This window comes from Sebastes fasciatus, chromosome 21 (genome assembly GCF_043250625.1).
Source record: "Sebastes fasciatus isolate fSebFas1 chromosome 21, fSebFas1.pri, whole genome shotgun sequence".
In the NCBI taxonomy this organism is placed as follows: Eukaryota; Metazoa; Chordata; class Actinopteri; order Perciformes; family Sebastidae; genus Sebastes; species Sebastes fasciatus.
In genome coordinates, this window is record NC_133815.1 from 1,192,115 (window position 1) to 1,255,843 (window position 63,729).

The 63,729-nt window shown below is 42.0% G+C and overlaps 2 protein-coding genes across 26 annotated transcripts; one reads left to right on the top strand and one right to left on the bottom strand.

Annotated features, from left to right (window-relative positions):
* Positions 1-220: 220 nt before the first annotated feature.
* LOC141759854 (clavesin-1-like) lies at positions 221-11,175 on the top strand. Of its 2 annotated transcripts, XM_074622318.1 has the most exons (9): positions 221-337; positions 464-551; positions 2,284-2,945; positions 4,086-4,256; positions 5,205-5,323; positions 5,867-6,041; positions 7,095-7,205; positions 7,531-7,757; positions 8,709-9,649. In XM_074622318.1, exons 3-9 carry the CDS (start codon positions 2,847-2,849, stop codon positions 8,785-8,787), a joined length of 981 nt encoding a protein of 326 aa, XP_074478419.1. In that variant the 5' UTR covers positions 221-337; positions 464-551; positions 2,284-2,846; the 3' UTR covers positions 8,788-9,649. The 2 variants fall into 2 exon arrangements, with proteins under 2 accessions (XP_074478419.1, XP_074478418.1); XM_074622317.1 differs by having other exon boundaries at positions 243-551; positions 8,709-11,175.
* Positions 11,176-14,857: 3,682 nt separating this feature from the next.
* Positions 14,858-59,033, bottom strand: unm_hu7910 (un-named hu7910). 24 transcript variants are annotated; one of them, XM_074622286.1, is made up of 29 exons: positions 53,457-54,241; positions 53,312-53,383; positions 49,991-50,203; positions 46,630-46,674; positions 43,228-43,296; positions 40,001-40,048; positions 39,810-39,851; positions 32,768-32,821; positions 31,179-31,286; positions 30,021-30,065; positions 28,252-28,287; positions 28,037-28,081; positions 27,927-27,956; positions 26,961-26,993; positions 26,781-26,816; positions 26,370-26,414; positions 25,452-25,538; positions 24,523-24,564; positions 24,346-24,431; positions 24,112-24,198; positions 23,146-23,296; positions 22,208-22,344; positions 21,996-22,094; positions 21,605-21,694; positions 20,290-20,427; positions 19,974-20,109; positions 19,656-19,747; positions 17,672-17,805; positions 14,858-16,474 (listed from the first exon to the last, which is right to left on the bottom strand). In XM_074622286.1, the coding sequence occupies exons 1-29, from the start codon at positions 53,650-53,652 to the stop codon at positions 16,324-16,326; spliced, it is 2,547 nt and encodes an 848-aa protein (XP_074478387.1). In that variant the 5' UTR covers positions 53,653-54,241; the 3' UTR covers positions 14,858-16,323. The 24 variants fall into 24 exon arrangements, 23 of the variants coding, with proteins under 23 accessions (XP_074478387.1, XP_074478386.1, XP_074478391.1 ...); XM_074622285.1 differs by having other exon boundaries at positions 26,370-26,417; positions 53,457-54,239; XM_074622290.1 differs by lacking the exon at positions 26,961-26,993.
* Positions 59,034-63,729: the final 4,696 nt, after the last annotated feature.

Consider the following 63,729-nt stretch of genomic DNA (forward strand, 5'->3'; position numbering starts at 1 on the left):
ATATATACATATATATATATATATATATATATATAAACATTTTTATAAATAAATAAATATATATATTAAAACTTGGCTCTTATAAATAAAATACAAAATGAAAAGTTGAGTTTTTTTTGACAGCGATGACGTGAACTCTGTATTTATTATATTTATGAGCACAGTCAAACCTCATCAATTTAATTTTCTTTTGAAAGTGTCGAGCGGAAGTGTCGCTCTTTATTTTGAAGGCTTGACGGTGTCGGAGCATCCTTGACGTCTTCTCGGAGCACAAAGTGAAAAAAACGCATCTCAGTGAGATGCTGCTGCTGCTTCGTCCTCCCCACACCTCACAAAGGTTGGTTGCTTCTCATCCCATCTGAAGCCTTCTGGCACAGTTTTGATTTTACGTTTTTTATTATATTCTTGTCGGGATTTTTTAATTTGGACTGAAAATCTTGTTTTTGTTACTGATGGCCACCAGCATCCCCATCCCCAGCCTCAGCATCAGCACCACCATCAGCATCAGCAGCACCACCGGAGGGCCAGGATTCAACCAGCACACCTAGCAGGTCTCTATTCTAATGCATTTCTATTTGATTTCTATTTGAGCTTCTGCACACAGAAACCAGCTCACTCCAGCAGGATGCTCTTGTATTGTATTTTCTGCCTCCTTGTGGTGAGGACACACGCACGCACACACGCACTGCCTGCATATCACCAGGGTGACTTTTATCATTAAAATCACAGTGAATGTGAATATTTAGATGCAACATTATGTGCCATACTAAGAGAGCAGCATCCAGGCAGTGTTTTTATTCTAGCCTCTGTGTCTGATGTAGAGTGGAGCCCTGTGGGACCTTCAAGTGTCTCTCTGGGTTGTGTTTTTCATTATGCTGTCTCAGTGGACAGATTGGACGACATCTGACACAATTAATGTGAACAGCAGATGGGGATGAGTTGGGGGTGGGGTGGGGTGGGGTGGGGGGGTGGGGGGGGGGGGTCATCAGAGATAAAGATAACCTTTATTGATCCCACTCACTGACAGCAGCACAATCACAAGAACAGATACATTACACAGCTATAAATTAGTAACAAAAATATAATACTATATAGGCTTTATTATAAATGTACAATATGCAAAATTAAGCATTAAAAAATATATATATATAATACACCAAACATAACATGTAATTACAAATTGTATGGAGGACTAAAGCTGCCATTATAATAAATAAATAAATAAATAAATAAATAAATAAATAAATAAAATTATAAAGAAAGAAGCCTCAATTAAAATTAAAACATGGACAAATAAAATGTATTTATTTATGTGATACATTTCTTACTTTTGTATTAATTTATTTTCATATTTAATAATTTCCCAATTTATTCATTTCCTTATTTATTCACCCATGTTTTATTTCTCTTTTTATTTCTCTGCATATTTATTTATTTTCAAATTAACCTGCGCATTTATTTAATAATCAAGGCTTTTATTTCTACATTTTATTTATATTAAATTAATTAAAATTAAAACATGGACAAATACAATTTTATTATTTATGTGATACATTTCTTACTTTTGTATTAATTTATTGTAATATTTAATAATTTCCCAATTTATTCTTTTTTTTTTTTATTCTTTTCTTTTTATTTATTCTGTATTTCTTCACCCATGTTATATTTATCTTTCTATTCTCTGCATATTTATTTATTGTCAAATTAACCTCCACATTTATTTGATAATTTTACTTTTTTCCTTCATGATTTTTTCCTTTATTTATCTTCATTTATTTATTATAATGACAACTTAAAAAATAAATAAATATATAAAAAATAAATTAAATTATAAAGAAAAAATCTTTAAATAAAAGCCTCAATTAAAATTAAAACATGAACAAATACAATTATTTTTATGTGACAAATTTCTTACTTGTGTATTAATTTTCATATTTAATAATTTCCCAATTTATTATTTTCTCTTTACATTATTTTCCCTTTTTATTTATTTCTGTATTTCTTCACCCATGTTTTATTTATTTATTTATCTTTCTATTTCTCTGCATATTTATTTATTTTTAAATGAACCTGCACATTTATTTGATAATAACATATCATGTAATTACAAAGTGTATGGAGGACAAAGGCTGCCGTAATAATAAATAAATAAATAAATAAATAAATAAATAAATAAATAAATAAACTACTACAACCTGCCAATAAAACACAAACCATGTGAACTCCTAAATGAAGGATAACTTCATGTACCGTAACTGTACTTATGTTTCCTCTCTCCTGTAGGCTGAGGAGGCCCACGTCAGACCCAGCTGCCTTAACCGACCTTTGACCTTTGACCTTTGACCAGCGCAGAACAACCGGACTCGTCGTCATCATGACGCAGCAGAGAGTCGACTGATCCAAAACGGGAATCTGAAAGATGACAGAGAGCAGGAGGAGGAGGGAGCCGAGAGACGCCGAACGGGAACAAAACTAGGACAAATTAAAAAAAGGATGTGAATGTGACTTTTCTTCTTCACGTGTTGCTCATTAAACCGCACGTCCCCGTAACGAACTCCAGCATCGAAAACCAAAACACCGTCAGCTCCCTAAGAACCAACGATGTAGACAGCAGCGCCGATTGTTACTGAATTACCATCAAAGACGACCACGATTGTCTCCGACTGACGAAACCTGGAGCTCAAAGACAGCAAATAAGATTGTGCTCCAGATACGAGGGCGAAGATCACCAAATCAACAACAGATTGTACATCAGAACTAAACTGTCTGGAATAAACCGTGAAGACAAACTGATCTAACGGACTACAGTTTGTACAGAACACACATTTTGGACGTGAGACTCCACGATGACGCACCTCCACGCCGGCCTGAGCTCAGAGACGACGGAGAAGGCTCGCTTAGAGCTGAATGAAAACCCCGACACTCTGCATCAGGACATCCAGCAGGTATGCTAGCTGATAGCTAATGATAATGTTCAGTTCAATGAGATGCCCAACGGAGACAGAAGACGTACGTTCTCAATAACACTTTATTTGTGATTAGATTAATCCCAACTTTAATATGAGAATGCATCAACTCGAAGGGGATTCAGAGAGCGCAGACCTCCACCAAGGTCGTTTCCATAACAGAAAAGTAATGCATGTATCCGCCCCAACATTTAATGGGTTCGTCCTCGGCCCGTGCTGCACCGCTCCACCAAGTTTCATGGAAATCGGGCCGCTAGTTTTTCTGTAATTCTGCCGACAAACAAACCGAAAACACAACGTCCTTAGTGGAGCAACAACTTTCTTAAAACTAGACACCGGGCAGAGATGGGACCAAGTCATTGTTGTGCAAGTCACAAGTCTTTGCACTCAAGTCCCTAGTTAAGACTGACGAGTCCCAAATCAAGACTGACGAGTCCCAAGTCAAGACTGATGAGTCCAGAGTCAAGACTGACGAGTCCCAAGTCAAGACTGACAAGTTCCAAGTCAAGACTGACGAGTCCAGAGTCAAGACTGACGAGTCCCAAGTCAAGACTGACAAGTTCCAGGTCAAGACTGACAAGTTCCAAGTCAAGACTGACGAGTCCTAAGTCATGTCCCAAGTGCAAAGTCCTAAACTTTGAGTTTCGAGTCCTTAACAAGTCATAATGCACTCATCACCAAACATAATGCCATTTTAACAGCATAATAATATATTCAATTTACAAAAATCTTGATTGCTGTTTAAAATCTGTATTTATTTATCAAGTATTTTCAAGTCAAAAGGCTCTAGTCCAAGTGAAGTCATGAGTCACTGGTGTTAAAGTCCAAGTTGAGTTGCAAGTCCTTTCTGATTTTGTGAAGTCGAGTCTAAAGTCATCAAATTTGTGACTCGAGTCCAAGTCACGTGACTCGAGTCCAAGTCACGTGACTCGAGTCCACAACTGACATGGCCCTTCTAATAAAATTAGCTCATAAAGTGGGACCTGTCTTAATAAATATTGTACTTTAGTGGTGCGAGTTCTCAAACAAATGAGCAAGCTGATTAGAGACTGATGAATTACTTCACTTCGAGTACGAGATCGATGTCCTGTCACTGTATACGTGTTTTTTTAATTTGAGGTGCGGGACATGATCGTGACGCGGCCGGACATCGGTTTCCTGCGGACGGACGACGACTTCATCCTCCGTTTCCTGAGAGCCAGGAAGTTCGACCAGATGGAAACCTTCAGGCTGCTGGCCCAGTACTTCCAGTTCAGACAGCAGAACCTCGACATGTTCCAGAGCTTCAAGGTCCGGTTTACGTTTGTGGGGTTTTTACAGTTCGAAAGTTTCAAAAACTACATGTAACCTGCGTCGTAAACAGTTTGACCTAAAACTGATCATTAGTTAAGAGTTCAGAGGAATGTTTTTCTGTCAGTATCCGACATTACAGTCCATCACAATCCTCGTCAACTCACGCTGGAAAATATATGTCCATGTTGTACGGAGAAATATTTGAGTCCGTCCACATCGTCAACAAATCAGATAAATTGAGAAAATATGACGAAGGTTATATCGAGCGACAGCGATGGGAGATTATTATTATTTAAAATAATGTCAGAAAAAAGTCCAAAAAGAAGTTTTAAAAAGTCTGAACAATGTCCCAAGAATTTCAGACATTTTTTTTTTAAAAGTCCAAAAAACGTCTGAAAAATGTCCAAAGAATGTCAGACAAAGGTCCGAAAAAAAGTTTCAAAAAAATGTCGGAAAAAAGTTTTAAAAGTCAGATAAATATCCAAAAAATGTTTTTTAAAAAGTCTGAAAAATTTCCAAAAAATTTCCGAAAAATGTCCGTCAAATGTCCGAAAAAAGTAAAAAAAAAAAAAAAGAGGAAAAAAGTAGTGTCTGTAAAAAGTAAAAAAATGTTTTCCAAAGATTGGCAAAAAAGTCAGAAAAACGTCCGAATTTTTTTTTTTAAGGTCCCAAAAATATCCAAAAAATGTCCGAAACATGTCTGAAAAAATTTTTCTGGAAAAAAAGTCCCAAAAATGTCCAAAACATGTAGAAGAAGATGTCCGACAAATGTCTGAAAAAAGTAAAAAAAAAGAGGAAAAAGTAAAATCTTCCCCCCAAAAATGTCCGACACATGTCAGAAAAAAAAGCAAAAAAAAAAGTCTAAGCGACCGACAGCCCGGAGCGCTACGTATAGTAAACTACATTTCATCGATGTCATCTGAACGTTACGGTTTCATGTGTCAGGTGGACGACCCCGGTATTAAACGGGCGTTGATGGACGGTTTCCCCGGCGTGCTGGAGACTCCAGACCAACATGGCCGAAAAATCCTCATCTTGTTCGCCTCCAACTGGGACCAGAGCAGGTAACGCACGCACACCCCCACACACAACCACGCACGCACGCACACACACAACCACGCACGCACGCACGCACAACCACACACACAACCACGCACGCACGCACCCACACACAACCACGCACGCACGCACCCACACCCACACAACCACGCACGCACACACAACCACGCACGCACGCACACACACACACACACACAGAGAGCCTAATGAGTCATTTAGTTAAGACTTCCAGCGTCACGCTCTCTTTAACTATTGATTAGCTGTTGATAAATACGTGTTCCTGACCTCCTCTTCCTCCTGCTCCTGCTCCTCTTCCTCCTGCTCCTCTTCCTCCTCCTCCTGCTCCTCTTCCTCCTGCTCCTCTTCCTCCTGCTCCTCCTCCTCCTCCTCCTCCTCCTCCTGCTCCTCCTCCTCTTCCTCCTGCTCCTCTTCCTCCTGCTCCTCTTCCTCCTCCTCCTCCTCCTCCTCCTCCTCCTCGTCCTCCTCCTCCTCCTCCTCTTCCTCCTCCTGCTCTTCCTCCTCCTGCTCCTCCTCCTCCTCCTCCTCAGGAACTCGTTCACGGACATCCTGCGTGCCATCCTTCTGTCTCTGGAGGTTCTGATAGAGAACCCGGAGCTCCAGATCAACGGTTTCATCCTCATCATCGACTGGAGCAACTTCTCCTTCAAACAGGCCTCCAAGCTGACGCCCAACATCCTCAAACTGGCTATCGAGGGCCTTCAGGTAAACACGCGCGCACGCACGCGCGCACGCACGCACACACACCTGGACCACGCCGGTCTCACACCTGGTCCCTCCTTGAACCAGTTCTTGTGAGGTTCTGGATCACTTCTTCCACGACTCAGTAAAACGGCCTTCTGAAGATGCTGCTCTGATAATCAATGTGCATGTTATTGATTACAGACTTCATCATTTATCTCATCTCCTGTCCTTGTTTCCTCTCCTCTTGTCTTGTCTCCTCTCCTTCTTCCTTTCCTCTTCTTTCCTTGTCTCTCCTCTTCTTTTCTGTCTCCTCTCCTTCTTCCTTTCCTCTCCTGTTTCCGTCCTTAATTCCTCTCCTCTTTGTCTCCTTGCCTTCTTCCTCTCCCTTCCTTGTTGTCTCCTCTCCTTCTTCCTTTCCTATCCTCTCTTTGTCTCCTCTCCTTCTTTCTCTCCTTTCCTTGTCTCCTCTCCTTCTTCCTTTCCTCTCCCGTTTCCGTCCTTATTTCCTCTCCTCTCTTTGCCTCCTTGCTTTCTTCCTCTCCCTTCCTTGTTGTCTCCTCTCCTTCTTCCTTTCCTCTCCTCTCTTTGTCTCCTTTCCTTGTCTCCTCTCCTTCTTCCTTTCCTCTCCCGTTTCCGTCCTTATTTCCTCTCCACTCTTTTGTCTCCTCTCCTTTCCTTGTTCCCGTCCTTGTTCCCGTCCTTATTTCCTCTCCTCTCCTTTCCTTGTTCCCTCTCCTGTTCCCGTCCTTATTTCCTCTCCTTTCCTTGTATCCTCTCCTTCTTCCTTTCTTCTCCTGTTTCCGTCCTTGTTTCCTCCCCTTCTCCTCTCCTTGTTGTCTCATCTCCTCCCTCCTCTCTTTTCTGTTTCCTCTGTTTCCTTTCCTCTCCTGTTTCCCCTCCTTGCCTCCTCATTTATGCTTGTTTCCTCTCTTTGTCTCCTCTCCTTATTGCTGTCCTTGTCTCCTCTCCTTGTCCTCTTTTATGCTTGTTTCCTCTCTTTGTCTCCTCTCCTTATTGCTGTCCTTGTCTCCTCTCCTTATTGCTGTCCTTGTCTCCTCCCTCTTGTCTCCTCAGGACAGTTTTCCAGCTCGGTTTGGAGGGATCCACTTTGTGAATCAGCCGTGGTATATTCACGCCATGTACACCATCATCAAACCTTTCCTCAAAGACAAGACCAGGAAAAGGGTGAAGACACAAACAAGTTTACAAGTTTCCTGTTTTTATTTTGTCCTCTTATCGTTTCTCACCTCCTTTTTTCTTCTTCTCTTTTTCCCTTCTGTCACTTCCTCTCCTCTCTCCTCCACCGTTTCATTTCCATCGTTTCTCTCTTCTCTTTTGATTATTAACACCCTCCTCCCTTGTTTCCTCCCCTCCTTTTTTCATCCTCTCGTCTCCTCTGCTGTTTCCTTTCCTCTCCTCTCTTCCTCTCCTTGTCTCCTTTCCTCCCCTCTCCTTACTCCTCTCCATGTCCCCTCTCCTCTCCGCTCCTCTCCTCGTGTCCTCTCCTCAGATCTTCCTCCACGGTAACAACCTGAACTCGCTCCACCAGCTCCTCCAGCCCGAGTGTTTGCCGTCAGAGTTCGGCGGGACTCTCCCTCCGTACGATATGGGCATCTGGGCTCGAACGCTGCTGGGACCCGACTACAACGACGAGACCGAGTACACGCTGACCTACGACGCCCTGCACGTCAGGGAGAACTGTGGAGGAGGAGGAGGAGACAAGGAGATGATGAAGAGGTGAGGAGGGACAGGGACTAGATGAGAGACAGACAACCACATGACGATGGACGAAATTATTATTTTCATCATTTCTTAGTTCCTTTGGGAGCATCCTCGTTTCCTCTCCTCTTTTATTTCTTTTTTTTTCAACTGATCACACTGTAAAAATAGACTTGTGTGTTCCAGTCCACGTACTTCCTGAAGTACACTCCAATGTAGTGCACTGTGTGTACTCTGTACTTACTTGAGTAGTGCGTGTATTTCAGCGGGGTAGGGTCATCTCAAATGGAATACTCTGCGCCGCACTGACCGGAAATGACGACCGCAACATTTCACCGCGGCTCGCTACCCGCCAAAACATCTTCTTCTTCTTCTTCGGGGTTTTACGGCAGCGAGCATCCTTTGTGTTGCTGCTGCCTCCTTCAGGTTTTACCCGTCCACTACCACACTAATAGTGGTCGTGGTCCCGCCCCTTCTGCTACGTAGCCAAAATGGAGCCAATTGAGTGTGGAAAGTGTCCAGCGTTCCACACTCAACCATCGGACCGTTTTGAGAACAACATCCGGGTACTTTGAGTGCACTGCATTTTGACATACTTCCCAGTGTGAACGCACTTATGCACTCAAAATAGTAAGTGTAAGTACAGAAGTACGTGGATTGGAACACACTCTTAGTCTTTATCTTATAACTTTAAGTCAGACTGGCTATAGACACTTACATGTACCTGTTGCATAAAGCCTCCCTATGAGTGACTAATGTAAGACTGACTGAACAGCATAAATCCAACGGTCGTTAGAACCGTTTTAGACGCTCAGGAACAATTCAGGAATATGGTATTAAAATCCAAAACGTTATAGATAAACAGTTGAAATAGTTAGCTAAAAGGCTCAACTAGACTAGTCCAACCTGACAGTTTAATTCTTCTTCCACCACTGGTTTCTACTATCACACTATCTGCGTGTGTTTCAGGTCTCAGTCGGCGGTGGAACCAGGAACTCTCCGGCAAACGGACAGGGAGACCAGCACGCCACTACTGGCCCTGGACTGAACACACACACACACACGCACACACATCTAGAGCCGTCACATGACCACGCAGATCCATCAACACACACATGTACAGACAACAACAAATCACAGCGTCCACTTTGACACATCCTCTCTATATCACTCACACACACACACACACACACACACACACACACACCAGCTGTGTATTAAGCTGGTGGATTTGAGCCTGCATCCTTTAGTCCTGTTGACCTGAACTCTGACAGTGACTGAACTTCCTGAACAGGACACACACACACACACACACACACACACACACACACACACACACGCACACACACACACAGTCTGTCCTGTCTCTGAGCCGTCTAATGCCTCCCAGCTGAGCCTCTCTCCAGCCAGCAGCATCTGTCCTGTGATGTCCATGACGACGACGACGACAACGACGACGACGACAACGACGACACACTCTTAAGTGTTTGTGCGTCGTCTTCTCGCTTCGAGTTTTTGTTAATTCTGTCAGAAACAAGCAGGAATGTAACGAGGAAAACACCGCGATCACATTTCATCTGTTTCTGTGAGCCGAGTCCTGAGGGAGGATGTGGTGAAACTTTATTTAAACCTCAGACAACAGAGAATCATATCAGTAATAATTAAGAAACATTTAGAGCAGGTTGCACCAACAAGGATTCATTTCAACAAATATTATTTAATTCTGGTTTAAAAAGATAAACCCAGATTAACCAGTTAGAGTTCATATTAATGGATTTTGTCATTCACGTTCTCGGTTTCGTAAAAGGGTAAACAGAACGTATAACGTTGCCATGGAGCAACAACTTCCTTTGCCTATATTTGATTATATAATTTGTCAAATTGTCTCCACTAAAAGTATGCAGAGTTATCTATTAGCAGCTCCTGTTATCAACGTACTCGTGGATGTTCAGACTACTATCACTGGATTACTGTGATACTGAGGAAAACTTGAAAACGTGAAGATTCTCAGGCAAGTTCTGTAGCGTCTTTTTTCTACGCTTTCTAAGCGGGTTTATGGACGTCTATTTGTGAAAGACACCAGATGTAGTTATATCCTCAGAAAGTGTAAGTCACGCTGAATTTAAAAATATGCGTATCATGCCTGTATGTTTAAATTTGACTGAGTTATGACTCTGAGAATAGTCAGATTTTTTACTTTTCCACGCCCCCACCACGTGCCTCACAGTTTGAAAATATGTGGAATAGTTGATAGACAGAAAATGAATCGACAAGTAGTAAAAATAAAAGTTGCAACCTTAAATATAGCTTTCTCAGGTGGAAAAGTTTCACATTAATCTTCTATAATTCAGGTTTAATCATGATTTAATCCAGGATTAAAGATAATCCTTGTTGGTGAAACTCTTAAATGTTTGAAAGAGCATTTGTCTTTAGTGTTTTCAGAGCTGTGAATCTAAAGTTAGTTTCTGTGCAGTTCTGACACGGCGGCTCCATCACTCCATCACAGTATGTTCGTCAACATATGAATCAAAATACTTTGAATTTAACTGACTTCAATGTCCCGGTAATCTGAAAGAGAAAGAGAGTCAATGGACATGCAGGAAGAAGCAAAAGAAACTTCACTTTGGTAGAATAATTTCACCTTTTTTTTTCTTTCATGTAAAAACAACAAAATCACGGCACTAGCATTTCAAAATAAAAGCACCGCAAATTCGGCAGATATTATAACCGGATGCATGAAAACTTTTCTACCAGAGTGAAATAAATTCTTTCTGAAAAAAAAAGTATTGTGCTGTGAAGAAACCACAGGATGCCAAATTATCACCTTTAACCTCGAAGGGAAAGATTGTTTTTATTGAATCTTAATTTATTATTATGAAGATTGTATATTATTGTTATAAGTATTATTACTATTACGCTGCAAAAAGAAGTGACACACTTGGCCGATCTTATCCTGAGATATTTAAAGTCTGATTATCTTCGGTTTCTGCAACGTAAATTATTTTAATTTCTGTCTGAAATCAGAAAATCTTTCAACTTTAACGACTCGTTAAACATCACATTTATGAGGAGAGTGAGAACATGTGCAGGTTGATGATTTCACTTTCAAATATCTCGATATAACGCGGATTATTTGTGAAATATAAAAGGCCAAGTTTGTCCTGATTATTTGCAGTGTGTTTGACTCCTCATCAGGGTTACTCTGAGCAGTGATCTGATCTCCACTCGACTGTAATGTAACTTCCTCTCAATGAATGTATAGAAGTAAACATTTACACCAACCTGACTGGGTTGTGTTCCAGCGCGTTTTATTTTGAAAGTCTACAGGTTTTTCTAAATACAGTGAGGCTTTCACTCACAACAGTCCTCAGACTACGGAGAGGAGACAAGGAGAGGAGAGGAAGAGAGGAAACAAGGAGAGGAGGGGAGGAGAGAGGACAAGATGGCGCTAACTACGGCTGCCTCGGCGATTTGGTGCGCTCTGTTTTTCTTGTTTTTTTGTGTTTCTTTAGTTTTTGGTGGAAGTTCACGGATTGTCTTCTCTAGAGAAGACATCCTTAACCTCAGGGAATCTACCCCAGCAGATCTTTTCCCCAACTTTCTGGCACCTTCAGCAGTTTTAATGCACGTTTTGCTGGGAGCTGTGGCCCTCGGCCGAGCGGCGAAGCGCCGGAGAGGAAAGCGCTCCGGAGCGCTGAATCGCTTCAGACAGAGAGGACTAAAAACTCCGCTGCCTGCGATATTCCTCTCCAACGTGCGCTCACTGTGCAACAAAGTGGACGAGTTGCTGCTGATGGTCAGTACCAACAGAGACTTTTCCCTCTCTTCTGTCTTGTGTTTTACTGAGTCGTGGTTGTGTGGAACTATACCGGACTCTGCGCTGCAGCTTCCCGGCTTCCAGCTGTTCCGAGCCGACCGCGACCCGGAGCTATCACACAAGTCAAAAGGAGGGGGAATATGTTTCTATATTAACGACGGCTGGTGCAAGGACGTGACAGTGCTTCTGCGGACATGTTCTCCGGATCTGGAATCCTTTATTATCAACTCTAAACCATTTTATTCCCCCCGTGAATTCTCCTCCTTCATTCTGGTCGGTGTTTACATCCCGCCTCAGGCTCACGTGGAGCTCGCGCAGCGGCTGCTTGCCGACCAGATACAGGAGGTGGAGAGGAAAAACCCGGACTCTCTTGTTATCGTTCTTGGGGACTTTAACAAGGGAACTTATCACAGGAACTCCCAAAATATAAACAGTTTGTTAAATGTCCGACCAGAGAGGAGAACACGCTGGACAAGTGCTACTGCAACATCAGAGACGCATATCACGCCGTTCCCCGCGCTGCGCTGGGAAACTCCGACCACGTCTTGGTCCACCTCATCCCCTCTTACAGGCAGAGGGTCAAACTGGCTAGACCGGTTGTGAGGACGACCAAGAAGTGGAGCAGCGAGGCGGTGGAGGATCTGCGTGAGTGCCTGGACTGCACGGACTGGGAGATGTTTAGGACCGCCACTGACAGTCTGGACGAGTATGCAGAGGCTGTGACGTCGTATATCAGCTTCTGTGAGGACAGCTGTATACCGACGCGTACCAGGGTTCACTATAACAACGAGAAGCCCTGGTTCACAGCCAAACTCAAACAGCTTCGTTTGGCTAAGGAAGAGGCATTTAGGAGTGGTGACAGGGAGGGCTTTAAAGAGGCTAAATACGCGTTTGGCAAGGCGGTGAGGGAGGCCAAACGGCAGTATTCAGAGAAACTACAAGAACAGTTCTCAGCCAGTGACTCTGCCTCAGTCTGGAAAGGGCTGAGACAGATCACAAACTATAAGCCCAAACCGTCCCACTCCACGAATGACCTCCGACTGGCAAATGAGCTGAATGAGTTTTACTGCAGATTTGACAGACGTAGTGACGGTCCTGGCTGCATCTCCTCTCCCCCCAGCCATCAGCCATCAGCAGTTAACACTGTTAACACCAGCACCCCCCAGCTTTCTCCACAAGCACCCAGCCTGTGCACACCCCTCCCCCCCTTCACACCTCTGTCCATCCAAGAGGAGGAAGTCAACAGGCTCTTCAAAGGACAAAACCCCCGCAAAGCAGCCGGCCCCGACTCTGTCTCACCTGCAACCCTGAAACACTGTGCAGACCAGTTGTCTCCAGTGTTTACAGGGATTTTCAACACCTCCCTGGAAAACTGCAGGGTGCCGTCCTGCTTCAAAGCCTCCACCATCATCCCGGTCCCCAAGAAGCCAAGGATCACAGGTCTTCAGGACTACAGACCCGTCGCTCTGACCTCTGTGATAATGAAGACCTTTGAACGACTTGTGCTCCAACACCTAAAGACAATAACCAACCCCCTGCTGGACCCACTGCAGTTCGCCTACAGAGCCAACAGGTCTGTAGACGACGCAGTAAATTTAGCCCTTCATTACATTCTCCAGCATCTGGACTCCCCTGGCTCCTATGCCAGGATCCTGTTTGTGGACTTCAGTTCCGCATTCAACACCATCAGCCCAGCTCTGTTACAGGACAAGCTTTCCCTGCTGAGCGTGCCTGACTCCACCTGCAGGTGGATCACAGACTTTCTAACTGACAGGAGTCAGCACGTAAGGCTGGGGAAGCAAGTCTCCGACACCCAGACCATCAGCACCGGTGCCCCCCAAGGCTGCGTTCTCTCCCCACTGCTCTTCTCCCTGTACACCAACGGCTGCACCTCCAGACACCAATCTGTCAAGCTCCTTAAGTTTGCAGACGACACCACCCTCATCGGCCTCATCTCCGAGGGTGACGAGTCTGCCTACAGATGGGAGGTTGACCATCTGGCATCCTGGTGCAGCCAGAACCACATGGAGCTGAACGCCCTGAAGACAGTGGAGATGGCAGTGGACTTCAGGAGGAACTCAGCCCCGCTCCCCCCCCTCATCCTGCGCGGCTCCCCAGTTAACACGGTGGAGTCGTTCCGTTTCCTGGGCAAGACCATCGCCCAGGACCTCAAGTGGGAGCTAAACATTAGCTCCCTCACCAGTAAGGCCCAGCAGAGGATGTACTTCCTGAGGCAGTTGAAGAAATTCAACCTGCCACAGACCATGATGGTGCACTTTTACTCGTCCATCATCGAGTCCATCCTCACCTCCTCCATCACCGTCTGGTTCGCCGCTGCCACCGCCAGGGACAAGGCCAGGCTGCAGCGGGTCATCCGTGCTGCAGAGAAGGCGATCGGCTGCAACCTTCCCTCCCTCCAGGAGCTGTACACCTCCAGGACCATAAGGAGGGCAGGGAAGATTGTGGCCGACACCTCCCATCCTGGACACCATCTTTTTCAGACTCTGCCATCTGGCAGGAGGTTAAGGTCCATCAGGACCAAAACCTCACGCCATAAAAACAGTTTCTTCCCCATGGCAGTGGGGCTCTCCAACAGCCCATCCGCCCCCCTGTGACTGTCTCTCCCTCACACACACACTACTGCCCCCCCTGCCGACACTGACTCTCCCCCCTCTCTCAATATTTGCACTATCTTTATATCATGTTTATAGCTTATTTGTAATTTGTAAATTGTACATTTTTATTATTTTATTCTAACGTTTTTATCTATTCTTTTATCTATTCTTTTGTTTTTATCCATTCTTTTGTTATTATACAGTTTGTCTCGCACCAAAAATGCCAAAGAAAATTCCTAGTGTATACCTCTTACACCTGGCAATAAACACCATTCTGATTCTGATTCTGATTCTGAAGGAGAGGACACGAGGAGAGAGTAAACATTTACACCAACCTGACTGGGTTGTGTTCCAGCGCATTTTATTTTGAAAGTCTACAGGTTTTTCTAAATACAGTGAGGCTTTTACTCACAACAGTCCTCAGACTACGGAGAGGAGACAAGGAGAGGAGAGGAAGAGAGGAAACAAGGAGGAGGGGAGGAGAGGGGACAAGGAGAGGACACGAGGAGAGAGTAAACATTTACACCAACCTGACTGGGTTGTGTTCCAGCGCATTTTATTTTGAAAGTCTTACATGTTTTTTCTGAATACAGCAAGGCTTTTACTCACAACAGTCCTCAGACTACGGAGAGGAGACAAGGAAAGGAGACGAGGAGAGGACACAAGGAAAGGAGACAAGGAGAAAGTAAACATTTACACCAACCTGATTGGGTTGTCTTCCAGCGCATTTTATTTTGAAAATCTTAAGTTTTTTCTGAATACAGCGAGGCTTTTACTCACAACAGTCCTCAGACTACGGAGAGGAAACAGCGAGAGAAGACGAGGAGAGGAAACAAAGAGAGGAGACAAGGAGAGGACACGAGGAGAAAGTGAACATTTACACCAACCTGACTGGGTTGTGTTCCAGCGCATTTTATTTTGAAAGTCAACATGTTTTTCTAAATAAAGCAAGACTTTTACTCACAACAGTCATCAGACTATGGAGAGGAAACGAGGAGGGGACACAAGGAAAGGAGACAAGGAGAATGTAAACATTTACAACAACCTGACTGGGTTGTGTTACAGCGCATTTTATTTTGAAAGTCAACATGTTTTTCTAACTAAAGCGAGGCTTTTACTCACAACAGTCATCAGACTACGGAGAGGAGACAAGGAAAGGAAACGAGGAGAGGAGAGGAGGAGAGGAGAGGGGGTAAGGATAGGAGACAAGGAGAGGAGACAAAGAGAGGAAACAAGGAGAAGAGACGAGGAGAGGAGAGGAGACGAGGAGAGGAAGAGACGAGACAAAGAGAGGAAAGGGGCTAAGGAGAGGAGACAAGAGGAAACGAGAGGAGAAAAGGAGGAAATGAGGAGAGGATTAGAAACAAGGAGAGGAGAGGAGGAGAGGAGACGAGGAGAGGAGAGGGGCTAAGGAGAGGAGACGAGGACAGGAGAGGAAACAAGGAGAGGAGACGAGGAGTCGAAACAAGGAGAGGAAACAAGGAGAGGAAACAAAGAATCCACAGAAAACAAAAACACACTTTTGTTTTGCGGTTGTCATTTTTTTCTGTATATTTTTATTTATTTTTAATATAAATATAAATCATCTTTTATAACATCTTGTGTTTCCTTGGTTACTGTGCAAAAGTGAAACATGATAAACTGAAAGAAATGCGTTAGTGGTCAAATTAAGGCTTCTTGTCTTCTTGTCCTCAGACCTGTGAGACGTGTCCTTCAACACTCTGTCCACAACCTCAAAGATGGATTTTATGATTTCTCTACATTTTAAAAAAAGAAATAAGTCGACTCTGCAGACGACCTCCGATTATCCAGATCACATGACCGTGTGAACCCTGATCCGGTCCGAACAGGGTCAACCGGGTTAATCGGGGCTAAAACAAGTACCGTATGTTTGTGTGTCGGTGACGGGTCGTGAAGTCAGTAGTAACTTTAGATTTCCATCCTTCAGTCTGATGGTTCCATCCTGGAGCGGTTGATCCACAAACAGAGGAGAAGAAAGCGTCACCAGTCCGTCGGTCAGATTCTTCTCAGTGTTTTTATCTGTTTGTCCACAGAAGAGGAAGAAGAAGAAGAATCAGCTGGTCCGATAAGTCTGTCAAACTCTTACCGGCTCTTTGGCGGCTCCTGGTCCTCGCTGTGGTGCCGGTTCCGTCTAAATGGGGCTCAGAGTCTGGCGCTGGTACGCCGTCAACTCCGGATGCCACACGTCCACGATGAAGATGAGGCGGTAACTGTCGGCGTCCTGCCAGACCTCGTGCTCGAAGGAGTCGTCGAAGATGAGGACTTTACCCTCCTCCCACTCCCTGCAACAGCACACGAAGAAGAACGAGAGGTTAGCGGCGTTCACGCTCGCCACCGGAGCGCCTTATTCACGGCAGACAATTTGGAAAAAACACAGGTGAGACAGGAAATGAGGAGAGGAGACGAGGAGAGGAAATGAGGAAGTTCAAGGAGAAGAGAAAAGGAAACGAGGATAGGTGACAAAGAGGGGAGAAGAAATGAGGAGAGGAAATGAGGAAAACGTTCAAGGAGAGGAGAGGAAACAAGCAGAGGAGGAAACGAGGACAGGTGACAAAGAGAGGAGAGGAGACAAGGTGAGGAGAAGAAACGAGGAGAAGAAACGAGGAGGGGAAACGGAGAGGAGAGTTCAAGGATAGAAGAGAAGGAAACGAAAAAAGGTGACAAGGAGAAGAGAGGAAACGAGTAAAGGAAATAATGAGAGGAGATGAAATGAGACAAGGAAAGGAAACGAGGAGATGAGATGAAATGAGGAGAAGAAATGAGGAGAGGAGACAAGGAGAGGAGATGAAACGAGGAGAGGAAATGAGGAGAAGAAACGAGGGGAGGAAACTTGGAGAGGGTTCAAAGAGAAGAGAAGAGGAAACAAGGATAGTTGACAAGGAGAGGGGAAGAGACAAGGAAAGGAAACGTGGAAAGGGTTCAAGGAAAGGAGAGGAGGAAACAAAGACAGGTGACAAGGAGAGGAGAGGAAAGGAAACAAGGAGAGGAGATGAAACAAGGAGAGGAGAGTAGAAGAGACGAGGAGAGGAAACAAAGAGAGAAGAGGGGAGGAAATGAGACAAGGAGAGGACATGATATAAGGAGGAGAGGACACAAGACAAGGAAAGGAAACGATGACGGGAGATGAAACAAGGAGAGGAGGAGAGGAAGAGGGGAAACAGGGAGAGGAAACAAGGCAAGGAGAGGAAACAAGGAAAGGAGAGGAAACAAGGACAGGAGAGGATAGGAAACAAGGACAGGAGAGGAAACAAGGAAAGGAGAGGAAACAAGGACAGGAGAGGATAGGAAACAAGGACAGGAGAGGAAACAAGGACAGGAGAGGAAACAAGGAAAGGAGAGGAAACAAGGAGAGTTGGAGACATAAGAAAAAGAAACAGAAAAGATAAAAAAAAAAAAAAATACAAAAAAATAAGAGGAGACGAAGAGGAAGAGGAGGATGGTAGAGGATGAAGAGGAGGATGGTAGAGTAGGAAGAGGACCTGGTGTCGTCGGTGCAGCGGATCCTGCAGCCTTGTTTGGGGACGACGAGGCCGAGGTGCATCCTCAGTCTGCAGTTAGTGGGACCAGTATGAGGCCACACATGAGTCCCAGGATGCATCACAGAGAACTTGATCTACACGCACACGCAAGCACACACACACACACACACACACACACACACACACACACACACACACACACACACAATATTAATAACAGCAGATTAACAGACTCCATCAGATTAGCGATAATCTGACTAGAAATCTTCACTAAACTGACTCCATAACATCACATCACTTCACTTCACTTCACATCACATCACTTCACTTCACTTCACATCACATCACATCACTTCACATCACATCACTTCACTTCACATCACATCACTTCACTTCACTTCACATCACATCACTTCACTTCACTTCACATCACATCACTTCACATCACATCACTTCACTTCACATCACATCACATCACTTCACATCACATTACTTCACTTCACATCACATCACTTCACATCACATTACTTCACTTCACATCACATCACTTCACATCACATCACTTCACTTCACATTACTTCACTTCACATCACTTCACTTCACATCACTTCCATTCACTTCACTTCACTTCACTTCACTTCACTTCACATCACTTCCATTCACTTCACATCACATCACATCACATCACTTCACCACATCACATCACTTCACCACATCACATCACATCACTTCACCACATCACATCACTTCACCACATCACATCACTTCACATCACATTACTTCACTTCACTTCACATCACATCACATCACATTACTTCACTTCACATCACATCACTTCACATCACATCACTTCACTTCACATTACTTCACTTCACATCACTTCACTTCACATCACTTCCATTCACTTCACTTCACTTCACTTCACATCACTTCACTTCACTTCACATCACTTCACATCACATCACATTACTTCACTTCACATCACTTCACTTCACATCACTTCCATTCACATCACATCACATCACATCACATCACATCACATCACATCACATCACATCACATCACATCACATCACATCACTTCACATCACATCACTTCACCACATCACATCACATCACATCACTTCAGATCTATTTGAAGACATTTCCTCCTTCAGATTTACAGAGAGGAGACAAGGTGAGGAACAGAGGAAACAAGCAAAGGAGAGGAGACAAGGAGAGGAAGAGAGGAAACAAGGAGAGGAGAGGAAGAGAAAAAAGGGAGAGGAAACAAGGAAATGAGGAAAGGAGACAAGGAGAGGAGAGGAGACAAGGAGAGGAAGAGAGGAAACAAGGAGAAGAGAGGAAGAAGGGAGAGGAAACAAGGAGAGGAGAGGAAGATAGGAAGAAAGGAGAGGAAACCAGGAGAGAAAGAGAGGAAACAAGGAGAGGAGAGGAAGAGAAGAGGCAGGGAGAGGAAACAAGGAAAGGAGAAGAAGAAGGCAGAGGAGACAATGAGAGAAAGAGAGGAAACAAGGAGAGGAGAGTAAGAGAAAAAACAGGGAGAGGAAAAAAAGGAAATGAGGAGAGGAGAGGAGGCAAGGAGAGGAGACAAGGAGAGGAGGAGTCGTCATCCTTGAGATTAAACTTTATTCATCCTGAGGTAAACTAGCAGAAAGAGTGCAAGAGACAAGGAGGTGAAATGAGGAGAGGAGAGAAGACAAGGAGAGGAGAGGAAACAAGGAAAAGAGAGAGGAAACAGGGAGATGAAACAAGGAGAGGAAGAGAGGAAACAAGGAGAGGAAACTAACCACTAATTACAGGTACATGTTACAACATTTTAAGCTCTGTGATTGGATGTTTCTGGGTGAAAAGCACCCTGGGAGTCGTAGTTTCCTCCCCTCTCCAGAGGTTTTTATGTCCACAGTAGCCTAGCAACATTAAGGCTACAAACATCCCATAATATGTGTGTGTGTGTGTGTGTGTGCATGTGTGTGTGTGTGTACCTGTCCTCTCTTGCAGCCGGTAGCTTCAGCGTACCTCTCCAGCAGTGAGCAGGTCTTCGGGACGCCCTGACAGGCATTTCCTACTTTCTTCCCTGAAACACACAACAGACAGTCAAACCTCCATAACGCTGCAGGTAACATCTACATTTACTACTTTCTCATCATCTATTAATCTATTTTACTCAAATTACTCTTCTATAAAATATCAGAACATGGTTAAAAATCTCCCTGTATATATATATATATATATATATATATATATATATATATATACATATATATATATATATATATATATATATATGTTTGAGTGCGTACCTTGTTGCCAGATTGTGTACTGGCCCCACTCTCCTTTCTCTCTCAGGTTCTCCTCCTCAGGTATGAACGATCCGGTGCTCTGGTCCATCACAGCCAGAGCTTCCTCCCTGATCGTCTTCCAGTTCCTCTCCAGCGCCTGTCCACACACACACACACACACACACACACACACACACACACACACACACACACACACACACACACACACACACACACACACACACACACACACACACACACGACTCCATCTTTACAACCTTCCTCTGAACACAAACACCGTGTTTAACCCGTATAAGTACACAGCGGGACACCTTACCCTGACCAGGTCGGTGTATCCGGTCTCTTTGGGCGTCCACCAGGGCTGAGCCTTCAGTCCGTCCACGTTGTACAGAGACCTCTGCCACACCGAGGCAAAGTGGCCACGTTTGTGACCCAACTCATACCAGTCATAGGCCTGGAGACACGGACAGGTGGACATTCTCATCAAGAAAGCCCAGTTAAGAGTTGTTCCTTTTTTTCATGTGAACTGAATTAGTCTGAAACAAATCTATTAAATAAATGACAGAGGTACCAAATCAGGCTAACACATACGGAGGACGTAAGCTGCCAAAATAGAAAAAAATAAATAAATGACTTGATGGATAAATTAAAATGAATTCATTTATTTTCATTATTGTTAAAAGGTATTTATTTCTCACCAGAAACTACATTTTACAAGATTACATTTTGTATTTTTATGTATGCATTTATTTAATACTAAATTAAAATCAATATCAAATAAATACATAAATAAATATGCCTATGAAATAAATAAATATTGCTATTAAATAAATCATTTTTTAAATAAAATACTATTTATTGACCTATATTGGCTCATTAATATATTTATTTAAACATTTGTATATTTATTGCCTTATTTATTTATTTCATAGGCATATGTTTTATTTATGTATGCATTTATTTAATTAATGCTAAATTAAATTAAATATCAAATAAAAAAATAAATACATAAATAAATATGCCTATGAAATAAACAAATATTGCTATTAAATATATATATATTTTTAAATAAAATCCTATTTAATTAACTTTATTGACTCATTTATATATTTATTTAAACATTTATAAATTTATTACATCATTTATGTATTTCAGGTTTTATTTCATAGGCAATTTTTTTTTTATGTATGCATTTATTAAAATAATTGTAATGAAATAAATAAATTAATAAATAAATCTGGCTATGAAATACATAAATATAGCTATTAAATAAATCCTTTTTAAAATAATAAAAATATTTATTAAACTATATTGATTCAATTATATATTTATATTTATTGAAACATTTATATATTTACTGCCTCATTTATTAATTTCAGGATTTATTTCATAGGCATATTTTTAATTTATGTATGCTTTTATTTAATACTACATTTAATATCAAATAAATAAATAAATATGCCTATGAAATAAATAAATATGGCTCTTAACAGTTCTCAACACTGAGTACTGTAAAACATTTATTAAAATGTCTTCAATATAACTTGAGTTAAGAATTAACTTCTTTGTAAGCAGCAACATTTTGATCGGTAACTGCATGTAAGTAACTGTGACTCATGTATGGTACTCACACTGTTGTCTCCGACCCTCTGCAGAGCGTCACCCAGGTGGAAATAAAAACGCCCGTCGTCTGTTCCTGGTTCCCCCGACTCCAAACCCTCCTGGAGAGACAGAGAATGGCAGCGTTGTTGAGTGGGAAGTGATTAAAACATTTACTGTTAGGTGGTAGGTTACAGGCTAGAGGATGTGTGATTTCAAGTGTTTATTTGACATTATGCACAACAGTTACAGAGGAGCAGTCGTTGGCGATGAAGTTCTTGTTGTCAGGCTTCCTCCAAAATGAGGATCCAAAACATAATATATAAAACAGTGCAGAAGTTAAACCGCCAACTTCTAATCCCCTGTTTTCTACAGTGCAGGTAAACGTGCTGACTGACGGTCCTCACAGGTACACATACAAACCTTCAGGTACGGTATACTCTCTACTATCTTGTTCTCTGACTTCAGGATGAAGCCGTAGTGAACTTTAGCAAAGCCGTTGCCGGGGGCAACCACCAGAACCTGTGGGTCAGACAACCAATCAGAGATGGAGATAAAGACACCACTTCAACTCCTACGAACTCCTAAACCATGAACACACACACACGCACACGCACACGCACACGCACACACACCTCCTCGAAGACCTTCCTGGCGCCCTTGTTGTCTCCTAGCAACAGGTGGGCGACGCCCAGTTCGTTCTTCAGGCCGATGTCTTCTGGAAAGATCTGAACCATCTTCTCCAGAGTCGCCAGAGACCCTCGCATCCGACCTGAGAGACCCAGAGAGAAATAATGAACAACTACAGTCTTCATCATCAGATTATATATTATATTATATTATATTATATTATGTTATATTATATTATAATATATTATGTTATATTATATTATAATATTTTATATTATGTTGTATATTATAATATATTATGTTATATTATATTATGTTATATTATATGATGTTATATTATATTATGTTATATTATATTATACTATATTATGTTATATTATATTATAATATTTTATATGATGTTATATTATATTATGTTATATTATATTATACTATATTATGTTATATTATATGATATTATATTACATTATGTTATATTATATTATATTATGTTATGTTATGTTATATTATAATATATTATATTATATTATGTTATATTATAATATATATTATATTATATTATATTATATTATGTTATATTATATTATAATATATTATATTATTTTATATTATATTATATTATATTATGTTATATTGTATTATATTATATTATGATTAGGAGTGTGCTGCCCTGGTGCATGATGGGAAGTCCTGCTACCTAGAGGAGAGGAGAGGAAACGATGGGAGGAAGAGAGGAAACAAGGAGAGGAAAAGAGGAAACGAGGGGAGGAAGAGAGGAAACAAGGAGAGGAGAGAAAACAAGAAGAGGGAACAAGGAGAGGAAAAGAGGAAACGAGGGGAGGAAGAGATGAGGAACAAGGAGAAGAAAAAAGGAAATGAGGGGAGGAAGAGAGGAAACGAGGAGAAGAGACAGTAGTAGTAGTAGTCGTAGTATTTGTGTTACCCAGGAACTGCTGCCTCTCAGCTCGTCTCTTCAGCGAGGCTCTCAGGAGGTCAGAGGTCACATCGGGGAGCTCAGCAGCCTCTCTGTAGCTGTTGACGGCTTTATGCAGCATGTCGTTACTACGCAGCTTCTCAGCCAGGTCGTCCTCCGTCTGTCAACACAGTACACGGACCAAGTATCAGGCAGTAGTACTCGGCAGTATGAGGAGAGGAGAGGAGAGGAGAGGAGAGGAGAGGAGAGGAGAGGAGAGGAGAGGAGAGGAGAGGAGAGGAGAGGAGAGAGAAGACATGAGGAGTGGAAACGAGGAGAGAAAAGGAGGAGGAGATGAAAGGAGAGGAGAGAAAGGAGGAGAGGAAAGGAGGACGAGAGGAGAGGAAGAGAGGAGAGGAGAGAAAAGGAAGAGAGGAGAGGACGAGGCGTGGAAACGAGGAGAGAAGAGGAGGAGGAGAGGAGATAGGGAGAGGAAACAAGGAGAGGAGAGGAGGAGAGGAGATGACGTGTGGAGAGGAAATGAAGAAAGAAGAGGAAACGAGAAGATGAAATGAGGAGGAAACGAAGGGAGGAAACAAGGAGAGAAGATGACATGAGGAGAGGAAACTAAGAGAGGAAACAAGGAGAGGAAACGGGATGAGGGGTGGAGATGGGGAGAGGAAATGAGTAGAGGAGACGAAACATTGAGAGGAGAGGAGATGAGGAGAGGAAACGAGGAGAGGAGAGGAGAGGAGATGAGGTGAAGAGAGGAAACGAGGAGAGGAGAGGAGATGAGGAGAGAAAAGGAGGAGGAGAGGAGATGAGAAGAGAAAACGAGGAGAGGAAACGGGATGAGGGGTGAAGATGGGGAGAGGAAACAAAGAGAGGAGAGGAGGAGAGGAGAGGAGAGGAGGAGAGGAGATGAGATGAGGAGAGGAGAGGAGAGGAGAGGAGAGGAGATGAGAAGAGGAGACGAGGAAAGGAGAGGAGCAGTACCTGGGCTTTCCCGTAGCGAGCGCGGGGGCTCTGTGGATGTTGCTGCACCAACGTCTCAAACGCTCTCAACGCCTCCTCCAGCTTCCCCTGACGGAGAGGAGACGGGTGGTAATAACGTAATTAGTATAATAATATAATAATATATTTAATATAATATATATAAATATATAAATACATAATTATAGACGTCAACATCAGGAGGACAGAACAGACCGATGGGTTCGGGTTCTCTACCTTCTTACGGAGCTTCTCTGCAGCGTCGATTTCTGCTTTAATGGTTTTATCGAGCTTATTCAACAGTTTAGGTTTCTTCTTCTTTGCTGGAGGACAAAGTGAGACAACGTCAGAGAAACAAGACGCCAGAAGAGCAGCTAAACATCCTTCATGTGTCCGTCTAAAATCACGTTTTACCTTTTTCTCTGAGCTTCTCCTCAGCCTGTTTCTCTGCTGTTCCTACAGAGGAGACAAACGTTTTATATCCACCTTTAATCACGTTTTAAATCTATTTATTATTACACATTTACAGTAGGGCTGTCTGTCCATATCTAATCACCATTAATCACATGATTTAATAAACCATCCGGCTAACCTCCAACCTAGGAGAGGAGAGGAAACAAGGAGAGGAGAGGAGATGACATGAGGAGAGGAAACAAGCAAACGAGAGAAGAGGACATGGGGAGAGGAAACGAGGAGAGGAGAGGAAACAAGGAGAGAAGAGGAGATGACATGAGGAGAGGAAACGAGGAGAGAAGAGGAGATGACATGAGGAGAGGAAACAAGGAGAGGAGAGGAGATGACATGGGGAGAGGAAACGAGGAGGAGAGGAAACATAGAGAGGAGAGGAAACGAGGAGAGAAGAGGAGATGACATGAGGAGAGGGAACAAGGAGAGGACAGGAGGAGAGGAGATGAGGAGAGGAGAGTAGATGGGGAGAAGAAACGAGGAGATGAGGAGATGACATGGGGAGAGGAAAGGAAGAGAAGGAGAGGAAACAAGGAGAGAAGAGAAGATGACATGAGGAGAGGAGATGGAGAGAGGAAACGAGGAGAACATACATATAGGATCCAGGATCCATATCTAATCGGCCTCCAGGTGCCGTGATAGTAATGAATCAGGAGAATCTGCAGTAGATGTTGGTGAAGCTGTCATCTCTCTACCGGCCACCAGATGGTGACGTTTGTTCTCTTTCAGCATTTAGACAAATGTTTCATGAACATTAAATACCCAGGCCAGTGTGTGTGTGAGTGAGTGTGTGTGTGTGTGTGTGTGTGTGTGTGTGAGAGAGTGTGAGTGTGTGTGTGCGTGTGTGTGTGTGTGTGTGTGTGTGTGTGTGTGCTCACCCTCAGCCTCCGTCTCTTTTGGTGTTTCACTCTGTGGTTCTGGTTCTACTGGTGGTCCAGACTGGTTCTCTGCTTCCACAACTGGCTCTGACAGGAGATAAACAGAAACTCAGTGTTTATACATTCAGACCAGCTCCAGGACAGAAAGCCTTCTGTCTCCTGATGTGAGCTGCTGCTGCTGCTGTTTCCAGAAAATAAAGAAAATTCCTCTAAAATGACTCATTAACATTTGCTGAATACGCTCCTCAATATGGAGGACCTGCCAAAATAAAATAAATAAATCACTGGATAAATAAAATATGCCATTAAATGTACCAAAAATAATATTTAAAATAAATGTAGGCATTAATAAATTGAAAAAAAAAACTGGAATAAATTGATATTTGTTTTAATTTGCTTCTTTATTTATTTACCTTTGTATTAAAGAGGACCTTTGTGTTTTTCCCCCTTTCCTTTAATGTGTTATATTGTTATTTTGGAAAAGTTACAAAGTCCAAAGAGAGTTACTCTCCCCGACAGAAACTCCTGAACTGCCTGAAAGGCCTCACTTAAAGTCCCGCCTTTTCTTCTGTAACGTAGTGATGTCACCAAGTAACACATAAGGGATAACGTACAGCAGGCCGGTCATTGTTGTGAAATAAACGCAGAAATAAACCCACAAACCAACCAAGATGGAAACCAAGATGGCGACGGCCAAAAACCAAGATGGAAACCAAGATGGCGACGGCCAAAAACCAAGATGGAAACCAAGATGGCGACGGCCAAAAACCACGATGGCAACGGCCAAAAAACCAAGATGGAAACCAAGATGGTGACGGCCAAAAAGCAAGAAGGCGTCAACCAAAAATCAAGAATCGAGTATTCAACAAAGCCGTGTAATAAATTTGCATAATACCTAAGACTCTAAAGACAATGTACCTGCTTCCTGTGTGAATTTGGAGCTTGTCAAGTATTGTCCCGACTCTGCTGCAGAACAAATAGAAAAACAATGTCAAGGCTGATGATTCAGATTATCATATCATCAGAGCAGATAAAGATAACACATATTGATATCAGGGATAACTAAAGACTGTATATAAAGACGGACGACATGACAGCTCCCCAAAAAGTGAAGACAAAACATCTGGATCGCCCCCTGGTGGCTGGCTGCAGTATAACGTCAAATACATTTTTCCCCAAAGACTCTAAGCAAGAAAGCACACGAGCGTATTTCACAAATGTCAAACTATTCATTTAACAAAATAAAAACAAAAAAATGAACTTCACTAAGCTAAACAAAACTCCATCAAACTTTATTAGTTTTATATCATGACAGTGTGTCTGACTGACCTACACTCTCGTGTGGCGGCGGCTCCTCCACCAGAGCTGCAACAGGAAACACAGAAACATCATCAACACCTACATGCTGGAGAACTCTTATTAAAGGAAGAATACTACTACGACAGCCTCTACTACTACTGATGATGATTCTGCTGCTAATAAATCACATCCTACATTTAAATGCCTCACCTCCAGTTGTGTCTATGGTTTCGACTTGATCCTCTGAAATAAGCAGATAAAAAACAACCAGGAGGGCGTTATTATGAAAAATACAAACTTTTATTAAAAGCCAAAAACCAAGATGGCCACGGCCATGAAGCATGATGGCGAAGGCCAAAAATCTAAATGGAACCCAAGATGGCGACGACCAAAAGCCAAGATGGAAACCAAGATAGCGACGACCAAAAGCCAAGATGGTGACGGCCAAAAACCAAGATGGTGACGGCCGAAAACCAAGATGGAAACCAAGATGGAAACCAAGATGGTGACGGCCAAAAACCAAGATGTTGACGGCCAAAAACCAAGATGGAAACCAAGATGGCGACGACCAAAAACCAAGATGGTGACGGCCGAAAACCAAGATGGTGACGGCCGAAAACCAAGATGGAAACCAAGATGGAAACCAAGATGGTGACGGCCAAAAACCAAGATGGAACCAAGATGGAAACCAAGATGGAAACCAAGACAGCGACGACCAAAAACCAAGATGGAAACCAAGATAGCGACGACCAAAAGCCAAGATGGTGGCAGCCGAAAACCAAGATGGTGACGGCCAAAAACCAAGACGGCGACGACCAAAAAACCAAGATGGTGACGGCCAAAAACCAAGATGGTGACGGCTGAAAACCAAGATGGTGACGGCCGAAAACCAAGATGGAAACCAAGATGGAAACCAAGATGGTGACGGCCAAAAACCAAGATGGAACCAAGATGGAAACCAAGATGGAAACCAAGATGGTGACGGCCAAAAACCAAGATGGAACCAAGATGGAAACCAAGATGGAAACCAAGATGGCGACGACCAAAAATCAAGATGGAAACCAAGATGGCGACGACCAAAAACCAAGATGGCGACGACCAAAAACCAAGATGGCGACGACCAAAAACCAAACTTTTATTAAAAGCAGAGGACAGGGAAGAAGAGATTTGACTCACCGTAAGGATGTCCGCTACCTCGAGGATCATCTGTAACAGACACAGACATGATGTATAAGTAATGGTTTATTACACTCTCATAATACACAGTTTAAGAATGTTTAACTGACCTGGCACAAAGTCGTCTTCTACCAGTGGAGGGAGAGGGACAGCAGCTGGACGAAACACACACAGTGATGCAATTAGTAATAATACTTAGTCCTGCAGCAGACAAACAGGAAGTGTGTGAGCAGACGTTTGAGACTCCAGGAAACAAACAGAGACTGAAATGTACATTTAACATGCAGACAGCTACAACAGCCACTAAACTAACAGCTGGACCAACCTTGGATTTCAGACTCCACATCATGAGATCTAGAGACTGGATCAGACACAGACAGGTAATGTTACCTTTGTGATGTCATCATGTCAGCTGATCACACAGGTTGATCACAGTGAGGGCAGGCAGCAGGTAACATGTGCATTCAGACATCACAGGCAAAGATTTCTTTAAAGACTGATGCTGTACATAAAAGTTTCTGCTATATACACACACACACAATATGACCATACGTATGTGGACACCTGAACACTGTTCATGTTCATTAACGTGCTGCTCTAACAGCCTCCACTCTTCTTCTGGTGGCAACCTCCAGGGCCTTAAACCTGCATTCTCTCTAACAGCCAGCAGGGGGGAGACTCCTCTGGTTGGTTTTTGGTCGCCTAAAAATGTCTTGAAATGTCTAAAACCACGATGGCGACGGCAAAAAAACAAGATGGCGATGGCAGAAAACCGCGATGGCGACGGCCAAAAACCAAGATGGAAACCAAGATGCCGACGACCAAAAACCAAGATGGCGTCGGCAGAAAACCACGATGGCGACGGCCAAAAACCAAGATGGCAACGGCCAAAAACCAAGATGGCGTCGGCAGAAAACCACGATGGCGACGGCCAAAAACCAAGATGGCAACGGCCAAAAACCAAGATGCCGACGACCAAAAACCAAGATGGTGTCGGCAGAAAACCACGATGGCAACGGCCAAAAACCAAGATGGAAACCAAGATGCCGACGACCAAAAACCACGATGGCGACGGCCAAAAACCAAGATGGAAACGACCAAAAACCACAATGGCGACGACCAAAAACCAAGATGGAAACGACCAAAAACCAAGATGGCGACGGCCAAAAACCAAGATGGTGTCGGCAGAAAACCACGATGGCAACGGCCAAAAACCAAGATGGAAACCAAGATGGAAACCAAGATGGAAACCAAGATGCCGACGACCAAAAACCACGATGGCGACGGCCAAAAACCAAGATGGAAACGACCAAAAACCAAGATGGCGACAGCCAAAAACCAAGATGGCAACGGCCAAAAACCACGATGGCGACGGCCAAAAACCAAGATGGAAACGACCAAAAACCAAGATGGAGACGGCCAAAAACCAAGATGGCAACGGCCAAAAACCACGATGGCGACGGCCAAAAACCAAGATGGAAACGACCAAAAACCACAATGGCGACGGCCAAAAACCAAGATGGAAACGACCAAAAACCAAGATGGCGACGGCCAAAAACCAAGATGGCGACGGCCAAAAACCAAGATGGCGACGGCCAAAAACCACAATGGCGACGGCCAAAAAACAAGATGGAAACCACGATGGCGACGGCCAAAAACCAAGATGGCGATGGCAGAAAACCACGATGGCAACGACCAAAAAGCAAGATGGCGTCAGCTAAAACCACGATGGCGACGGCCAAATACCAAGATGGTAATGACATTTTTTTTTTAAAATACTGCAATTCTAGAATCTTAAATATGAATTAGTAATTTACAATAAAAATCAGAAGAACTATGGGACCAGGACCGAACCAGGAGAACGGACTCAAACCAAAAGCAGACTAAAGTATTTGGACAGGCGGTGTCCACACACTTTGGGCCATATCGTGCACCTGATAAAACAGAACAAGCTGAAGCACAAGGAGGAAAGAAGAAGCATCACAGCAGCTCAAACAGCATCTAAATATAAACACACGTTAGCTGCTGCTCTTCTGCTTCACCAGTTAGTCAGAAACATTCCTTCATCTAGCTGTCACGTTACAGACTACACACCTTCATCCTCATCGTCCTGGACAGGGGTCGGACCGCTCTCTGAAACTGACAAACAACACGGACGGTTTGAATTCAAGCAGTAGATGTACACACTGACTAATACTCTGATTAAAATATAGCATATTAAAAGCTAAAAGAGATTATGATTTAATTAGAATATATTTTATTTGATTTACATAATTAATTATATACAGAAACCGATAGAGGTAAAAAACTAAAAATTTAAGTTTGTTCACGTGTAGAAAGGACTACACTTCCCATAATGCTTTGCACTTAGTATTTTTATTTTATTTTCAAATATTTGTATGGATATTTTTTCCACTTTTATGCAAACATTCATACACAGAACGCACTACATGGGGAGATATATAAAAAATATTAATATTAATAAAGAGGTAAATATAAACTATAATAAAAAATATATATATATACAATAAAATAAAAAAAATAAAAACAATAATAATATATATATATATATATATACAATAAAATAAAAATCGAATAACAAAATAAATAAATACATATATTTTAAAAGAAATAAATAAACAAATAAAGATAAATAAATAATAATAATTTTCTTTTGAAGCAAAATATAACAGACGTGCATGCTGCAAGTCTCCATGTAATGTGACCATTATCTTTCAGTAAAAGAATCCTTGTTATATAATTCAGTTGTTCATAATTCGTTAATTTGTGAATAATACACTCCTGGACGGTAATGAGGAATATTCATTTATAGAATATTTTATCAGCATTAATTGACTTTTATTAGGGCTGAACTTATTCTGACTGATATTGCAACTGCGATTTGATTTGTGATATTAGAGGGAATGATAATTTCTACATCCTTATTCTCATTTTCATAGAAAAACATATTAAAATGATTATGGTGTGATTTTTTAAGGGATCTGTACCAAACAAAGATGTTTTCTTTAGTCTGTAGAATATGATGTGTAGGTTTCATTCATCTCTGCAGCTCCACAGTATTTAATAAAAATGGTATTTTGACACAAATTAGTATTTAAATTAAAGGTATTTAAAATCCTGTGATTGGATAAAAAGTGGATTAATTGTGCAGCCCTTACTTTATAACTTCATTTACAGAAAGTAAAAAGATAAAGTATATATATTAAAATATATACATCACCACACACACACCTGTCTCCTGGGTTGGCGTTTCGGATGACGTGGCGTCTCTTGGCTCCGCCCCCTGTGGCTCTGCAGCTTGCTGATTGGTCGTTTCAGCCAGACGCTCGCTGGTTTCTTCTACAGACAAGATAAAAGTAGGATACGTAGTTAATTGTAAACATTTCAACTTAAATTTTGCATTGTTTATAACTTGTAATTCCAGCAGCATTCAGTGTCCTCCAGATGTAATAAGCAGGCTTGTGACCTACGACTACACTTATTGATTATTGCAGTTATAGCAATTGATCTCGCAATTGTTTTTGTATGAATTGATTAACATTGTTTCCCAGTTAATTTCCTGAAATTGGTGAATGTGAATCTTTATAAATTATCTGAGTGATTAATTTGTGGGCACAAATGGGTTATTCTTTAATAGCAGTGACGTAGGTTAGCACAGTGAGCCAATCAATAGGGTTATGAGTAATGTGAACGCTAGCGATAGCTGAGTCAACGTTAGCTGTGTTTGGAAATAACTGAAAGGGTTACTTCAGATTTTTTTGTAGTGGGGTTGTATGTACTGTATAATCCCGTATATGCTAAAACATACACAGTTTGACTAAAATTAGAATGTTGGGATTTGAATACATGATATAACCCCCCCCCCCCACCCTTTAAAGGTCCCATATTGTAAAAAGTGAGATTTATTTTCATGTCTTTTATATTATAAAGCAGGTTTAAGTGCTTTATAAATACTGTTAATTAATAAAAAACGCTCAATATACGGAGAAATACCCCCAGCCCGTATTCAGAAATTGTGCGTTTGAAACAAGCCGTTTGGATTTCTGTCCATTTGTGATGTCACAAATATACAATATTTAGACCATTACACGGTTTTAAATGTAAGCATTCCAAATGTGTCCCCAGTTTATTTCCTGTTGCAGTGTATGTGAATGACATCAGCTGACAGGAAGTAAACATGGACCCAAGCTGTTGCCTAGCAACGCAATTCCATTGAAATGCACTAAAACGGAGCGTTTCAGACAGAGGGTCAGGCAGACAGTATGAGGAAAATAATGTGTTTTTTGAACATTACAGCATGTAAACATGTTCTAGTAGAAACACAAAATACAAGTAAGAACCTGAAAATGAGCACGATATGGGACCTTTAAGTAAAAGTAAAAAAGTATTAATATCAAAATATACTTAATGCACCAAGTAAAAAGTACAATATTTCCCTCTGAGATGTCGTGGAATAGAAGTGTAAAGTAGCAGAAAATGTGAATACGGTACTCGAGTACAGTACTACGTAGTAGAGTAAATGTACTTTGATCATAACTGTGAAAGTGAAGCCGGGTGGAGCCGATATGAAGCCTCGGTGTGTTTGTGGGAAGCTGCTTTGTTGGTGTAACACAGCTTTCTGGGATCAGAGTTACGTTCAGCAGACACGCCCTCAGCTCTGCATTCACAGGTGGGAACGAGGTGAAACGGCGTCTGGGTGGTTTTCTCAGGTATCAGGTCAGTGTTGTTTGTCTGGGAGAAACCCAGAGGGCTGTGTGTGTGTGTGTGTGTGTGTGTGTGTGTGTGTGTGTGTGTGCGTGTGTGCGTGTGTGTGTCCTCACCTGTCTTCTCCTCAGGTGAATCTCCCACATGTGGTCTCTCTGCCACCTTCAGCCCTGTTCAGTGGTTATAGGTTAAAAAAATCAGACACAAACAGTGCATATATATATATATTTAATCCTGATTAATCACAAATTTTTTATTTGTTCAGTATCCAGTATCTTCAGCTAGACATTTTTCTTGGACATTTTTAGGGACAAAAACCCCTCACACGTTCACATATATGGAGGTCAGAGGTCAAGGGACCCCTTTGAAAATGGACATGATAGTGTTTCCTCGCCAAAATGTAGCACAAGTTTGGAGCGTTATTTCACCTCCTTCACGACGAGTTAACATGACATGTTTGGTACCGATGGATTCAGCAAGTTTTTTAGTTTCACATGATATCAGTATCGAAATTTTCTTCTATCTTTGTTTCTGATTTTTTTCTGATTTCTTTCTGACTTTTTTTATTTTTTTATTTTTCCTGAAATTTTTCCGAAAATGTTTTGTAACATTTATGGACTTTTTTACCTGACCCAATTTTAGGACTTTTTTCGGATATTTTTTTGCCAATTTTTGGACTTGTTTTTGACTTTTTATTGGACATTTTCAGACATTGTTTTGGACAAAAACCCTCACACGTTCACATATATGGAGGTCAGAGGTCAAGGGACCCCTTTGAAAATGGACTTGACAGTTGACAGTTTGGAGCGTTATTTAACCTCCTTCACGACCAGCTAGTATGACATGTTTGGTACATAAAAAACTAGGTCTCTGGAATAATATTTATGCTTTGAAAGAATCCCAGAACATTTGAGTCAACGTGATAATTATATATTTCTTTATGTACAGTTTACTGGAGCTTCATTTAAAACATCTTTTCAGCTTTTTAAAAGCCATGCACCCAAACTTAAACAATGCTAACGTCATTTTTTACTGAACTAAAGAGCTGACGCAGAACTTTTTTAAACCCACACTGAGTCTAAAAAGACAAGAGAGACATAAAAACAGTAGGAGGAGAAATCATTAAATGCAGAAGTTATTCATTCACTGATGTTGGTTTACAGCCAAGTGGAGCAGTGCCTTAAATAAAACAGTAGGTGTTCTACTTCAACTAACTCATCAAGCAAACATTTATATGTCTCATTTTCAGGAGGAGGAGTTTGAACAGCCCGATTATATTTCTTGGGAAGGAAACAAGAGCTGACGAGACGAAAGCACCCAGAGTGGAACGGAGGAGGAAGCTGTGGTGGAGGGAGATAGCATTGAATAGAGGAAGGAGGAGGATGTGATGTTCATTACTCATTTTTAAACGTTAAGTTTGCATGTACAGTAGGATTGCAGGAGAAGACCAAACGTCTCTCTGCAGCTCTCAAATACACCAAGAAGAACGACAAAACATACCTCAATTTGAAAATCAAGATTTATTTATCAAAGATTTTCTCACATTTTGAAGGAAAAACAAAAAGTATTTTTTTTTTTTTTTAGTTGTAATGTATTTAATAATGCTCAATATGAATTGATGCTCTATTTTTGAAACTGCTGTTATCAGAGAGCAAGCGGCTGCAGTCAAAAGTTGTCTGAAAAGTCACTAAGGATGCACCGATACCGGATCAGACACCGGGCCAATACCGACTCAAATACCTGGATCGGGTATCAATAGGGCCGATCTATTCAATACAGTTCTATGTTTATATACCATACATACATTAGATACTGGAATTATAATTCCTGTTTATGTTTTGACCAGTTTGTTGCTGCATTAAAAACACTTGAATTGTAATTCTTGTTAATTTTGAAGATTTTTTTTTTCAAGTTGCTGGTGCACGAATTATTATTTTAATAATAAATAATTCAGGAAATGTATATGTATATATATGTATTTATTTGTTACATTTTGTTTTACAAAGTTAGGAAAGTAATGTTTAAGTCGAGCCTTACACATAAAAGAATGATCCCAGTCACATCCACACAGTGAGGCATTCAGCTGATTCATTAAATACTGATATCGGAGCTGTACTCGCTATCGGGACTGGCTCCGGAGCTGCAGGTTGCAGACCGAAAAATGGCCGAAAAAAAAGATCTGAAAAATGTCGGACAAAAAAAGTCTGAAAAAAAAGATCTGAAAAATGTCGGACAAAAAAGTTTGAAAAAAAGATCAGAAAAATGTCGGACAAAAAAGTCTGAAAAATGTCGGACAAAAAAAGTCTGGAAAAAAAGTCTGAAAAAAAAAGATCTGAAAAATGTCGGACAAAAAAGATCTGGAAAAAAAGATCTGAAAAATGTCGGACAAAAAAAGTCTGAAAAATGTCCGAAACAAAAGATCTGAAAAAAAAGATCTGTAAAATGTCGGACAAAAAAAATCTGAAACAAAAGATCTGAAAAATGTCGGACAAAAAATTTGAAAAAAAAGATCTGAAAAAAAAAGATCTGAAAAATGTCGGACAAAAACAGTCTGAAAAAAAAGATCTGTAAAATGTCGGACAAAAAAAGTCTGAAAAAAAGATCTGAAAAATGTCGGACAAAAATTTAAAAAAAAAAAGATCTGAAAAATGTCGGACAAAAAAAAAATCACAATAACCCACTTACTGGATGATTTATGCACGTATAAGTCTATAAAACTATTCAAAAAGATATATTTTTTTGCTTCTTTGTAGCAACTAAATATTCTACTTCAATCCATATTTGTTGGCATTTAGCCTTTCAAAATCGACGGTCGAAAGCATATTCGCTCAGCCACTCGGCGCCCCTGTATTAACGGAGCGGTCGTGCAGCAATCTAATAACATTACATTTATTTAACTACAATAACAACAAATCTATTTTTGGCTCTAACACTATTATAGTGAATTAATTAAGTCGTTACAAAATAACAGATCATATTATGTATCTGCATTCGCTTGGCAAATCCATCATCACTTTATTTTTGTTGATGAAAATGACGAGTTATATTCATTTAAGACATTTAACTCAATTAATACACTGCATCCCTTTGTTCAAACTGAGGATTTCACTGGTACTACATGACTGACATCTAACTAACGCTCAAAACCTCAGTAACGTAATACAATTAAACTCCCAGAAAACCATCATCGAGCAAAGATCAGAGCCCGGAACCAAAGAAAAAGACAACAATCTGACTTCAAGACATGAAAAGGCAAAACGCAACAAAATTAAACTGTCAAGTATAACTATATAAATTACTCTCTTAAGTGGGTTCTTAAGGGGGAACGCTTCAGTGAGTTCCTTCATCCTTTTCAACGCTGACGAGGTTTTAAATAACACCAGAACGCTTATCTGTGTCATGTAAGACGACACTTTCACCCTCATATGATATATCACACGCCACGGACTGACGGGAACCGGATGAACAGACAATAATCACATCACTGTTTTTAAATACATCTGTAAAACACACAGTCTGCGTCACATTTGAGTTTTAGCTTTTTTGTCTTCCATCCCTCCAAAGTAAATCCTGAGTGCACAAGAATGGTAGATTTTATTAAATCATCGTTTCCAAACCTCTCCCACCTCTTCTAGCACCGTTTATGAGATAGTAACGTGGATCCACAGTGTCATTTTCTTTTACCGCCGACGGCCATCTTCTCCTCCGCCATGCTCTTCTCCCTCCGGACCGCTGACGCACTCGCTCGGCCACTTTTCTCCTCCGCCGACGACGGAGCTTTGGGATGGGAAGCGTTTGGTTTCCTCTCGAGGAGCTCTTGTTTCTTCGCCGGCCTCTCCACCTCCGTCTTGTCCCGGGCAGCTTTCTCTCTGGCGAGCCTCTGCCTCTCCATCAGCTCCTTCTCCATCCTTTCCTTCTCTCGTCTCACCTGTTCCATTCTGTCCTTCTCCTGGGCGATTCGCTCTCTTTCCTTTGCCGTTAGCTCCCTCTCCATCTTCATCTTATCTTCTCTTGTAACCCTTTCCTTCTCCAATCTTTCTTTCTCTGATCTCTCCTTCTCCTGAGCAATTCTCGCCCTTTCCCTGGCGATGCGTTCCCTCTCCATCCTTTCCTTCTCTTTGGTTACTCTCTCTTTTTCCCTGGCGATTCTCTCTCTTTCCTGAGCGACTCGTTCTCTCTCCAGCCTCTCTTTGGCGACTCGTTCTCTCTCCAGCCTCCCTTTTTCGGCTCTTTCTTTGGCCATTCGTTCGTTCTCTTGCCTCTCCTTTTCAGCCCTCTCTCGCCCCATCGTCTCCCTCTCCCTTGCAATTCTCTCTCTTTCTTTGGCGACGCGTTCCCTCTCCAGCCTCTCTTTGGCGACGCGTTCCCTCTCCAGCCTCTCTTTGGCGACGCGTTCCCTCTCTAGCCTCTCTTTGGCAACGCGTTCCCTCTCCAGCCTCTCTTTGGCGACGCGTTCCCTCTCCAGCCTCTCTTTGGCAACGCGTTCCCTCTCCAGCCTCTCTTTTTCAGCTATCTCTTTGGCAATGCGTTCCCTCTCCAGCCTCTCTTTGGCGACGCGTTCCCTCTCCAGCCTCTCTTTGGCGACGCGTTCCCTCTCCAGCCTCTCTTTGGCAATGCGTTCCCTCTCCAGCCTCTCTTTGGCGACGCGGTCCCTCTCCAGCCTCTCTTTTTCTGCTATCTCTTTGGCAATGCGTTCCCTCTCCAGCCTCTCTTTGGCAATGCGTTCCCTCTCCAGCCTCTCTTTGGCGACGCGTTCCCTCTCCAGCCTCTCTTTGGCAACGCGTTCCCTCTCCAGCCTCTCTTTGGCAACGCGTTCCCTCTCCAGCCTCTCTTTTTCGGCTATCTCTTTGGCAATGCGTTCCCTCTCCAGTCTCTCTTTGGCGATGCGTTCCCTCTCCAGCCTCTCTTTTTCTGCTCTTTCTTCGGCAATACGTTCCTTCTCCAGCCTCTCTTTTTCTGCTCTCTCGTCGGCAATGCGTTCCCTCTCCAGCCTCTCTTTTTCCGCTCTCTCTTTGGCGATGCGTTCCTTCTCCAGCCTCTCTTTGGCGATGCGTTCCTTCTCCAGCCTCTCTTTTTCTGCTCTCTCTTTGGCGATGCGTTCCTTCTCCAGCCTCTCTTTTTCCGCTCTCTCTTTGGCGACGCTTTCCCTCTCCAGCCTCTCTTTTTCTGCTCTCTCTTTGGCGATGCGTTCCTTCTCCAGCCTCTCTTTGGCGATGCGTTCCTTCTCCAGCCTCTCTTTTTCTGCTCTCTCTTTGGCGATGCGTTCCTTCTCCAGCCTCTCTTTTTCCGCTCTCTCTTTGGCGACGCTTTCCCTCTCCAGCCTCTCTTTTTCTGCTCTCTCTTTGGCGATGCGTTCCTTCTCTAGCCTCTCTTTTTCTGCTCTCTCTTTGGCGATGCGTTCCTTCTCCAGCCTCTCTTTTTCTGCTCTCTCTTTGGCGACGCGTTCCCTCTCCAGCCTCTCTTTTTCGGCGTCCTCGTTGGCGATCCTCTCTTTCTCAAGTCTCTCCCTCTCTAACTGTTCCTTCTCCTTCTCCATCCTCTCCTTCTCTCTGGCTATTCTTTCTCTTTCATTTGCGATGCGCTCCCTCTCTATCCTCTCCTTCTCCGTCCTCTCTCGCTCTAGTCGTTCCCTCTCTTCTTTGGCCAATCTCTCCATCTCTTCCAGCCTCTCCTTTTCTGCCCTCTCTCGAGCCAACCTCTCTTTCTCTGCTCTTTCCTTTGCTTCCTTCTCCTCCTCCTCCACCTTCTCTGCCTCCCTCCTCCTCTCCTCCCTCAGCTGCTCCCGTGCGGCCTCCAGCGTCTTCATCTTCAGCGCCCAGGTCCTCTCCTTCTCCTCCTCTTCTTCGGCGAGGAAGGCCCTGATCTCGGCCAGGGCGATGCGAGCGATCCTCTTGGCCTCCATCTTCTCGTGGATCATCCTCAGCTCTTCCCTCAGAGCGGAGCGCAGCCGGGCGCCTCTGACGGGGCGGTCTGAGGTTTTTGGATTTAAGGTGGCACTTTAACCGCGGCGTGAACATCGTTAGCAAACACCAATCAAACACGCCGTTCATCGACTCGTTAACGTGATCACACCAAGCCACCAGGGAAGGGTTAGAAAAGGATGTGACATCACTGTCGGGGGGCATGACATCACCACACAGTACATGCTGGTACTACCTAATAAACTAATAAATATATATAATATATATTATATATATTTAATTATTGTGTCTATTAGTGATGTTTTCAAATGACTTATTTCCTGTGACCACCTGCGACCTAAAAATATACATCATTTATAGGGCCGTCAATCGATTAAAATATTTAATCGTGATTAATCGCATATTAAATGTACGTTGTTTTATCTGTTCTAAATGAACCTTAAAGGGAGATTTGTTAAGTATTTAATCCTCTTATCAACATGGGAGTGGACAAATATGCTGCTTAATGCAGATGTATGTATACATTTATTATTTTAAATCAATTAACAACACAAAACAATGACAGATATTGATCCAGAAACCCTCACAGGTACTGCATTTAGCATAAAACAATATCCTCAAATCATAACGTGTATCACAAATGCAGAAGCAATTTCCCTCGGCTCGAGACTAATAAAGTTTCATCTTATTTTATATATCAACAAATATATAAATATATATATATATATATATATATATAAATATAAATATATATATACAAATATAAGTATATATATATATATAAATATATTTATATAAATATATTTATATATCTATATAAATATAGATATATAAATATATCTATATCTATATAAATATAAATATATAGCAAAAGTAAACGCCTGAGAAATCATATGTACTTCATTAAATGCACGAATCATAATAAAATCCTGCAACATTGACCACAACGATCTAATCCATACAGAGATACTAAAGTGATAGATACCACGGCGTTTATATTGTTTCATGGAATATATCCTATCGCCCTCCCCTCTATTAGTTCATAGAGTTAAAGTTAATATTCGTGCGTCTGCAAGGCAACAACAAAAGGATTTAATCCAATAAAAGCAACACACAGCGTATCCGTTTGGTCAATCAGCTGTTAAACCAAAGCCGTGCTTTAAAACATCAAGTCAGACCAAAAGAGAAGTCTGTTATTAGTCTTTCTTTCAGACGTGCCGGCGGTAAGCTGTCGTACCTCTGGTTGTGTTCTCTCTAGCAGCAGTCTGCCCTGCTTCACCTACATATCAAATATAACATTACCCGCTGTCAACAGTCAATACATACGCATCAACAGATGGATATGACGAGAGATAGCTCGCAGACGGTAAGTCACACACACACACACACACACACACACACACACACACACACCACAGAAGGATCTACCTTTTGGGAGTTTAATGTCTTGATCAGTGTCCTCTAACGTGTCGTCTTCTAGGAGGACAAACACACATCAAACTGTTTGATACTGGAGCCAAAAACAAAACGGTCATATCATCACACCAGGCGAAGCTGCTGCCACAACTACGGTCGCAAAACCTTGACCTCTGACCTCCAGATGTGTGAATGAAAATGGGTTCTATGGGTACCCACGAGTCTCCCCTTTACAGACATGCCCACTTTATGATAATCACATGCAGTTTGGGGCAAGTCATAGTCAAGTCAGCACACTGACACACTGACAGCTGTTGTTGCCTGTTGGGCTGCAGTTTGCCATGTTATGATTGGAGCATATTGTTTTATGCTAAATGCAGTACCTGTGAGGGTTTCTGGATCAATATCTGTCATTGTTTTGTGTTGTTAATTGATTTACAATAATAAATATATACATACATTTGCATAAAGCAGCAGATTCATCCACTCCCATGTTGATAAGAGGATTACATACTTGACTAATCTCCCTTTAAGGTTCATTTAGAACAGATATAAACTGTGTGATTAAATATTTGAATCGGCCCTAGGTTAAATGTAATCTGGTAAAATGTAGTTTTTGGTGAGAAACTTGTTGTTTTGAAGGAGATTTTTTCACAGCAATATAAACTAGATCATAGAGAGAGAATTATGACCTGTTTGACTTCATAACAAAAACCAGGATGCAAACAGTGATGAAGGAGTGGATGTTGAAGTACATGAGATTTATTGTTTTGTTGTTTTACCGTGGCGTATCGAGAAGCGTGGTGTTTCACCGGTTCTGGTATGGACTACTGAATTCCTGATATGGTGACACACATCACTAAGAATAAAAACAAAGTGAACAACAACAAGAAAAAACATCGGCTGTCGGACAGACTGTTATTTTAAACATCGGTAACTTGGTAATTTGGATCTTTAGTGTAGAATATACACTTCATTTACAGTATTTTTTTAACATGAAAGTATTTTATTATCTTAATCTTGGGCAACAAATACACAAATACCAGAATATTGTACTGCATTATTAAATAAAAAGTTTTTTTCGGATAGTTTAAGTTCTGTTTTAAAAGGCTGTGCCGCCAGTCTGCCCAGTTTGGCCCTGCACTGGAAACCAGCCTGTCCTCCATCCCACTCCCATCCTCCTCCAGCTGGACCGGGCTACATCCCAGTCTGGTCCTCACTGGTCGGTACTGGGACCAGGGAGCCGCTACCGGCTGTTTCCTGTCCTCCTACTGGTTCTGGAGGTCCAGTATGACCCCTTTGACCTCCCCGTCCTCAGAGGAAGTCGTGCCACCCTCCTCCTCCTCCTCCTCCTCCTCCTCGTGCATCCCAGCTGCCGCCTCCTTCTCCTTCCCCTCCTCCTCCTCTCCCTCGCCCCGCTCTACGGGCGAGGACACTACGTCATAAAGGAAGGTGAAGAAGCCATAGATCCAATCAGAGCCCTCCTCAGCTAAAATATTAAGAACCTCCTCAAGCGACTCGGCGTTCGCACTACCGCCGCCGTCTTTGGTCAAGCCTGACGAGAGAGAGAGAGAGAAGGAGGGAAACGCAGACAGGATGGGAGCAGAAATAAACGGGGGGGAGAGGTAGAAACAAGGATGAGGCACAAAGTGGGGGAGGCCGAGAGGTGGAATATAAAAGGAGGAGAAGGAGAGAGGAAAGGGTTCGAGATGGGAGGAAGGAGGGAGGCGGTGCAAAGGAATGGAGAGCGACCGAAACAAAAACAGGGGAAAATAAATCAGGATGATGAAGCGGGAAAGAGAAAGATAGTGAGTTAAAGAAGTCGCATATGAACCACAGACAACAAATAAGCCTTCACTCCCTGTCTCAGTCTCGTCAGGCTTCCTGTCTGCTTTAAGGTCCCGACACACCAAGCCGAGGGTCGGTGAGCGTCCGTCGGCCGAGTGTCTGCGGTGTGTCCCGCACCGTCGGCTTGAGTTGGAGGTTTTTCAGCCGATTCAGCGTGTTGAATGTATATGTATATATGTATATATTTATTATTGTAAATCAATTAACAACACAAATCAATGACAGATATTGATCCATAAACCCTCACAGGTACTGCATTTAGCATAAAACAATATGCTCCAATCATAACGTGGCAAACTGCAGCCCAACAGGCAACAACAGCTGTCAGTGTGTCAGTGTGCTGACTTGACTATGACTTGCCCCAAACTGCATGTGATTATCATAAAGTGGGCATGTCTGTAAAGGGGAGACTCGTGGGTACCCATAGAACCCATTTACATTCACTGATCTGGAGGTCAGAGGTCAAGGGACCCCTTTGGAAAAGGCCATGACAGTTTTTTCTCGCCAAAATGTAGTGTACGTTTGGAGCGTTCTTTAACCTCCTTCATGACCAGCTAGTCTGACATGGTTGGTACCGATGGATTCATCAGGTTTTATAGTTTCATATGATACCAGTATCTTCACTCTGGCTTTAAAACTGAGCCGCTACAACCTCCAAGAGAGATGAGAGCGACCGCCGGCTCCACCGCACGTTACCGCGACACGATAACCCAAAGTGTTTCCATCCTTTACTGGATGTGTAGTGTTTACCACGCTGGATTTAACATGGGAGGGTGCAGGTCGTATCCACGACGACCCTCCGACGTTTGTTTTGGTTGACAGATACGGAACGGATATGACGTCACGTCACTCAGACTACCACAATAAAAGTGGTAACTTCCTTCTACCTCCACATAGACTCACATGAAGACAATATATAGATTCTGGTATTAAAACATCTAATTCAAAATCATAAAAAAACACCTCTGTGAATGAATGTTTTTCCGACCCTTAACAGTTAGTACAGGCTGCCTTTACACCTCCTATGACTGACATCTCTCTCATTAACACATGTATATAGGTCCTGTTTGTGCACGTGTGTGTGTGTGTGTGTGTGTGTGTGTGTGTGTCCTGTACATAACAGAGCGAAACATTTGTATTTCCCCTGGGGGATTAATAAAGTGCCTTTCGTCTTTCTTCTTCTTCTATAAGATCAGACGGTTCCCACTCTTACGGTGAACGTCAAAACAGCCGATCACTCCCTGCTTTAGTACGGTTCACACCGCACAGTGTTTAGACGGGGTTACTGTTTGAAACTGAGGCACTGGGACACAGCTGTAAACCACATCAGTCAGGCAATCACACAGAGAAAACAACGACACCACAACAAAGACAAATGAAAGTGGACTTGCCGAGCAGAACTTTAGCATCTTCCACGTCAAAGTCTCCGTCGCCGTCGGTGTCGTAGGCCGTCAGTTTCCCTGAGGGAGGAAGAGGAGGAAGACGAGGGCTGAGTTACACACACATATATAACTTTAACGCTAACAACTTTTTTGACCTGACATAGGTTTCTGCATGATGCTACATGTACAGTTTATATATATCAATACATCCTTATAGTCAGTGTTTTAATACAGTAACTTAGTTGGCGGTCGGCCTACTCCGCTGGCATGGAAGCTAAGCAACGTACTTCTGTGGACGCCACGTTAGTTCAGATCAGAAAGTCACACGATAACACAAACTAACTAACCGACTGATGCAACGGTAGACGAGCAACTCCTGCGTTCCTGAAAGGTAAAATCACTGTTTTTATGAATGGAGTCTGGTGGCTTTGAAGAGAGCGATATAACGTCTTCAGTTCCCCGTCAGACAGCCCTTCACCTCGCCGTCAGACAGCCCTTTACCTCGCCGTCAGACAGCCCTTCACCTCGCCGTCAGACAGCCCTTTACCTCGCCGTCAGACAGCCCTTTACCTCGCCGTCAGACAGCCCTTTACCTCGCCGTCAGACAGCCCTTTACCTCGCCGTCAGACAGCCCTTTACCTCGCCGTCAGACAGCCCTTCACCTCGCCGTCAGACAGCCCTTTACCTCGCCGTCAGACAGCCCTTTACCTCGCCGTCAGACAGCCCTTTACCTCGCCGTCAGACAGCCCTTTACCTCGCCGTCAGACAGCCCTTTACCTCGCCGTCAGACAGCCCGTCACCTCGCCGTCAGACAGCCCTTTACCTCGCCATCAGACGGCCCTTTACCTCGCCGTCACACAGCCCTTTACCTCGCCGTCAGACGGCCCTTTACCTCGCCGTCACACAGCCCTTTAACTCGCCGTCAGACAGCCCTTTACCTCGCCGTCAGACAGTCCTTCACCTCGCCGTCAGACAGCCCTCTCTGACGGGGAACTGAAGCCATTATATCACTCTCTTCAAAGCCACCAGACTCCATTCATAAAAACAGTAATTTTAGTAAACATACAACCTCACTTCTTTCAGTTATTTCCAAACTGAGCACAGGTGACGTTGACTCAGCTACTGCTAGCGTTCAGATTACTCATAACCTTATTGATTAGCTCACTGTGCTAACCTACGTCGCCGCTTCCTGCTAACGGCTGAGTGAGGAAAAAAACAGAACGCAGATATTTTATTTCAGGAGAGCAACAATGACGTTGTTCAACAATCCAAAACGTAGAGCACACATATTTTATTGTTCCATCATGTCAACTCAATGTGGTTTTGTACATTTATATACATTTGTATTAAATTTGTCTGCAAGAATATGAGACACTATAAAGGTCATTCCTGACCTACACAGCACCCATACTCAAAATATACTGTATGTATTCATGCAACTGTAATTCAAATAGAAGGAATAGACTCGTCTAAATCAACCTGTAGAAACCGGAGTTCTGGCGGGGCCTAAAACTGACCCCTGAACCAGGCTTTCACCCAAAATCTTTAAAACCTGAAGCTGTACTTTGTTTCACCCATTACTGTTTGCTGATGCAGCCTTCACGCAGCTACACAAGCTATTAATAAGAACATAGAACACAGCGTATTAATAGCAGCACGCAATGGTATAAGAAGTGCATGAAGTGTTCACTTAGAGGAAGGATGTGGTGGTGATGTCTGTTAACAGATACACTTCACACGTCGTGTGTCTTCGTCTCTAATCTGACTCAGCAAACTACGAAATCTCCACAAAATCTAGTTTCAGAATCTGCAGCTACGTTTAATCAGGGGGTCTTTAAGGGCAGATAACAGGTCAACAGTAGATGTCACATAGAAGTGGTGCCATGCTAACACTTTCTGTTGTGTAAACTGCTCAGAAACCCCCTTATTGTCAATCTAGCTAGGAAAGTCATCCATCCTCTGAATGCTCTAGGTCTCTAGTTTGATCCGTCCATCCTCTGAATGCTCTAGGTCTCTAGTTTGATCCATCCATCCTCTGAATGCTCTAGGTCTCTAGTCTGATCCATCCATCCTCTGAATGCTCTAGGTCTCTGGTTTGATCCATCCATCCATCCTCTGAATGCTCTAGGTCTCTAGTTTGATCCATCCATCCTCTGAATGCTCTAGGTCTCTAGTTTGATCCATCCATCCTCTGAATGCTCTAGGTCTCTAGTCTGATCCATCCATCCTCTGAATGTTCTAGGTCTCTAGTCTGATCCATCCATCCTCTGAATGCTCTAGGTCTCTAGTCTGATCCATCCATCCTCTGAATGTTCTAGGTCTCTAGTCTGATCCATCCATCCTCTGAATGCTCTAGGTCTCTAGTTTGATCCATCCATCCTCTGAATGCTCTAGGTCTCTAGTTTGATCCATCCATCCTCTGAATGCTCTAGGTCTCTAGTCTGATCCTTCCATCCTCTGAATGCTCTAGGTCTCTAGTCTGATCCATCCATCCTCTGAATGCTCTAGGTCTCTAGTTTGATCCATCCATCCTCTGAATGCTCTAGGTCTCTAGTTTGATCCATCCATCCTCTGAATGCTCTAGGTCTCTAGTTTGATCCATCCATCCTCTGAATGCTCTAGGTCTCTAGTTTGATCCATCCATCCTCTGAATGCTCTAGGTCTCTAGTTTGATCCATCCATCCTCTGAATGCTCTAGGTCTCTAGTCTGATCCATCCATCCTCTGAATGCTCTAGGTCTCTAGTTTGATCCATCCATCCTCTGAATGCTCTAGGTCTCTAGTTTGATCCATCCATCCTCTGAATGCTCTAGGTCTCTAGTTTGATCCGTCCATCCTCTGAATGCTCTAGGTCTCTAGTTTGTGGCTGTAAAGTTTCATGAGGCTGTGATTATCCTAGAGGTCACCACAGGTCATTTTATACAGTGAGGTCATGTTGGTCAAGGTCACACATGAACGCAGTTGGGCTCATTGGATCCACCAGAGTCTCAGCTTTACAGTGAGACCCAATTAATATAATTCAAGACTGTTTATGGACCCCAGTATGCAGGAATATTCAGATGCACCATTTTAGAATAGGAGACAATAACACATTTGTACTGCATTCAAAAAACTGCATGCAAGTGGGCATGTCTGTAAAGAGGAGACTCGTGGGTACCCATAGAACCCATTTACATTCACTGATCTGGAGGTCAGAGGTCAAGGGACCCCTTTGAAAATGGACATGCCACCAATGGATTCATCAGGTTTTCTAGTTTCATATGATACCGGTATCTTCACTCAGAGTTTTAAGGGGTTAACTTTGTCTCCCCCCCATCTTATCCTCGTTATATTCTTTGGAGTGCGCTGACACCATTGGACACAGTGTAATGTGTGCAGCTGTAAACATGCAGTTTGAATCTCGAGACCGTACCTTGTAAAACTTGAGAAAAGTTCATACGAAACTCCTTAGCTCTCGCTGCATGCAGAGATAACACACAGGAGAGAGGAAAGAGGAAGGCAGATTACAGAGAGGACTGAGTTAGTACAGACAGAAGACAGAATTACAGCGAAGACACAGGGCTGCATGATGTGTCAACAATTACATTTAGACTGCAGCTGCGCCCAAAGTGAAAAGGCTTTACTGTGAAGGATCTGCAGGTCATTCAACATGCCTCCTGGAACGTTCGCTGCCCAAAATCAACTGTCAATTTTGAGCCATTTTAGCAACAATTCTATTTGATTTTTAATCATTGTTTATGATTTAGATTTAGATTTTTAGGGTCTGACGTCGGTAGAATCAAGAGACAACGGGCCTCATGCATGAAACTTGTCTGTATACGAGCAAATTAGAAACTTTTGCCTGTTTCATCAGCGTACTCGTAGTACTTGTAGTACTTGTAGTACTTGTAGTACTTGTAGTACTTGTAGTACTTGTAGTACTTGTAGTACTTGTAGTACTTGTACATTGATTCACACAGATTCTGTTCTTGGGGTCAAAATCAACAAATAAAACACAACTGACGTCCGGAAAAAAATATCAGATATTAAATGTTACACAAGAGTGTTCTTTAAAAATGTTTTAAAACAGTTTCACAACAGTTTGTTCTTGTCTTTTATTAATTATTATTAATTATTATTATATTAGATGACTGCATGTCTAAGGGAACAGGTGAATAACGTGCTTTTTAAGGTTTCATTTCACTTCTGGTAGGTCCTGACCGCTGCAGACCGGGAACATCCAACAAGAGCTACAGTTCTGGAGATGCTCTGACCCGGTCGTCTAGCCAGCACTATCTGGCCCTTGTCAAAGTCGCTCACATCCTAATGGTACGTGTCCACAGGGGCGTTTTTTATCGCGAGGGGACGCGACGCTTCCCAGCATTGGACGCTTGGTGGGCTGTCCCTAGAAACAAGGCACTCGGCTCCTGATTGGACGAACGCTTTCCCGCCGTTGGCTGCTGCTCCCAGCTTTCGAACCGGAACCAGTCTGGAGGCTCGTTTGGAAACTTTCTTCTCTTATTTCACGTAAATAGTTCACTGAAATGTGTTTCTGAAAACATTTGAGGCGAGAAATAATCCATGTTGATGAATCTGTCTTTATTTTAGATCAACAACGTTTATTTTAAAAGATCCTCGGGAGTTTGGAGAGACGGCGAGTCGCGTCGGACGCCCGTGATTTGCATAAAGTAGACCACCCCTCAACTTTATGCAAATGAGGAGCGGGCGTCGTGACGCCTAGTCTCTCGAATCGCGACGCCACGCTACCATAATGCATTGCGCAGCTGCTTACATAGACAATGAATGGGGAGCGTGGAAAGCACGGAGCCTGTGGACACGTACCGTTACGCTGGCCCATTTTTTCTGCTTCCGGTACAAAGTTCAAAATGTTCACTTGCTGTCTAACATATCCCCCCCACTGCCAGGTGCCATGGTAACCAGATAATCCATGTTATTCCCTTCACCTGTCAGTGGTCTGAATGTTCTGGCTGATCGGTGTATCTGTGTGTGGTGTTATATATTATATAGCAGAGAGAGGAAGCATCACAGTTAACACATTGAGCTCCATATAAACTAGCGATAACACGGCTGACGGACACGCTGCTCTTTTATCTCACGTTCGCTCATTAAGGGAAGTCAGCTGAAGCTCAGTAACTCATGAAGCAGCTCGTCAGTCACACGGGAGACGGAGGTTTGAGATAAGAGAAACATGTCACCTGACACGCACAGCAGAGTGTGTTTCTGTCTGAGAGGAAGAGCTTGTGAAAGCCCTGCATGACTGTCATAACCACATAAAGACAGAGTCTGGTTCCTGAGTGAAAACCAACATTTCTCAAACGTATAGTGCAACGTCTGAGTGTGTGTGAGAACCAGAAACTAGGCCAGCAGATGTGACACATTATTTGTTTTGCTGCGGCTGTCAACATTCTGTCAACATGAAACCTTCTCATGCTGGTTTATCAGACTTCAGGCCTTTATTTTACTTTATTTCTCACATTTATATTCATTAAACAACTATTGTATTAAACTGTGAAGCCCTTTAAGACTCATAATTACCAGATTACCAGATATTTTCCTGTAAATTGTGACGTAAATATTAGGGGTGGGAAAAAAAATAGATTGACCTATGTGGAGGTAGAATGAAGTTAACCCTTTTATTGTTGTAATCTGAGTAGCGTGACGTCATATCCGTTCCGTATCCGTCAACCAAAACAAACCGCAGCGAGCCGAAACAAGGAAGTCTAAAACGTTGGAGGGTCGTCGTGGATACGACCTGCACCCTCACATGTTAAATCCAGCGTGGTAAAAACTACACATCCAGTAAAGGATGGAAACACTTTGGGTTTCACACATTGACAGGAAAAGCAGAGCTAGACAGAGCAGAGCTAAAGCTGCATGCCAACTCTGTCACGGTGGAGCCGGCCGTCGCTCTCGTCTCCGTGGTCAAACGGGCCGACGCTACGACTGTAGAGCACCCAGATACTGACATTTGTGTTCTCTGCATTGAAACGGCCCCGATGGAGCTGACCATGATGGATAAAGAGAACGGAGCTGACGGGAGAGCTAGAGACCACCTTGGAGAAGTTAAAGGAAGTAGTAACTACGTCTGGTTTTCAAAATAAGGTGTTAACAAAGGGAACTGTATAAACAAAATACATCTATGGAAATCAGATTGATGGATTATATTCACCAGAAGTATAAAACATTACATGTCCCTTATAAAATAAAAAGAAAATACCACTAATCTGTGAGTGAAATGTCTTTATTCTTTGATTTCTGGGTTGCTGGATAATAATTAATTCCTGACAATGACTGATATATTTGACTTCAGGACGTCTCTGACTACATACATGCTGGAAATCAAACATTTTTACTGCATCAATTTAGATATTTTCCAAAGCAAAAGTCCCTAGAAGTGGATGATTCAAACTTTTCCCCTTCATGGTCTAGTGGTAAAGAAGTTAACAAAAATCACAATAAATCACAATATCGAAGCGTAATACTTAAAAATTGCGATACATATTGAATCGGCACCTATGTATCGTGATAGTATTGAATTGGGAAATAGGTGTATCGTCCCAGCCCAACGAAATAATTAAAAAATCAATTTCATACATAGTACTAATATTGAGCGTCATCTTTTATTGTGAAATGTCCGGTGTAATCGGTAACACCGGTGTTGTCATAACTTTATTAACCGGTGGGAAAATGTCCTCACCATCACATCCCTAGGTCGTTGTAAACATCTTTCCTGCACCTTGAAATGACACGATTACCGAACTCATCTTACTCACCGATGACGCTGTCGTAGTCCACGATGTCGAAGTAGACCACGGCCACGGAGCTCCAGACTCCCAGCAGAGCCAGGACCACAAACCAGGTGAACATGGAATACTTAGAACCTCCTCCTCCTGCTGCTGCTGCCTCTCCTCCTCCTCCTCCTCCTCCTCCTCCTCCTCTCTCCGTCCTCTTTCCATTCTTGCTTTCCACCGGCGTCGTCTTCCCCTCTGAGGACATGAAAATGTTTTGTTTTAAAGTGTGTTTGTAGTCAGTTTAACTTTCTATCTGTGAGCGCTAACGTAGGTAACGCAGCATGAAGTACAAGTACTGTAGTCATGGATATAGAACAGCAGATGTGACGTGTTCACGTGTTATGGAACCATCGTACCTGGGTCCAGTTTCTAACTTGCTGTAACTGGACTCTATGGTGAGATGTTGTCCTTATATTCCTTATAGTCCTTATATTTTTCTACCAATACTGTTTTTAATTAAAAGTAATGAGTGTAAGACAACTGTGTGTGTCTAAAATGAACCAAAGAAAACAAAGATTTCGGTAGAATTTTTATTATTAGAGACAAATCATGCTTTCAATCATGAAGATAATCTCATAATTGTGCATTTAATATTGCAGACAATTATTTAATTTGTTCAATTTTGCCTGAACTTATAATATGTGAGATATGTCTTTGGTATTCTGAATGCATAATATGTAAGGGATAATGTACAGCGAGCCAGCATCGCCCTGAAGGGGATTCTTTCACAACAATGACCCGCTAGCTGTACATTATCCCACTTATTACACGGCTACCTACTGAAGGAATCAATATTTTGACACAAAAACGGTCCTCCAGAGTCCGACATCAGAGCTGCGCCCATAGCAACGGTCTGCTATACATAGCAACGGTCTGCTATACATAGCAACGGTCCGTTATACATAGCAACGGTCCGTTATACATAGCAATGGTCTGTTATACATAGCAACGGTCCGTTATACATAGCAACTGTCCGTTATACATAGCAACGGTCCGTTATACATAGCAACGGTCTGTTATACATAGCAACAGTCTGTTATACATAGCAACGGTCTGTTATACATAGCAACGGTCTGCTATACATAGCAACGGTCTGTTATACATAGCAACGGTCCGTTATACATAGCAATGGTCTGTTATACATAGCAACGGTCTGTTATACATAGCAACGGTCTGTTATACATAGCAACGGTCCGTTATACATAGCAACTGTCCGTTATACATAGCAACGGTCCGTTATACATAGCAACGGTCCGTTATACATAGCAACAGTCTGTTATACATAGCAACGGTCTGTTATACATAGCAACAATCTGTTATACATAGCAAAGGTCTGTTATACATAGCAACGGTCTGTTATACATAGCAACAGTCTGTTATACATAGCAACGGTCCGTTATACATAGCAACGGTCTGTTATACATAGCAACAGTCTGTTAAACAAAGCAACAGTCTGTTAAACATAGCAACGGTCCGCTATAAAGAAATTACAGGCCGCAGAACGCCGTGATTGATCAATCAGAATCGAGTATTCAACACAGCCGTGTAATAAACTACATTAAGTAATATCTTTTATGGAGAGTTGGAGGTTGTATCAGCTCAGTTTTAAAGCTAGAGTGAAGATACTGGTATCATATGAAACTAGAAAACCTGATGAATCCATCGGTACCAACCATGTCATACTAGCTGGTCATGAAGGAGGTTAAATAACGCTCCAAACTTATACTAAATTTTGGCGAGGAAAAACTGTCATGTCCATTTTCAAAGGGGTCCCTTGACCTCTGACCTCCAGATCAGTGAATGTAAATGGGTTCTATGGGTACCCACGAGTCTCCCCTTTACAGACATGCCCACTTTATGATAATCACATGCAGTTTGGGGCAAGTCATAGTCAAGTCAGCACACTGACACACTGACAGCTGTTGTTGCCTGTTGGGCTGCAGTTTGCCATGTTATGATTGGAGCATATTGTTTTATGCTAAATGCAGTACCTGTGAGGGTTTCTGGATCAACATCTGTCATTGATTAGTGTTGTTCATTGATTTACAATAATAAATATATACATACATTTACATAAAGCAGCATATTAGTCCACTCCCATGTTGATGAGAGTATTAAATACTGGACTAATCTCCCTTTAAGGTACATTTAGAACAGATAAAAACTGTGCGATTAATTGCGATTAAATATTTGAATTGATTGACAGCCCTAGTTATAACGTAATGTCACATATACTGTTTTACCTCTATGACTGTAGCAACCTAGCATGCTGTGACAAGGTTGACGAATTAGAGACTGGAGGTCGGCTGCTCACTTGAGGATCAAAATCAAGACCTTTTCAATGCCTAGTTAGAAGAAACCCAAATCGCTCTAAACTCTTTTATATCAAACTTTATTGACACAAATCTACATCCAAAGGTTTTCCTTTGGGATATCATGTATGGCCGGAGTCAGAAAGGGCAGGCCGACCCAGGAATAGAGCGGGAGACATAGAGTCAACATGACCCTGACGGCTGTTTGTCCTCCTACACTGACAACCGAAATGGCTGTCGCTAATAACAACAGCTGTCTGCTTTTGTGTCACAAACGCGTCTAATTAATGGCCTTAATGTTCAAGATGGAAACCAGAAATAGTCTGGTCTTTTATTAGACTCTTCGGTTGGTGAAAAGCAATACAAGACTTGGGGAAGATTTCTCTACTGCAGTGATGCAACACAAAGACATCATCGAGGGTTTCAATGGCACAATGATAGTTGTGAAATGTTACACAACTGATGACTACACGTGTGCCGTCTGAAAGGTTTTATTTAAAGTGTTGTTAATGCAAGAGATGGAATATCAATCTGGTAGAGTGTGAGGAGCTATTTTAGAAGTATATTCAGAAGCTTCCAGAGGTAAAAAGTCCCATTTACGCTCAAGTCTGGGATGAACAGAAGATTTTGCTTTTCCTGTCAATGTGTGAAACCCAAAGTGTTTCCATCCTTTCCTGGATGTGTAGTGTTTACCACGCTGTATTTAACATGGGAGGGTGCAGGTCGTATCCACGACGACCCTCCAACGTTTTATACTTTCTCGTCTCGGCTCGCTGAGGTTTGTTTTGGTTGACGGATACGGAACGGATATGACGTCACGTTACTCAGACTACCACAATGAAAGCGGTAACTTCCTTCTACCTCCACATAGACTCAGATGAAGCATTGATTCTGCCGTTAAAACATTGATTTCTAAATCTACTCCTCATACATACCAACCATGCCAAGCCAAACCAATCCATGCCAAACCAAGCTCACAAACCTTCCCTACCTGTCTCCTGGACGACAGGCTGCACCTCCTCCTTCATGTGTAGCTCCTCCTCCTCTTCCTCATCAACGCCTCCTAACCAAGCCAAACCAGGCCAGATAAGAACCAAACCAAACCAGGTCAAACCTCATTCCTCCACCGAGCCTACCTGTCTCCTGGACCACAGGCTCCACCTCCTCCTGTATCAGCGGCTCCACCTCCTCCTCCTCATACACCTCCTCTTCAGCGCACTCCTCCTCATCCACCTCCTCTTCAGTGCACTCCTCCTCGGCGTGGACCTCCTCTACAGGAGCTGAGGAGGCTGGGGGGGGGTAGGAGGTGCCATAGCGGCGGTAGCGCTGCATGGACCGTCTCAGGTCTCAGCTGAACCCCAAAAAACAGGACCAGAACCAGACAGGAACCAATGCAGACCAGTTCTACAGTGGGCGGGTTGCACGCTAAACCACCATCAACATAAATCAAAAAGATTTATCTCAGAATATAACGTGATGGAACCTGTGATGTTCAAGTACCAGATAAAACCAGACTGAAAAATGTACTGTAAGAAAACTAGATCTGTCCTCGACCAAAAAATACCTTAGTCGACTAACACTCTAATTAGATCGACTAATCGATTAGTTGATTTAGTTGAGTTTCTCCACAAAGAATCACACAAAAGCACCACTTTAAATCTGGTGTTTACCAGATACGTTTACTGGAATTAAGTCATTCAGCATGAAAAGCATAAAAAACAACTAATCTTAAACTAAATCTTAGTCGATTAAGACCAAAACGACTAATGGACTAAGAGGAGGCAGCACTGGTGAAACCTGGACACAGAAAGCCGTCCCAATGAGCCGATGAAAAGAGATCAAAACAATCTGGAAGAACAAATATTCCAAATTATTGATCGTCCAAACAGCCGGTGGCGAAAATAAAAGCAGCAAACAAGGAGGACGACAGAAAGTGAGTGAGCTGAGCAACAGAAAGAAAGAGCTCCTCCTCTTCCTCCTCTTCCTCCCAGCAGTACTACAGTCTACTGACCATCCAGAACCTGATCCACACTATTATTAGAGCTGACAAACCCAGGGACACTGTGTGTGTGTGTGTGTGTGTGTGTGTGTGTGTGTGTGTGTGTGTGTGTGAGATACCAGAGAGGACAGAATAGCCCACTAAATAACCTTGACACTTGTTTGTTCCCACAGCAGTCTGTGGAATATGTCCCCTTAATTAAAAGGGACAGTAGGTGAAATCTTCCCAGCTGACTAAGATCATGTTATAACTCACCAGGTGAATATTTAACAGCAGTGAATCATTACCGGAGCAAGGACGTAGCACATTTTGTATCTGTTCTAAATGAACCGTAAAGGGAGATTTGTCAAGTATTTAATCCTCTTCTCAACATGGGAGTGGATGAATATGCTGCTTTATGCAAATGTACTGTATGTGTTAGGGCTGTTGAAGTTAACGTGATAATAATGCGTTAACATAAATTTGTTTTAACGCCACTAATTTCTTTAACGCAACCTTTTTTGGAGGTTGTAGCGGGCTCAGTTTTAAAGCTAGAGTGAAGAAGCTTACTAGCTTAAACGTTGTCATTAATTGATTTCCAATAATAAATATATATTACTAATACATTTGCATAAAGCAGCATATTCATCCACTCCCATGTTGATAAGAGGATTAAATACTTGACTAATCTCCCTTTAAGGTTCATTTTGAACAGATAAAAAAATGTGCGATTAATTTGTGATTAATAATTATTAACTATAGACAATAATGCGATTAATAACAATTAAATATTATAATTGATTGACAACTACTTGGTTTTAGTACATCGACCTTGTTCTATTGTGTATGTAAAAATCCTACAAATAAAATAAAATGTTTAAAAATAAATAAATAACTGTAATAAAATGTGTTTTCCTCACGTGTAAACTATGAATGACATAATTAAGTTTGACTTGGATACTGTGCAAATATCCCAACCTATCTGTGAATATCACAGTAATAATACAGATGTAAATCAGTATGAGAAGGTCAGTGAACTCACCACGGACATACTTATGACAGTAATAATGTGGATTATCATGATGATGAAGTCATGTTATTAGTTTGTTTGTTTATTTAGATCCCCATTAGCTTTTGCATAGCAGCAGCTATTCTTCCTGGCGTCCACATAGTTTACATGGTGACAACACAAAAATACACATTCACACTATTTATCATCATACACTAACATTACACATCGTAATACACGTCAACTGTAAATAAAAACAATAACAACGGACACCGTTTAAATAACAAAAACACAAAGAAAATAGACTGAATCTATCATGATCCAACAGATAAATGCTCTTAATACCCTTACACACCCAGGAATACTTATTAATTACTAAACTTTCTTCTTAAGTAATGCTCTTTTAGTGTTTTTTTAAAACCATATATAGTATTTTGTTGTGTAATATGATTTGGGAGTGCATTGCTCTGTGTGTTGCTGTACTTTGACCTGATTTGGTTTTGTGTGTATCTGTACTAAAGGATCGTTTTTTATGAAAAAAAATGATAAAAAAAAATGGACTCTTTGTTGTAATAAGATTCTTTTTTTTTTTTTTTTTTTTTTTTTAATTTTCAAATTTTTTAGTTAACCAAATATACAAAACACAAACTCACACAAACATGGCTCCAAATGCGCTCCCTATCCCGCCCACATACAAACTGAAAACGAACCATACTCAAAAGGAGAAGGCTTATTAACTATCAGGATATAGAATAAACTAATTAAATACACAAATAAAGAAATCATAAATCACGAGACGCAGTGTTCTGACTTATTCAGATGACCAATGATGTATCAAGTCTGTTGTTATATCAAATCCGGTATAGGTGTCGGTAAGGAGTCCATATAGGTTAAATAAGGTTGACAAATCTTCAGAAAGGTGTTGTATTCATTTCTGAGAGTAGATGTGATCTGTTCAAGTGGAATGCAGCTGTTCATTTCTAAAGGCCATCTAGATATGAGGAGATGGATATCAGACTTCCATGTGATTGCTATATACACTTCCTGGCGATGCATAGAGATATTTCTAAAAGCTTTTTTTGAAAGTTTCTTAAAGGTGTACTAATGACTGTGAAATTCCCTAAAAAGCAAATTTGCGGATCCAATGGGAAGGTAAATCCTGTAAGTCTTGTCATAATGTCAGAGAAGTTCTGCCAGAAGATGTTACGTTTTGTACATGAACCAGGTGCAATAATGCAAAAACGAGCCCTCCTCTATATACCACATCTAAAACACAGATTTGATATCTCTGTGGTGTGAAATAGAATTGGTGAAGAAAGTTATAATGGATCAATCTGTATCTTGCATTGATAGTGGCTGACACACTTTTATGGCGTTACAACATTCTTAAAGGGACTGTTTGTAACTTTTTACACGTATAAATCTACCGAGACGGTTTTCCATACCCGCTCGCATGGGTGTGGCTACGCTGTTCAGACTCCCTGTGGACACGAATCATCAGACTCCAACACAAACTACACGGAAGCACCAAAACCTCTTGGTTGTATCTAGTGAAGCCCGTCTGTTAAACAGTGTTGGCCGCGGTCGGAGGACGCGGGGGAGACCGTAGCTTTGGTCTCCAGGACCGGAGTCTCTGCTCCTCTGCCTGCCTTCACTCACACACCACGCTCCTTCTCTCTCCACCTCTCACGTGCATGCTGCTCACTCCACACTGCAGAAGAGTTAGTTTAGCTCTGAGAATATCTAGTGAATGTTCAGTGGACGTTTGTGCAGAAATAACTGCTGCAGCTCCTCCAGACCAACAGAGGTTTCCCGTGTCTGGTGAAGTGACGGGGCTCCGCAGAGAGAAACGTTATCGTCTCCGACCAAAACTCCGGCGTCTCCCCTGTTCCCTCCGGCCGCGGTCGGGAGGCTGAGGCGGGAAAAGCCAACACTAGGATCAGCAGTGATTCATGGAGAGACCTTGGTCTGGTCAGCTAACATTACTGCCAAGCAGCTGAAATATAGAGTGATACTGTGCTTTTAGCTGACGTGTGTCGCCTCACTGTGTTGAGTGATGCTCCTTCATGTCTATGTAGAGCGAGCACAAGCGCCAGCAACAGGACGCTGACTTTAGTTGACTTAACGGCCACAGGTGAAGCTGTTAACAAGACATTATGATTCTTACAAACAGTCCCTTTAAGTAATGCTCTTTTAGTGTTTTGTTTAAAACCATAAATAGTATTTTGTTGTGTAATATGATTTGGGAGGGCATTGCTCTGTATGTTGCTGTACTTTGACCTGATTTGGTTTTGGATCTTGGGAAAGTCAAACAACCTGCAGCAGCAGCATGTCTGGTGGAATAATTGTGTGTATCTGTACTAAAGGAGAGTTTTTTATAAAAAAATAAATGGACTCTTTGTTGTTATAACATTCTTCATGACATCATGATAAGGAATAACCTCAAATGTTAGTGAGTAAAGTGAGTTTGTTGTCCTCTCCATCACTGGATGTTGCAAAAAACACTCAAATGACAGCAGAACATGAACCACTGAGTGAACTCCTGTCTGTTAATTAAAGTTAAACAGCTTGTTAGCAGACTGATCATCTGCACTATATTCAGTCTTAACAGTTTTCTTCATCTCTTTGTATTTTTATATCTGGTATATTGTTTTGTACTTTGCACTACTAACTTTTTTACTGCCTTTTTACTAACATGTTTTGCACTATGGAACTGTGATGCTGGGAACTTGAATTTCCCTCAGGATCAATAAAGTTACTATCCATCTATCCATCTATCCATCCATCTATCCATCTATCCATCTATCTATCCATCTATCTATCTATCTGTGCTAGATAGGTTAGCTTAGCATAATTCACAGGGCCACTTACATGTTACTGCTAGACAAGCCAGCTAGCAGTCATAAAGAGCATCATGTTATCTAAACTAAAGCCATTTAGTTAAGCTGGATAGCTTAAGTCTTCTATATTTTGCATATATTGACAGCTAGCAAAAAAAATGGCCCTGTTTTCTTCCATGTCTAAACCAGACTCCATGCAAAATACTGCCAATTTAACACACTCTTGGTTAGTAGAAAGACAAACACTTAAGAAAACACAAAATTAGCACATGCACATTAACGTATAGAACCCGCTTCTCAGTTCGGCAAAGGTAAAACATACAAATTATCTTTATTTTTTTATCAAAAAGCATGTTTTACAGCTTTTTAAGGCTGCTTCTAGACGCCCAGCAGGACGCATTTTAGCCTGAAGAAGACTGTGGGAACTATGGGTTATTCAGCTAAGAAAGCCGTTGTTTGTGTTGAATATTGAGAAGGTATATTAGCCGAATTGAAGAATGTATCTACATGATTCCTAAAATGTATTTGGTTTAAAACATATTTGGTTTTGGTTGCAGAAAGAATGTGGAGAGAAGACATGGAGGTGCGTTCAGGGGCTCAGAGAATGCAGCGGAGGAAAAAGGGTACTGACCTCTTCTGGAGGGGGTTTTGGGGGTTTTGGGAGTCTTTTTCTGGGCCATTGCTTCGTAAATTCCCCGATGCGATTTCTCAGCTATGTCACTACGAACTAACAATTCACTTTGTCCTATAATTTTAACAAAAACATGAAGTTTGTCCGCGCTGCTGGCCGCTTTCTGCTCTCACTGATGAAGCCCAGAAATCACGTCCTCACTTGGATACCAGCGAAGCCGAAGTCCATAGTAACGGTGATTGACTTCACGTTGGACCAATCAGAGCAGGAGAAACAGCTCGGAGGCGGGGCTAAAGGCGGGCTCTTGTTATTTCTTGGACCAATCAGGTTGCGGTACAGCTTCCCAGAGTCGTCGCTCTCTCTGGAAAGTAGTGATGGGAATTACGGCTCTTTTTAGTGAGCCGGATCATTTGGCTCAGCTCACTCAAGAAGAGCCGGCTCTTTCGGCTCCCAAACGGCTCTTTATTTTACCACTTCATTTTTTATTTTCACTCGTTTCTTCACATATTTTACAGATAACTTTTGGACATTTTTCTGATATTTTTCTGACATTTTTAACTATTTCTTCCACATATTTTGAAAATAATTTTGGATATTTTTCTAATATTTTTCACATATTTTCACTATAATAATAATAAGTAATAATTTCCAGAATACAATAATTTTACATGCTGCTTCGTTTCCGACTGTCACTCATCTTGTCTGCTATTTTGCTATTTCACATATTTTACAAATACTTTTTGGAAATTTTTCTAATATTTTTCTGAAATTTTTCACTATTTCTTCCACATATTTTACAAATAATTTTGGATGTTTTCATAATATTTTTTACATATTTTACAAATACTTTTTGGACATTTTTCTAATATTTTTCTGACATTTTCCACTGTTTTCTTCACATATTTTACAGATAATTTTTGGATATTTTTCTAATATTTATCACATATTTTACAAATAATTTTGGATATTTTTCTAATATTTTTCGCGCACCGCACTCCTCTCTCTCTTTCTCCCCTCCTCTCCCTCCTGCTCTGTACCTGTAGACCGTCAGGGCGCCGTGCACCCCCGCCCCTCCCTGCTTGATGGTATGATCCTTGTCTGTCATCACCTGATTGATCGCACGGACGTCATTAACACAACATTCAGTCAGTCAGTGCATGGAGAAGATTGTCCTATCATACGGCCTAGAATTAATAAAACTAATTTAAAAAACGGCTCTGGAACAGGAGCCAGCTCTTATCGTTCACTTAAAAGAGTCGGCTCAATGAACCGGCTCGTTCGTGACCTACACATCACTATTGGAAAGGAGCAGGAACGTGGCAGCAACAGAGGAGAAGAGTTTAGAGAAATAATGATCATAATTTAAACTTTATTGGTACAGTTCACGCCCCAAAGTGTGTGTTTTAAATGGCATTAAAATGACAAAACAGATATTAAATCACACAGGAAGAAACATACACCACATTGAAGTGTACAAAAACATATTCTGACTATAACTTGTCCAAACTCCATTAGATAGATAGATGGATGGATGGATGGATGGATGGATGGATAGATAGTAACTTTATTGATCCTGAGGGAAATTCAAGTTTCCAGCATCCCAGTTCCATAGTGCAAAACATGTTAGTAAAAAGGCAGTAAAAAAAAGTTAGTAGTGCAAAGTACAAAACAATATACCAGATATAAAAATACAAGGAGATGAAGAAAACTGTTAAGACTGAATATAGTGCAGGGTAACAGCTGTGATAAAGGACTGTTAAAAAAGTGAATATAGTGCAGAAGAGACTGTTAAAAGTGAGTATAGTGCATTATTATCTGTCCTGCAGACCGTCCTCCTTTGTCCCCTCCTCCAAAGGACTTCCTGAGTCTGTCTGTGGAGCAGCTTGGAGAGCAGCAGCATGCCGCTGAACCAGCTCCTCTGTCTGGTGATGACGGCGTGCAGAGGAAGGCTGGCGTTGTCCAGTATGGCCAGCAGTCTGTTGAGTGTTCTTTCGTCTGCCATCATCCTTCCTCATCATGCCTCATCTCATCATCACATGTCTTATGAATAATCATCATCATCAGGCTTTATTAGAGGAATGAGCTGATACATAAAGTGAGCAGCTCCCCCTACAGCATCTATTTCAGCATTGAGTGTTGTATTTATTATTATTTAGTACATTTTTAAAGGGACTGTTTGTAAGAATCAGAAATGCTTGTTAACAGCTTCACCTGTGGCCGTTAAGTCAACTAAAGTCAGCGTCCTGTTGCTGGCGCTTGTGCTCGCTCTACATAGACATGAAGGAGCATCGCTCAACACAGTGAAGAGACACACGTCAGCTAAAAGGTAGAGGTTTTGGTGCTTCACTGGAGTTTGTGTTGGAGTCTGAGTCTGAACAGCGGAGACACACGCGAGACCATGAGACACCGACCAGCAATGATTTATACATGTAAGAAGTTACAAACAGTCCCTTTAAGACACTTTCATATTTATCGTTCCTGTTTAGGCTCTGATCAAAATGATGATTTGAAGTAGGGCTTCATTTAACAGCGGTGCAAACTGCAAGACTAACAAGAATTTTAATTGGATGAACGTTGCAAAGCATATAAATCACAGACCAAATGAGCAGTCTTCTATTTTTTTTCAGTACTTTTACAGTAAGAAAAATAAAGGAAATAACCAACATCGCACTAATGGACACATGTACAACAAGACTTAAAGCAGCGGTGACACCAAAATGAGTGAAACACTACGCACAAGGAAATGATAGAACTCATACAATATACACACACAAAATAAAAATAAATAAATAAAGTAAATAAAGAATTAAAAAAATTATTAATGAAACACTACGCATATGAAATAATAGAACACATAGAACATGCACACAAAATAAAAATAAATAAAGTAAATAAAGAATAAAATAATAATAATAATAAAACACTATGCACATGAAATAATAGAACACATAGAATATGCATACAAGTTATCTTTTGCAGGTTTACTGTATTTAATATAAGAATATTTTACAATTACACTTCATAAAAGAGGTATCAGTCTGAGTTCGGTGAATAAAACAGACAAATTAAATCCATTGAAGTTGTAACAGTGTCTCCTCCTGTAGTACCCGAGTCCTCCTGCAGGAGACAGTAGAACTCCACAGAAAGACCGACCGACCCGCCTGGTGTCTGTCCCTCTGGTGAGCCTCCACCTCTCATCTCTTCTCCTTCAGCCATTCTGTTTAACACTTCTTTTCCTTTAGTCTTTCTGTTTAACTCTTCTTCTCCTTCAGCCATTCTGTTTAACACTTCTTTTCCTTTAGTCTTTCTGTTTAACTCTTCTTCTCCTTTAGCCGTTCTGTTTAACACTTCTCGTGGTTTTGTGTCTCTTTGCAGTCGTTTTGCGTCTCTTTGTAGTCGTTTTGCGTCTCTTTGTAGTCTTTTTGCGTCTCTTTGACGTGGTTTTGTGTCTCTTTGTAGTCGTTTTGTGTCTCTTTGTAGTCGTTTTGTGTCTCTTTGTAGTCATTTTGCGTCTCTTTGCAGTCTTTTTGCATCTCTTTGACGTGGTTTTGCGTCTCTTTGACGTGGTTTTGCGTCTCTTTGATGTGGTTTTGTGTCTCTGATTTGGTTTTGTGTCTCTTTGTAGTCGTTTTGCATCTCTTTGCAGTCGTTTTGTGTCTCTCTGCAGGTATTTTGTGCCTCTTTGACGTGGTTTTGTGTCTCTTTGTAGTCGTTTTGCATCTCTTTGCAGTCGTTTTGTGTCTCTTTGCAGGTATTTTGTGTCTCTTTGACGTGGTTTTGTGTCTCTTTGCCATGGTTTTGTGTGTCTTTGTAGTTGTTTTGTGTCTCTTTGCAGGTATTTTGTGTCTCTTTGCCATGGTTTTGTGTGTCTTTGTAGTTGTTTTGTGTCTCTTTGTGGTAGTTTGTGTCTTTGTAGTCGTTTGCGTCTCTTTGAGGTGTTTGTGTCTCTTTGTAGTCATTTTGCATCTCTTTGATGTGGTTTTGTGTCTATATTTGTGGTGTTTGCGTCTCTTTGTAGTCATCGTGCGTCTCTTCGAGCTGTTTTTGTCTCTTTGTAGTTGTTTTGCAGCTCTTTGGTATGTTTTTTTGTCTCTTTGTGGTAGTTTTGTGGTGATTCTTTGTTCTCCTCTGCCTTCCTCTTCTTGTCTTTTGTCTCTTTTCTTATCGATGTGTTTATGAATTGATTCGGATGTTGTGCTGATGATCATAAAATAATGATAATGATTGAGATGAGGATGATTAATGCAAAAGACACAATTTGGGGTAGTGTGCGTCAGAAAGTGTGTGTGAATGTTATCTGTGTGTGTGTGTGTGTGTGTGTGTGTGTGTTATCAGTGAGCGTCAGCCGGCTCTCTGCTTTGTTTTTAGGTCACTTTTACAGCGACTCTCCTTAAATCAGTCTGAAAGCAGCTCCACTCTCTAAAATAGAAACAATTAGTGTGGGCTTGACATTCAACTCTTTCTCTCTTTCAGTCCTCCTTCCTGTCGTTCTTTCTTTCTTTTCTGTCCTTTTAGGTTTTTGGTCTTTTATTTGGGGAGAAGTAGGCCGTCTGTCTGTCTGTGCTCGGCCTGCAGACAGACGTATCATACTATGATCTACAGGAGGCGTTACGGCAAAGAGAAGAAACACTATCACAGATATATCTTTAATCAAATGTCTTCTTTAACATTAAAGATTCAGCTCGTCTCTGAAGTGTTCTTTCTTACCGCTGCCACTAGAGGATGCTGAAGTTGACATTCAGACAGGAACTGGAACTGTGACCCACCGTACTTATTAAATACATACATCATAAATGTGCTTACAGTTTTCTTGTGCTATGAGGGGCTATACTGACATCTCACTTGCTTTCAGTTTTATCTGCAAATAAAGTGTGATCAGATACTGTTGGCTTGTTTACAACCTGCTTTACTCCAGTTGAATATTATCATTATTATTATTATTATTATTATT

Bases quoted from the DNA above. Each gene is read 5' to 3' on its own strand.
- LOC141759854 (XM_074622318.1), top strand. From the start codon at position 2,847: ATGACGCACCTCCACGCCGGCCTGAGCTCAGAGACGACGGAGAAGGCT. The intron at 5,324-5,866 runs GTAACGCACGCA...CCTCCTCCTCAG, and splicing joins TCCAACTGGGACCAGAGCAG to GAACTCGTTCACGGACATCC. The intron at 7,758-8,708 runs GTGAGGAGGGAC...CGTGTGTTTCAG, and splicing joins GACAAGGAGATGATGAAGAG to GTCTCAGTCGGCGGTGGAAC.
- unm_hu7910 (XM_074622278.1), bottom strand. From the start codon at position 53,652: ATGCAGCGCTACCGCCGCTATGGCACCTCCTACCCCCCCCCAGCCTCC. The intron at 50,204-53,311 runs GTAGGGAAGGTT...TCATGTCCTCAG, and splicing joins GCCTGTCGTCCAGGAGACAG to AGGGGAAGACGACGCCGGTG. The intron at 43,297-46,629 runs GTACGGTCTCGA...TTCCTCCCTCAG, and splicing joins CTTTTCTCAAGTTTTACAAG to GGAAACTGACGGCCTACGAC.